This window comes from Gossypium hirsutum, chromosome D05 (genome assembly GCF_007990345.1).
Source record: "Gossypium hirsutum isolate 1008001.06 chromosome D05, Gossypium_hirsutum_v2.1, whole genome shotgun sequence".
Classification (NCBI taxonomy): Eukaryota; Viridiplantae; Streptophyta; class Magnoliopsida; order Malvales; family Malvaceae; genus Gossypium; species Gossypium hirsutum.
Window position 1 is genome coordinate 1,087,587 of NC_053441.1, and position 69,303 is coordinate 1,156,889.

A 69,303-nucleotide genomic window follows, 5' to 3' on the forward strand; every position below is an offset into this window, starting at 1 on the left:
ATAATTTATTTAGCCATATTTATAATCGTTGATTTAAATAAAAACTATATATATTTAAACAAATTTAGGATTGGATTAAACAAAGAAAGAAAGCTTACGAGTGGAGAGCAAAGGTCAAAGTTACGTTTAATATAAACAAACAAAGAAAGAGCCATTCATAGCTTTGGATAGAGATTCTTATTGTGATTAAAGCCGATCAAATTGCTGGTTGATGGATAACTTGTACAATTGAGCCCAATTACTGCTTGCCTGCTTGTATTAGATGGACAACTCTATGATTTAGGATAAGGGAAAAACAACAACAAAGTTTTAATTCAGCGGCCGAATTTAATATTGGTGTGGGATTGTGGGTTCAAATTTGGTAACTTTTTTTCCTTCCATGCACTCAAATAGATAAATTTATTATAGAGTTGTTTGTATTAATAGTTATTATATTTCATTTTTGTTATGATTTTACACATGATAATATGCATATTTTAAGATTAAAAAAATAATAGGTTTAGTAGTTATTATTTTATTAGGATTAAAATTTTTAAATTTGAAAAATATAAAAATTAAAAATGAATAAATTAAAGTATAAAGATTAAATCCATAATTTATGAATAATATAAGGACTAATAACATAAATTAAAAATTTTATATAAAAAATATAAAATATTTATTTTATATTATGTTTTCAAATTATCAACTTGAAAAATTAATTATATTGCGTGATGAGAGAAGTACAAAAGTTGAATAGAAAAAAAAGAGTTAAAATATGACACAAGTTTTTTTAAATTTTTAAATTTAATTTATATATTTTTTAGAGATTAAAATTCAGGTCTATTTATTAATATGTCAAATTTTTTTAATTAAATTCAAGTTTATTATGATACTATTTTTTTAATTATATTGTATTATGTGAATATTTTTTAATTTAAAATATCACACAACAAATTTAATAAAAATTTAATAGTGTTAAATTTAAACTTTAGAATATAAAAAATAGAGAAATTAAAAAGTATAAAGATTGATGAGATATTTAAAAAAGAAAAAGCAGTCGAAGTTGTATTTGAAAATTTTTAAGATAAAAAACTAAGGGAAGAGGTAGTCTTATTATGGTATTTTTCCGAAGATACTTATCCAAGCAAATGAAGGAGGTCCAATCCTTACACTGTAGTCTTATTATTATATCTCAGTAGAAGAAAAAAAATACCTAAAAATAGCAAAAAGACGCGCTATCACGTCACGCGCCATTTCTAATGCTGAAGAAGGCACCATCATCATCATCATTGTTGTCGTCTCATTTACTAACTCAACGTCGTCACTCGTTTCTTCTTCTCCGTTTCACTTCTGGGCTTCAAACAGTCTCAAATCTAACTTTCCCCAGTTCAATCCCTTTCCGGTATGATTTTCTCTTTATGTTTGCCTTCTTTGTTTCATTCATTTATATTTGATTGTTTTTTTTTATTATTGTTGCTTTAGATTGAAATTTTTGTTACTCTTGGGAGGTTCTTTGAGTGAGGATTGGTGATATTTTGTTTCCCAGGTTTCAAATTGATAGTTTTTGAATATTAGTCAAGGCTTCACTTTGTACGGCTCAAAAGGGGTGGGGGGCATAGAGATTCGTGTTGATCGAGGAACCGAGTTTATTTGTTTAAGGGGCAAGGTATTGATTCGATCTCAAGAGCGGTTGCTAATTGGCTTCAATTTGAATAGATTTTTAAGTAGTACATAAATTTGAGCTTGTTATAGGAATGGGGTTTCCCACTTTTGATTTTATTGAAGAGGAAAACAAGAAAGAGAACTAATAGGAATAAGAAATTTTATGCAGCTAAAGGAACTGTAATAGTCGCCCTCGAGTTTATCACCACCATTTTGGTTTTCCTTGCCTTTTTATAGGGTGGGTGGATGCCGCCGGAGTGACGGCTTGGGGGTGGGGTGTTGCTATGGTGAATAGCCCTTGAACCTAAGTTAAGAGTGAAGTTGTTACCGATGTTATTTTAGTTAAGATTTTTGAAAGAACTTGATTTGGCTTTTCCTCATCTCCGCATTTTTTTTTGAGCCGAAATTTCAAATGAGCAATGGATATGTATTGCTTAAACCTGAATTCCACCCTTAAACTTCTTGTTTGTCATAAGAAAGTGTCTGAGGCCTTTGCTTGGTTAAGGGTCCTCTGGTGCAAGGATTTAAGGCAAATCCACTTTGACATTATGTTGGTGTGCAGTTTGATTATATCAGCTTGATTATAATAGGAGAGTGCGAATATCTGCAATAAGGCATCTAAACATGATTGATTATATCAGTTTTATTATGGGACAAATTATACTTTGATTATATATGTTTCCCTTTTCATTTATTAACTAGGTTTTGAAAAGCCCAAGGGAGCCAAGCCTTTTTATTAGTTCTCTTGATGGGGATTTATGTTCTTTTCTTTTTTTGGATTTTGTGGGTTCTTATTATAAAAACAATAGGTTCAATAATTTTGCCTTTTCATTTTGATTTATTCTTAGCAACTATTATTAGTGTCCCAAAGGGCTAGAAAATGTGGATGTTTTTTTTGTTCTGATTTAGTAACATTTTTCGTTCTCAAGGGAACAATTGTTAATATATCTATCTTATGGTGGCAAATAATTAAGTCAATCATCAGAACTTGACAAATACGAGGGACGAAAGTGCTCATTGTTTCGGCACAGTTAACAAAGTGGTACATACACAAGGTTTCTATGCTTTCGTCATTTCCAGTTGTGTTGGTGATCTTAGATGGATGTTTCCTCTTTGGAACTGCATTCCGAAAATCAAACTGAGACCTATCCATTGTTAATGGAGCGATCAGACAACTTTAGTGAACATGCTATTGACATACTGACGAGTAGTGATACTTCATCAAACTTGTCTCGTGAAACAACTTCGAATGGTTTGGATGTCTTCCAGCGTGAAGACGGACCTTCTAGTAGTACAAGAGTGATAGGTTCTCAACCTTCAACATCTTCTTCCAATGGCACAAACTCAAGAACCCCTTCTGTCGTCAGGAGAGGGGAAGCCCGTCGACGTCGGAGTCCATTGAATTCTGGTTTGTGGATTTCTATTGAACTAGTTCTTACAGTGAGCCAGATTGTAGCATCTGTTATTGTCCTGGCTTTGTCAAGGAATGAGCATCCCCGTACACCGTTGTTTGCATGGATTGTGGGTTATGCTTCTGGTTGTGTAGCAACCCTCCCTCTTCTTTATTGGCATTATCGGCATCGTAACCAGGCTTCTGAGCAAGACTCAGCTCAACATCGCAACACTTCACGCATTAATGTCCCTGCCGGACCCTTTTCTCTCTCTGTCACTAGGACTACTGATGGGGCTGATCATCATACTGCAACTACAAGTAGTAGAGGTGGTCAAAGTGCAGGAGTTACAAGTGCAAGGTATAATTTACTTATTGTTAGTCTGAAATGACATACAAGTGCATGGTATAAGCTTTCTTTTTTCTGGCAACAATACCAGTTAGTTGCTGATCAGCTGGTTTTTATCCTGCAGAATTAAGGCACTAGTTGAATACTTCAAAATGGTTTTAGATTGCTTCTTTGCTGTTTGGTTTGTGGTTGGCAATGTCTGGATCTTTGGTGGGCATTCATCTGCAAATGAGGCTCCTAACATGTACAGGTACACGGGCCTAGTGGCATTTTTTGTGTTTAACTTTGATTTATACCTTTTTCTGAGAGTTTATCCTTTTTTGGCTTGCAGGTTATGTATAGTTTTTCTTGCGATTAGTTGTATTGGATACGCAATGCCCTTCATTCTATGTGCCACGATCTGCTGTTGCCTGCCTTGTATTATTTCTGTCCTTGGGTTTAGAGAGGACCTATCACAGACCAGAGGTGCCACGTCCGAATCCATAAATGCTTTACCTACTTACAAGTTCAAGGTGAAGAAAAGTAGCAATGGTGATGGTAGGGAAATAAACTTGGGTGCCGGTGAGGGTGGTGTTGTAGCTGCCGGAACTGAAAAGGAACGTGTCATCTCTGGAGAAGATGCAGTGAGTGTTTCTTTTGATTATTGTTTACACAATTCAGTTACATGTCTTACGGGTCCGGTAAATAAAAAGCACAGATCTCTCTTTGCATACTTTGAGTTGAAATTCATGATTGAAGGTATCATAGACGATGTGTTAGCATATTTAATATTTAACATATACATTCTCCTCTGATTTATTCAACTATTTTGAGCACATCATATCATTTGGGTTCTGAAACTGCGCAGCTTTGTTAAATTGTGATCCCAGACGACCAAATAAGACTATGCACTGTTTGATTCTGCGATACCATAGTAGCTCAGTTAAAGATGTGATGATATTTAGAAATTTACTTGGGACTGATCAATGAGACCTTATAGTCTGCTGGTTTGCTTTTTCTTTTTGTGAATATTTTCATCTTCAGATACGTACTGATACAACGGCACTGCTGGGATTTTATACAGATCTGCTGCATTTGTTTGGCGAAATACGCAAACAACGATGAGTTAAGGGAGTTGCCATGTTCTCATTTCATGCACAAGGAATGTGTTGACAAATGGCTTAAGATCAATGCTTCCTGCCCTCTTTGCAAGAGCGAGGTTGGCGAGAACTTACTGGACGCAATCTCGGGTACAAGTGCCACCATCTTGAGTTCTCTCTCTGGACCGAATGACAACCAGCGACGAGGAGAAAGGAGGACTGGTAACAGTTATACCAGCTCCAGCTCCAGCTCCATGTTTTAATATTATAATGATGATGTAATAAAAAAATAGAGCAGTATGATACATTTAATGCTTTGGAATTGCAAGGTGTCTATGGTGATTGCATGAATCACTTTTGTTAAATGAAATTTGATTAGCGACATAATTGATATATAGATATATTGCAGAATTGGCAAGAATTTCTGGTTTTTGCATTTAAAGATAATTGTAATTTGTACCGTGGGCTTAGGAAGTAATGAGAAAAATGAAGAATCTTTTGAACTTTTCCTCATAGTCTTCCCTGCTTAGTAGATTTTCTTCATTTTTCTGACTTCAAAGCAATGAAATTTTAAGGGACATCCACTCCTCAATTTTTTGTTTTTGGATAAGTATATTGATTATGATAATCTAATTTACCTTAACTATAGCCTATAGGTAGCATTATGATGTAAACAAAATGCATGTATATGATGAAAAATATCAATTAATTTTAAGCTTGGATATGAAGATTAAAGGTGTCATTCGCATCAGGCGGCGCTTAGTGGCCCAGTTTTAAAAATTTTGTAAGTCTAGATTCGTTTTTAGACTGTACCTTTCAAAAAATTTGTTTTATTATTACAAAATTAAAAAATATTTTTAGTTGACATTTTACATATTTTTATAATTAAATTTAAATTTTTATTATTTAAATTGAATTCTTGGTTTGAGATGTAAAAATCTTTCTCTAAGCCTGACACAATTCGAATCGGGTGGCCTACTCGGCCTTTGAATAGGTCTAATGAAGATCATTCAATAATTTATTTACTATATATATAATGGGAGTAATTGATTTAGCTTTAAATTTTTATAAAATTGTTTGATATATTACTTAAAATAAATTAATTACGAAACATAATCAGTTTTTTGATAAATAAAGATTTTATAAAATTGTTTGATATATTACTTAAAAAAAATTAATTACGAAACATAATCAGTTTTTTGATAAATAAAGATTTTAAATTATAAAAATAAATAATTTTTACATTTTATCTTTAGTTTTAAAAGATTTACAAAAAAAATAAAATTTTAAACGTAAAATTTTTAAAGGATAATTTAATATTAAATTAATTCAAAATATTCTCCAAAGTGATTAGTTGTTATCTGCTTATTATTTTCCATACATTTTTACAAAATAGTTCTGTCAAATTGTTTTTATTTTAGATTATCAACCTTGTGTAAAAAATTAAATCATTGAAAATATTAATTTTCAATTGAGTTAATTTTTTCAATGTTTAAAAAAATAAAAAAATAAACCACAGACTCTTACCATAAGAAAATTCACCTATAATACAATATATGTATTTTATTTTTTTGAAATTATATCAATTTATAGTAATAAATTCTAGTTAGTATTAGTGTAGGTAAATCATTCAAATAAAAATAATTCATAGAATTGACGAATAATAAAAGATTATTATATTATATACATTTTCAGTAAAAATAAAAAAATTTAAATATAAAAATTAAAAATTAAAACAGTGACGAGTATATTATTTATTTATGAACTGATATGTGAATTTTTAAAAATTTTTAATGCAAGTTTATCAATGTTTGAGGGTGGATTTGGATCTGAAAATGTAACCTATGATTGAATCTATTTAAGAACTGGGCAGCTCAATGTTAGCTTGGACCCGATTTACATAGAAGGCATACAGAGGGGGGCCGAAAATTACAATTGGCCAGAATTAATAAGTCTACGTGTCAATCTAATAATCCGTCTCTAGAATGTAGTAGCACTTCCATTTTAACGATTTGACACGAAATAAAAGATAAACATAAGACTCGTAAAAGAAAAAAAAAAAACCCTTCTATTCTACCATAATGAAGTATACGTATTGATTTTCTTTAAAATATTATTTATTTTTTATTATTATCTGTTTTTTTATTATTATTTAGGGTTCACAAATTCTTCGCAACGAAACAAACAAACTCTTCAAAGCCTCCTACAAGCTTTCATCAAACTCTTTACCCTCATTTTATCTTTATAGCCGTCTCTCTCTCTCTCTCTCAGTTCTGCTCTCTCGATCCAGGTAAGCTTTCTAACTTCGAGATTCTAGATCTTCTATTTCATTAATTACTCTCTTTTTTTAAAAGGAAATTGTAGTTACTTGTTTGATTTAGGGCTTGTGATTTGAATACGTTTCTGTGTTTTGGATGTTTAGTCTTTTTCATTATCCGTTTCTTTTATGGTTCTGGACTTTGCGCGACTTTTTCCCCCTATTTATTAGTTATCCCCAGAATTACTAGTTTTTTTTCCCTTTCTTTTTGCTAGATCTGGCTTTTTTATGTGAGACCTAATCTCGGTTAGTTCGATTTTGTGCTTTTATTCATTGAATTTGATTATGATTCTTTGTACCTATTTTCTAATTTTTGGACTTGGATAATAATTATATCGAGTATTTTCGTTAAGTTGGAAGTTATATGCATATTCAGCTATCTTTTTTTCCTCTTTGGATTGTTTTAATATTTTGGGGAAGTTTAATCACTATTTCATATATTCCTTAAATTTTGGAGCTTGATCTGCATGCTTATTGTTTTGTTTCATCGATGAATTGAGCATCTGAACTTGTGAACATGATTTGATAGTATGATAATGTTCTGTTTACTATTTTACCATGCAGTTATATTTGTATATGTATTCTATGGTGACGGTCTAGCATGTCCAACAATCTGGTATCTCAGCAGTTGTCGATGCCTGGTAACCAAATGGCTCAGCTAGAATCAATTTCCAGCAAAATGGATGCATCTATGTCCGTGGGATTGATGGGATTTGGGACCAATGAATCTTTACAGCACCAGATACCTTCAAATATGCCTATTGGACAGATGGGATCCATGTCAAATGGTCTTGGGTCGCAGTTTTCCTCGATGCCGAACCAGCAAGGTGGAAACATCGAATCTCAAACATACACTCAGCTACCACTACAGCAGCAAGGTGGTAACATCAAATACCAAACATATACTCAACTACCACAACAGCAGCAAGGTGGAAACGTTGAATACCAAACATATACTCAGCTGCCACAACAACAGCAAGGTGGAAGCATTGAATCCCAAACTTATACTCAGCTACAACAACAGCAGCAAGGTGGAAACATTGAATCCCAAACATATACTCAGCCTCCACAACAGTACTTAATGGCTAATAAGCAAGTAGGAAAAATGATTCCCACAATGTTGGATAGCCCTAGGCCCCATCAATTATCAACTTTGAACAAGCGCAAAGCCCCAATGGAACCAATTTCTCCCAATTCTATTCCACAAAAGTTATCTTTGCCAAACAAACGAGTGGCACAAACGGAACACAGGCCTTGGCTGCAACCAATGTCTGCACCTAGTCAAAGTCCTGTACAGATGCAGTCAGTTTCCAACTCACCAGGTTCACAGCTTTCTCCAGCATCTAATAAGAGATTGGTTCCAAGTAAATCTGGGTCATCAGCTCCAAGGAATCAGCCTGCACAAACGCGACCGTCACCAAGGGTTCAGGCGGAGTCATCTGAATCTGTGAGGTCCAAGATGCGGGAGTCTTTAGCTGGTGCACTAGCCTTGGTATCTCAGCAGCAAGCTGACAATGCGACACCGGAGAAGAATTCCAATGGTGAAGCCATGGGTTCCCCAGTGAAGCGAGAAGAGGGTTCTCACCCTGTTGATTCTGGTTCTGGTAATTCAGATGCTGTTCACTCTATATCTGCAGAACCTCAGGGGACAATGTGCTCCAATCACGGTAGTTCTGCTGATGGAACTAATAGTGATACTACACAAACATTGCAATATGATAGGCAGCAATTTCAATCAAGCAATCTGTTACCTGATGAGGAAGTTCCATTTAGTGACAACATTTTTGCTAGAGATGAACTTTTACAGGGAAATGGCCTTTCTTGGGTATTAGAACCTGAAATAGACATGACAAAGAAAAAAGAATTGGAAATGGATGGAAAACAAATCCCAGATAATGAAAACGTTGAAAAAAATGAATTAGAGCAATTATTACCATCTCCAGAGGAGTTGGCATATCAAATTGAAGCAGAACTCTTTAAATTATTTGGAGGTGTGAATAAAAAGTATAAGGAGAAGGGTAGGTCTCTATTGTTTAATTTAAAGGATCGTAACAACCCTGAACTCAGGGAAAGAGTTGTGTCTGGCGAAATTCCCCCAGAGCGATTATGTTCAATGAGTGCTGAGGAGCTGGCTTCTAAAGAGCTTTCACAGTGGCGACAAGCCAAAGCTGAAGAACTTGCTCAAATGGTAATTTTGCCTGATGTAGAAGTTGATATTAGACGCCTGGTGAGGAAAACACATAAGGGTGAATTTCAAGTAGAGGTTGAACAAACTGACAGTTCTTCAGTGGAAGTTTCTGCTGGAACTTCAGTTACTGGGCGACCTAAAATTGATGCAAAACAAGCTCCTAGGAATAGTAAAACTGTTGGAAAGGAACATGAATCAAAAACCGTAGGTGAAAAAAACAAGCTAGAAGACCCAAATCTTACTATTACCATTCCTTCAAGTGAGGGTCCTGATCCAATGCAAGGGTTGATGGGAGAAGATGAATTGAAGGATGCGGATTTTCTTCCTCCAATTGTTTCCCTTGATGAGTTCATGCAATCTCTTGATTCAGAGCCACCATTTGAGAATTTGCCTGGTGATGCTGGAAAGGCAACATCCACTTCTGACAAGGACGATTCAGAAGCTGGATATGACTCAAAGTCTTCTGGTCGAGCTTCACAAGATCCTCCTGAAACTGTGCCTGATAAACCCGTAAACACTGGTTCAAGTAATCTGAAATCCGATTCAGATGTCAAGCCGAATGATACTACTACGAAAACAGAAACAGTAGCTTCTGTAGCCATTTTGAAGGGTGAACGTGTCTGGGAAGGGATGCTGCAGCTGAATGTCTCATCCATGACTTCTGTTGTTTGTCTTTTTAAGAGGTAAGTTGTAGAATCTATACAAGGCTATGTTGTCCTTGGAACTTTTTACTGATTATAATTTGTTATTGATCCCTTTTGCCTATATCTGTTTGTGTATGTCCTTGTTTGTATGTTATTATCTGGGATGCTCGTGTTTGTATATTGGTATGGGAGCAGGTATGTCTTTATCTATCTTGTGCTTTGTTGTTGAGAAGGCAGGGCTTAAGTTTAGGTTGTTTACTTTGATGGTGAAAATTATCTCGTAGTTTTTTAATGTCTGAACCATAAGTAGGGTAGATGTGATAGATTTTAAACCTTATTTCTACATTAGTTGACCAAGCTAAGTATTATTTTCTTGAACAATTTCAAAGAACAATTCTTCACGAAGCGGGGATGAGCACTTTATGTTGGCTGCTTGGAGAAAGCATATCCCTAGTAGGTTGACATTTTTGATAAATTTGTGGTAGACCCAGTATCCTTTGGTCTGTGTGTTACCTATAATGCTATGGTCGTGTTTTTTCACTTGCCGAGTAATTATCTATGAATCTTAATTTGAGTTAGAAGGAGATTACTAATTTATTATTAAGATTTTTGTGGCGTGCATATTAACGATCCAATTATTCCTGGTGCAGTGGTGAAAAAACTAGCACAAAGGATTGGCCTAGCCTTGTTGAAATCAAGGGCAGAGTTAGACTTGAAGCGTTCGAGAGGTTCCTCCAAGAGCTTCCAATGTCCCGGAGTCGGGCTGTTATGGTATCTCAAGTTCATTTAAATTGTAGTGAATTCCTGTACTGCCATATTGTTTCCCAAAAGAAAATTGTGGGAACAAGAACTTCTTTTATCCCATTTTTTTTGTCTTCAATTTTTTTTATTTTTGTTAGTATAGGGTTAAATTTCATTTATGGAATTTTGATAAGCTTTTTGGTCGCTGGGAAAATATCATACTTAAGACGAAAATTGAAAAGACCAAAGAGATGGAACTTGAACAAAATTTGTAGTTTTGATTTGAACAAGAAACACATGGAGATGAAAAGATACCATCTTCATTATAGGGACTCATCTGATTTACGTTGCATACAAATTCTTGTTTGAGCGATGAATATCTGGGGAAAATAATAAAACTTAGCTCAAATACAAAAGAAATCTACAGGAAAAGGATTCAAGGCACAATTGTCGCCAATATTTCCAATTTATATCCTTTGGAAGAGATCAAGGATGTGAAATATTGTTTAAACTCCCGACATAAAAATAATAGTTTCTAACTATTGAGATCCTCTAAAAAACTACATATAACTCGGTTTATTTATTTATTTACTTGGGGAAGGGGGATGTAGTTTTCTTTTGTTTTTGGTTAATACTTGCCTTAAATCGTCAGTTAAACACGTTAGACTGATGTATATCTATGTTGATGTTTTGCAGGTGGTGCATGTTGTATGCAAAGAGGGAGCAACCGAGAGTGATCATGCGAGCCTTGTTGAGGTAAAGAATTAACAAAACATGTTTTATGTTGCTTAGTTCTATTTCTTCTATGTGATCTTTAATTTAATTTAAAATTGTGCAGGCGGCTGATTCATATATTTTGGATGAGAGAGTGGGTTTTGCTGAACCTGGGGCTGGTGTTGAAATTTATTTTTGCCCTCCATACACGAAAACACTTGAAATGGTGACCAGGATCCTACCAAAGGATCAACCTCAGCTTCTTAATGCTATTGATAATGGTCTAATTGGTGTTGTTGTATGGAGAAGAGCTCAATTAATTTCACCCAACTCAACTTCACACCATAAACATAACACCAAAAAGCAACAGCACTTCACTTCTAGTTCTAGGAAACCTCACGATAAGGATGATGCTATTTCTAATGTGAATTCTAATTTCCTATCAAAAACCCATGTCGGACCTCCTCTCCATTCTGTACCTCCTGATGATGATGATGATGATGATGTACCCCCGGGATTTGGCCCTGCTGCATCCCGGGATGAAGATGATCTACCTGAGTTCAATTTCTCTGGTGGCTCGAACCCATCAGGGCCAAAATACCCTGCTGGATACCAATCCCAGCGAGTAGGGATGGCTCCTCATTTACATTCTCAAACACCATCTCGTCCTGTTGATCAAATGAGGGAGCTGATACAAAAGTATGGGCAACCAAATAGTAATGCACCCGTAGGGGTTCCGATCCAACAGTGGAATGATGACGATGACGATGATGATATACCTGAATGGCAGCCTCAAACATCCCAACAGCAGCATCTGCAGCCTCCACCAAGCAAGGTTCGTCGTTTTCAACAGCCCATGCATGCACCTCAGCAGTTACCCCATCAGGCATTACCAGCTATGCATGTTCAAGGTCAACATGGAAATTGGTGGGTTCCTCCACCTGGTTCCCCTTCCCCAGGTCAACCATTTGTTAATGGAGCACAATTTTACGGAACGACAGTAGGAACTGGGCAACCTGCCTGGCGAAAAGATGCTCCCAATAGTAGGGGCTTTTAGTTTTAAGTTCCAACTTTTTTGTAAATCCAGCGTTTATGTAGCTGTTTTATTTAGACGCGCCCTAGCTTTTGTATCCTTCTATAAATCTTTTTTCATTACATAGCGTCTTTGTTTAAATTATAGTATTATAGACAATATTAGCTGTTTTTCATGCAAGCTTGAAAACATTTGTGGTTCGTCTTTATGTTTTGTTGATATTGATCATTCAAATTATACCCATTTCTCTGATATTTGTTATCAGAGGGATGTTCAACTCTCATAAGTTGTGAAACTCAAGTTCAAACATGGAATTGATACTAATCTATACAAATCTATACATTACCACTTCTAAGAGTTACAAATATAGAAAAATAAATACACGTTACACTGTTGCATATCGAATCTCAACCCACATCTCTCAAGAATATAAGAATTAAACAACAATAGATGAGAAAGAAAACAAAGAACCAAAAAAAAAAAGAGGCTACGGGTGTAACTTTTCTGGGGGTGTTAGTAGATATATTTTGATTGTTTAGGGTTTAGTACACTGCTGCAAAGATAATCCTGCAGTCAAACTATTATACACAGGCAAGGCAACTCCCTGTTTGAAGAACAAAGATGGTACACGTCAATGGCAATATCAAAGACAGCTTTGAGGTTTTAGTTCAGTCTGACAAATAACGCGGCTTGGCCGGTGCATATGAAATATTCCTACTTCACCCCCACTAGAGCTCGTTTCAGTTCTTTTTGCTCTGGTGTCAACTTTGTAGGGAACTTCACCTCAAATTTGATCCTAAGATCACCCCTATTACCTGTTTCCTTTGCAATTGGCATTCCTTCCCTAGCAATGACGAGCTCATAACCCGGGCCGATAATATCGGTCACAGGCAATGACAAGTTACGGCCATCGAGAGTAACCAGATTTACTGTTGTACCCCCAAGTGCCTCTTCTAGTAACACCCTTTGGTTAACGACAAGGTCGTTGCCATCTCTTTTGTATAAATCATGGGGTTTCTCATCAATTACGAATACAAGATCTGCTGGAAGCTGATTTGGCTGCTCATTTCCTTTATCCGGGAATGTTATCTTTGTTCCTTTTTTCCACCCCGGCTTCACGTCTATGGTTAATATCTCTGATTCCTGTACTTGTCGCCTGTACGGTCTCAACTTATTATTATTATTATTATTATTCAATTAGTAGGGTAAAGATTCCATTTCAAGAATTAGTAAAATGCAATGGCAGCCAGTTAATCAAGGCCAAAATATCCGAATTCAATTAACAGATTTCAGCATGACAATGAAATACATGCATGGAAAAGAAAATGCCACAAAGCATGAAAGAATTAAACTCATCAGCCATCATAAGATTTTGAAAACATTTTTCCCCCTTTCTTCTTCCCTCTCTAGGTCAAAAAAAATGTATATTTTGACCGTCAACTTGCGGGAACTAAATTATGTAAAAATGTTTCCATCTATGGTAAAAAGTTTCAACTAACTTGATAAAGAATTTCATTAGTTCCATCCTTGGTAATCCAGCATAGGATTGCAATAGCAGATCATGCATACGATTGCTCAAAACTTGAGAATCATTAATGATGACAGACTATAAAATGTAGGCAATCATGGAAAATTAAAATCAGAGAGCAGTCTTTCACTGTAGGAGATGCATATACATACCCTGCAGCATTGACAACAGTTCTAGAAATCTTCATCTTCCTAGTTGATCCAGTGTACAGCTCCTCAAGGTTGCAAGGCAATTTGCTCTCAACTGGGGGAGGTTTCCTGGGTGCAGTTGCTTCATTGTGACTTCGAAAAATATTGTCAGTCGAATTAAATCCTCCAAACTTTGCTCCATCAGAGTGGAATCTAGCAGACCCAGTAGGTCCTGATGACCCAAACCCGAAAGGACTACTTCCAAAGAACTCTGCGAAGATGTCCTCTGCATTCCTAGGATTAAACCCATTTGGCCCACCGGTGCCCTTTCCGAAAGGTGGCCTGCTGCTGCCTGGTGGTGGCATGTCTTTCAATCCTTCTTCACCATACTGATCATAAACTGCTCGCTTTTGAGGGTCACTCAAGACCTGAATCACAAAATTTAGTTAATTTTCCATTGACATCTTAACTTTTTGATTTAAAACCAAATCCCAGTATATGAAAGACAACATAATTATGAATAGAAACCTGTTCTAGGATGTCTAATGTGACTAAATTGATCAGATTAACATGATACACAAACAATGGACTATCAGAAGCTATAACAGTTTTAGAAAGAAATGTCAGGCTCATAATCACATGATCAAATCCCTCCTCCATCCTAATTAATATAGAACACAGAAATTGGTTTATACAACTTGGTTCAATTATAATAACAATCTAAGCCATGAAGAAAGAGAAAAAAGAACATAGTAGCTGAAAACCCTAGTCCGGTTAGGATTAGGATTAAACTTTTCGTATGTTCGAGAAACCTTTGAACTACGGAATAGTCAAAGAAACAAAGCCTTAAACAGCTTTAACAAGACTTCCGGTAGCAGCAGCACTATTGTTTGAGAACAATATCCAGAGGCAAAAAAACATTAAATTCTAAACAAATTCATAAAGCTGCACTAAATGATCCCGGAGGAATAGTAGTCTAAATAAAAACATTTAATTAATCAATCTGTCCCATTCAAGAACACCGTAGTCAGCTTAACAATCTCAAAAGAGATTTAAAGCTGCTAAGTCTTCATGTCACATAATATAATTTCTGCAAATGGATTAAGTTCCCATGTTATGCCTCTTTTCTATTACCATTCATTAAATTCTTGCTGTAAGCTCTAATTCCATTTGCTGACCAAGAAAGCAATAGCAATAGATATTTCATCTCTAATAATATATAATAGCAATCCTTTTTAACATTCATTCCTTCATTCTAACACCCTCTTCCTCAGCTCAAACAAGAGTCAAAATCATTTAATTTCCTTCAAGGCAAATACCAAAGTCGAGTAACTTATAACAAATTCCATTATTACCTGTTTTTTTTCTTTATTCTACCATTAATTAACAATGAAAGAGAAAAGCAAAATAAGGAAACTGATTTGGAAAGAAAAAGACTTGCCTCATAGGCTTCAGAGATCTGCTTGAATTTGGTTTCTGCTTCTTTTTTATCATTAGGGTTCTTGTCAGGATGCCATTTCATTGCCAATTTCCTGTATGATTTCTTAAGATCATCATCTGTTGCATTCTTCTCCACCTTCAATACATTATAATAATCCACCCCCATTGTTCTTTTATCCCCTTCACAATTTAATTCAAATCCTAAAAATCATCAAAATCTTTTAACAAATTTAACAAAAACCAACCTTTTTTAAAATCAAAATCCTGCAAAGCAAGATCTAATTAAGTGTTTCGAAATCGGAACATGAAAAATGGAGAATTTGACTGCAGAAATCATTAACATTGTCGAATCAAATACTCACGTTATTAAACAAAGAAAAGAAAGAAAAGAGAGAGAGAGAATGGTGGAAGGGGTGGAAGAGATTGGTGTTTCTCTCAAAGGGAAAATGTGCCTGCATTTATTTGGTTAAAATTTAAGACCGTGTTTGTGGGAAGACTCCAGTCCTACAACACAACAAAATACTAACGGAAATTAAAACCAACGTCAGTCAAATTGCTGTTTGGTTGGTCTTAAAAAGTATACATATACATAATCTATCGTACTACTTTTTGATGAAATGAAGTTCCTTTCCCAACCCAAAAAAATATAGATAAATTACATTCAAAATCATTGATGTATAATTTTTTCGATTCGCATCGTTTATATCAATTGAAATTTTTTTTTTCTGTTTTGCAATTTAAATTTTTTTCATGAAGTAATTTTAAATATTACAAAACTGTGAATAAAAATTTAAATAATTTTTTCTTTGATCTCTGACATTGACTATGAGATCAATTTGGATCCAAAATATGTTTTTCTACTTGTTAATAGGTATTAATCTACCGTAGTGATCGTCGTTTGGATAAAAGATTTTAGTGACTTAAAAGAAATTTTTTGAATAATTCAATGACTTAAATAAAAAATTTTAAATAATCTGTTAGGATCGTCTCGATTAAGCAACAAACAAGTAAAAATAGCAGAAGAAATTGAGAAGATGAACACACAAATTTAACGTGGAAAAACCCCTCTAAAGAGAATAAAAAACCACGGGCAAAGATAATTTTACTATAATGGCAAAAGAATGAAGAGTACAAAAGATGAAGATAAAAACTAAACCCGAAAAACAAAGAACCCAAAAACGTAAACACAAAATTCTCTGAATGTGTTATGAGTTCTAATCTAATGGGTGTGTCTTATTTCTAAGATTGTAAAAGAGTCTATTTATAGGCTAAATTAGTAAGTCAAATAAACTATACTAATAAATGCTAAATATATTATACTAATAAATACTAAATCTTCTAGAAAGAAAATATATTTTTGTTTAACTTGACTTGCAAGCAATCTCTTAGAATTTGGGTCACACAATTCTAACAATCTCCACATTGACACGAATTCTTTCAATGCCATCTTTTTCAAAACCCGCCACGAGTCTATCTTGAACTATGCAGGGAATTAACTGAGTCGAATCTATGCTTAGAAGCTGGAAGACTTCTAGCCTTCGACTTGTGCACTGCCAAATCAAAACTAACCCGGGTCTGATTTTCACGAATACAGTGCCATAACTTTTCAAAACCTACATCCAAAAGAGAACCTCTCTTCAACGAAACGGTCATACCTTTTTCCCTCCTATGACCAAGTTGCCTCCGCTTCAAATGAGTTGACTTTGACTCCGTAACGGATGAGGGACGTCCAATTTCACCGGTCACTGTAGAACCTTCCAAAATATAAAGACTACCAGTTCTTTTACCTTTTAACAAAACGAGAGCTCCACGAGATACTTTAATGTCGCTCGACTCGATGTTGATTCTGCATCCTTTCAAGTCTAAAATACTCAAGGAGATGAGATTCTTTCATAAATCAAGTACATACCTGACATCTGAGAGTGTCCTAATCGTCCCATCGTGTATCCTAATTTTAACAGTACCAATACCGATTATTTTACTAGATGAATCGTTTCCCATGTGCACAACTCCACCTTCAACTGAACTGTATGTGGAGAACCATTCTCTATTGGGACACATGTGGAAAGAACATCCTGAATCTAGGATCCACTCAGACGTAAGCTTGGAATTATCGCTCGTTGACACTAACAAGAAATCATCATCGCCTTCATCGACCAAATTAGCACCAGCTACATCTTCCTCGTTACTCTCAGCAGCTCTTTTATTTCGCAGTTTATAACAATCTGCTTTGACGTGACCTAACTTTTTTACAATAGGGACACCTTTTGTCTCGTTTCTTTGATGCTACCAAAACGGAAGCTTGCCTATCTGCTTTGCTATTCAAACCAAACTCATTGTCGAGTTTTTCTCTACTCAACAAATAACCCTTCACATCTTCGAACGAGAGTTTGTCTCTGCCATAGATCAGGGTCTCCCTGAAAGACTTGTATGAAGAGGGTAAAGAGCACAATAATAGCATAGCTTGATCTTCATCGTCAATATGAACCTCAACATTCTTTAAATCATTTAAAAGAGTAATGAATTGACTGATGTGATCTTTAAGAAGCTCACCTTCGTTCATGCGAAACGTAAATAGACGTTGTTTCAACACTAAATGGTTAGCCAGAGACTTAGTCGCATAAAGAGTTTCTAACCTTTTCCACAAGGTGAATGAGGTCTTCTCCATCAATACCTCCTGCAATACTGTATTCGCGAGGCACAACTGGATTGCAGACAAGGCCTTTTCATCAAGTTCTTCCCATTCTGTTTGATTTAGATTCTCAGGCTTTTTCCCTGTAACAACCTTTTTCAAGCCATTTTGAACTAGATTTCCCATCATCCGAACTTGCCACAGATTGAAATTTGTCTCACCATCGAACTTCTCAATTTCAAACCTTGTTGCTGCCATCTCTGAACGGGCTGATCTATGAAAGTTAAACTAGCTCTGATACCACTTGTTAGGATCGTCCCGATTAAGCAACAAACAAGTAAAAATAGCAAAAGAAATTGAGAAGATGAACACACAAATTTAACGTGGAAAAACCCCTCTAAAGAGGATAAAAAACCACGGGCAAAGATAATTTTACTATAATGGCAAAAGAATGAAGAGTACAAAAGATAGAGATAAAAACTAAACCCGAAAAACAAAGAACCCGAAAACGTAAACACAAAATTCTCTAAATGTGTTATGAGTTCTAATCTAATGGGTGTGTCTTATTTCTAAGATTGTAAAAGAGCCTATTTATAGGCTAAATTAGTAAGTCAAATAAACTATACTAATAAATACTAAATCTTCTAGAAAGAAAATATATTTTTGTTTAACTTGACTTGCAAGCAATCTCTTAGAATTTGGGTCACACAATTCTAACATAATCAAATGATTATTTTGTAAATTTTTGTAGTTAAATAACCAAAACAAACTAATAATTCAGTGATCTTAAATGTAATTTATCTTAAAAATATTTATATTTATTTTTAAATTATTATTTTTTTGCTGTTGGTAGGAAATCATGGTTTGCATTATGCAATAAAATGTGCCGCATAAATACAAATGTAAAGCTTTAACTGAAGGGAGTGTTCGAATGCAGCTGCACAATGGGAGATATTATTATTATTGTTATTATTAGTATTAGTATTAATCGAAGAGGCAGCCAGCGCCAACGGAATTGAACCTTCGTTTGCCGTTTTTCAAGGGCTACTCAAAGCCAGACTGAAGATTTGAAAAGTGGAAAACGTTGTTGTCAAATGCCAACTTGACAATAAAAATTTTCCCTTTAATTAGTAGTACTCTTAATCGGATTTTTCGTAAAAGATTTTGATATCGATTACTTGTAAATAAAGAAAAACGAATAAATTCACCAAAAAAAAAGAAAAAGAAAAACGAATAATCCATATTTCATTATGTTAGGTATCTTAATTAAATTATTGTCCAGATCTGAGTAGAAATAATTAACATTTATGAGATAGCAATTATTATCAAAGAAGATTGACTGTTAAATCATAAGAGTTGAATTCTGTTAATTTGCTATAAAAGTATAGTGTTACTTAAAAAGTTGATGCATTTTGTATCACATGAGGTGCTGATAATATTTTCATTTCTCAAGATTTGACATAATATTCAATGCCATTAACATTGAAACCGGAATCTGGATTTGAAACTTCTATTTGAATTAGACTTACATTTCCAAGTAAGTTTAACTTGAAGCTCAAGTAAATGTCACATAACAGAGTATTTGTTGAATATATATTAAAGTATCACAAAGATAATTATATTAAAAGTAAGGTTGTATTTTGTTTTTTATTAATAAACAAATAAATTAATTAATTATTGTATGTTACATTTGATAATAAATAAATATATGCATGAATAGGGTGAAATTTATTAAATTTCATTTATTGAAGGTGTCAATTTTCAAGTGTAGAAAATCAGTCGACTTGCCACTACTTTTTGGATGGGATGCATATATTTCTAGATTGAGATATTTTCATAGCGTTCGAAAATCTATCTCTTAGGTTTGAAACATATTGTGAGTTATTCGATTTCGAGTTTGGGAGCTCCAATTATGACTGTTTTAGTAAAGACCGTACAAGAGGAATTTCTGGACAAGATTTTTACAAAAATTACGACTTTTGAGCTTTTAATTCGAGTTTAAATCATATTAGATTCTATTTTTTAGGCATAGTTTTTATTAGATATGAGTTCAATATTATATTTAGGAGTTTTATGTTTCTTAGTCAAAAAGAAAATTTAGGCATAATTTTGTAGGGTTCTATTCGGTGATATGAGTTCTATTTTTTAGGCATAATTTTTATCATATATGAGTTTCAGTATATTTGAGAGTTCAAGTGAGTCAAAGTGTGTATCGAAGTTAAGAGATCTCCAAACGCTATGAAAATATTTCAATCCAAGAATGTTTGATCGTATCCAAAAAGTCGTTGCAAGTCGACTGATTTTCCAAATTTGAAAATTGATAGCTTCGGTGAATAAAATTTAATAAATTTCACCTCATTTGTGTATATATCACAAACTATGTAAAAAGATCAATTGTTAACAATAAAAATAATCAGACAATTACATGTAATGTACCGCATATACCTCATGCCGACATATAAAAACCAGTTTTAACTATAAAAATGGATGAAATTTTTAGCAAAAAGATTAGTTTGCTCTTTGATGTTACGTACACGAACTAATTTGCCCATTCTTTTAGTAGGGAGCAAAATACAATCTTACTCTTAATATAATTTATTATATTATATAGAGAAAATACTCTTCCATCGCCAAACAAATGTAGAAAAAGTTGAGCGACTAAGATGTGACCCCAACAGCTAAAGCTATCAAAAGATGGTTAAGACCTAAATCATAATAATACACCACCATCAACAAATGTGAATCATTTTTCATTTCTGATGAAAACTATGATTTGATTTGCATGTAAACTGCCACTTTCACCAAACAAATGTTACAGCAGACAACTATACATCCAATGTTAACCCCTTCAAGTGTTAAAAGCAAAGTACTACATTTCTCAACCTTGAAGAAGAACCCTACTTGTGTACACTTCTTATCCACTGAGATATACAACTAAAACTAGAAACACTGAAACCCCTTTGATTATGTCAGTCAGGAGGTAACAGCTGATTCTGTAGAGCCTGATGAAGACGCTTTCACTTGCCACATTCTTCAGTTTAAGAGTACCACAGTTTGCTGAAGAGATAGATTCAGAGATATCACTGATATCCAATGTGTCGGGAAGAGTGTCAGAGGACTCAACAGTGTACATCTAACAAAGAGAACTATCCAGTGTACATGAATACCGAAATAAGGGCAAAAGTGTGCATTTTTTAATTCCAACCATAAACTAATTCAAGAATCAAAATCACAAATACTCCAGAAATCACTTCCAATGAAACCAAAGAAAGAACTTGTCGTACAATGAGTAAACAAGAAGCAAGCAGCATGAGGAAAACATCCTATCCCCAATATTCAAATTAGCATACATTATTAATGGCATTATAGAATAGGTAAATTTCCAAACAAATTTATATGAACAAGATAACACTAATATACAACCCTCAGTTATAATATATTCAACTGAAAGTGAGGTGAATAAAAACAAATAAAAGCATCTGAAGGTATACGATCCATAAGAACAAAATATGTAGGGAAATCATTGACATAAATCAATGTATAAAATCATATGAAAGTTCAAAAGGTGGGAGACAAAAACAGGTGGAAAAATCTCTATCATTTGCACAGGGAGGATTAAAACAAATGAAGAAAAACCATGGTTATGCTGAAATAGGCCTGAATGCATACTAACATCCTTAACTCTTTGATGTCATACAGTTAAAAACAAGTGAAATATGTTACCCACAACATCAGAAAATTATTCATAAATTCAATTACTTCACTACTAGCACTTTCATAGAGGGACATTTGGAAATCTGCAGGTTGGAACAGCAAGAGGAGCTAATAATACAGGAAACACTCGAGATGAAAATAATATAGAAAACGAATCCAGCAAGACCACTCAGACAATCAAGTTATATAAATTATAAAATAAAGATAGGCAAAATTTACCTCAAGTTGGTTCAGCATGTCAATACTGGCTTCTAAGTCTCCATTATTAGCCATGTAGACATCCAGAACAGAGTCATTGGACAAACCGGGGAACATCATGCGAAGATACTGCAAATCCATGTCGAATTCCTCATCCATAATCTGCTCGCCACTCATTTCACCCTAATTTTGCATCAAAGAACCATGACCAGGGTTGCTTTTCAATGCAACCGGGTGGTTTCCAATGCCAGGGGTTGCAGATTCAAGTGAAGCATTGCTACGTGAGGAAGGATCAAACCAAGCAGACTCATTTCCAGCCTTAATATCTTTAGCTATGGAACCCTCCCTTTTGGCAAGTGGTATGTATGATGTTGCATAGGGATTCAACGAAGAAACCTCTGGCTTCATTCTCTTTGCTGGAGAAGAATACTAATCATTTTAGCCCCCCATAATATAAAAACACAAATTAAATTAGATTACTAGGCAAAATCATTCATTTTTTAAAAGAACAACCCAGAAAAATGAAAATCTAATAGCAAAAACAACATACTGAACGAAAATGAATATGAGCAAGTCTAATCCTAACAAGATAAAATCACACACAAAGAAAAAGAAAAAAATGATTGTAAATTGGAATAAACTGTGACTTTTCTTGCATTGATAGGATCATTCTGGATTTCTGTTTAACATGCAACTAAGCATCGAAAACTTGTCACGCAATTAGAACAAAATAAACTCCATGTACACAAGTTGCTGTTCTTCAAATAATCATAAAAATAATCATCTAATAACGAAGTAGATAACTCAATTATTCAAAAAGAATTAAGAAGTGGAAAATTACCAATCACAAGGTGGAAAAAATACGTAAATTCTTGGAATGTTTTAAATTGAATTTTATCAAGAAAGTAAGGAAAATTCCCTTTAAACTTTCAGGTCTTTGATTCCATGAGGGCCGTAAAGATCAACCAATGAAAAACCAACCAAAATCAAAGATTAGTAAGAAATTTTTACCGAAAATTAAAGCAAAAACTCCAGCAAAAGAGAAGAAGAAACAAAAGATTCTGTGTTTCGATGAAGTTTATATGATCAGAAAACGAAAAGCTAATTTGAAACGGAAATTACCAGAATACACTAAGCGGTTGAAGATCGTTTGAAAAAGAAAATGATTTGGCGCGATTTGCGATTAAAATCAAGTATTTAAATAATTAGATTGTTTTCTTTAAAGTAAATAATTCATTGTTAGTTATTTATTTTTATAGCTTTTCTTTTATTAGAATAGTAAACTATCATTTTTTCTTTCATTATGACAAAATAGTTATTTCATTCTTTTTTACTAGAATGGAGCATTAATTATGTGATGAAACATGAAATGAAAAATAAAAAACATATATTTATCATAAAAGAAAAATAAGACAAAGCTCCTTGTACAAAAAGTTAGATCGCATTTTATGCTCTCTATTAAAAGAATAGTAAATTAGTCCCTATACGTTAAATTAAAGTACAAGTTGATCATTCTGTTAAAAATTCCCTACTTCTACGGTTAAGAATCGGTCCTTGTTTCTATCAAAAAAGAATTGATCCTTATATATCAAAAAGAGGTACACGTGACACGCAACGTGTAAATATTTGATTATTCTGTCAGTCATGCTGGTTTTTAACGGTAGAAATGAATAAAATTTTTAACAATACTCTTTAATCTAACGAACATGATTAATTTGCCCATTTTTTATAGTAGAGAAACAAAAAAGCCAAAAGAACTGTACTCAAAATAGACAAATTATTTGATTAGTAATTAAAAAATTCAATTAACTGAAATTCAATAATCTAATTTCTTAAACTCTTTTATAAACAATTTTAAAATTTATTTGATAGAATTTTTCAATACAAATTGCGATCTTTCAAGTTAGACATAAAATTTTTATGACCAACTCGAACTTGATATAATATTTATTTTTTAAAATTTATAACATTTATATTAAATGATATGATTTATTTCAAATACTTTATATGTATATCCAAGTTATTGAGAATTTTACAAAAAAAAAAAGCAAAATAAAATTTTTACTGATTTAAAGTTTACATTTATCAAATAGTACAAATTAAATAGATAAAAATTAATCTGTAATGGAATGGGAGTAGTTACATTTAAAAACGAAATACCATTGATTTTCCACTTGAAGAAACTATGGTATTCTATATTATACATACATCTGTACAAAGATGAAAGATAAAACATAAGCAAGTTCATGGAATTTTCCCAGCAAAGAATAAGTAACAAAAAAACCTACCTTTATTTTGGCCAAAAAAAAAACCTACCTCTACATTTTAATGACAAAAACTACTACCGTTTCCTTACACCTCTTTTGTTCTCCTTTCAACTTCAAAGGTAGGCAACTTTTACCCATACAGGCCCAGTTTTAGCTAGCCGGAGGCAGATAGCAGGTTTGGCAAAAAAAGAGAGAAAAGCACGATCATGGGTTAGTCTTGCGAGGTAGCAGAATACTCGAAAAGAAGGCGTTTGGAAGGAGCAGATTGTAGGAGCACACGTAGCCGACTTGTAAGCTGGTAAATCAAGGTCCATTGCATAGCCATCTCTGAATCTTTCAGCTGCCTAACTATGGAGGCCTATAAGAGAGACGGATGAAAATATTAGAAAACAAAATTCAACAATGGTTAATGGCTTTATGTAAACCTATTGAGCCACATCCAAGTGATTAATAAACACAACCAAAGCACCCAAAAGCTGTTCACAATAGTGTTATGGCCACCTTCTTATCCATGCATTGATTCACTTGAAAGAAGGAAGAGCTCCTCCAGTAATATTGACTTGTGGGGAAAAGATAATCAAGGATGATGGAATGTTATTTACCTGCAGACGTTTACCAAGCTGGACTTCAACTTCTGTACCGAAAGATATATTACTGGCTAAAGATTTGAGAGGATCAGCCGTAGGATCAACAGAGAGCAGACTAGGGATTTGTGGGGCATACACTAGCCTCCATCTGGCTTGACCAAACTCTCCCTTTCCTTCAATTCTTGGCATCAGTGTCTCAAGTGTTGCAGTAGCAAGCTTTTTAAACGCTAGTTGGCCATCACCTTCCAATATGGACTCAGCCAATTGACTCTCAAATACTCTAGCAGCCTGTGCACAAGGGGAAATTCACAACAAACCGCTATAGTGCATGAGATGACTTTTTTTTAAAATATGAATTTGGTAACTGCAAACAAGATGTTTAACTACATTAAAACCTAGAGCAAAAGTTTTTCACATATCCAGGCCAACCTTATGCATTCCCTACTACACTGGACGGCTACATTGTTAGACCGATGGAGCACCATTGGCAAAAAGTAAACTATATGATAGATTCAACTTTCTCATTCCGTATCAAGCAAATTTGCACAGCATGGGGAAGAAAGATATTTCAGTTTCTGAATGGTCTAACTTTATCCTTCCTTAACACACAGGCTAATTCATTGTATAAAGCAAAAACAAGAAATTATTTGATCATCATTAACGAATAATAATTCATTAAATGACACCATAAGAAGCAACCCTGGTACAAGAGGTTTTAACCTAGTTCCTTAGGTTAGAAGTGGGGCAAATGGTTACAGATCATGTTATAAAAGAAACAGATCATTTCAGGGGACCCAGTGGAAACACAAAAATGACACACTGTAAGAGTATCAGTTATTGTACTACCTCAGTGGTTGAGAGAACATCCTGCTCCACTGAACGTGTTGAGGTCACCACCAACTTGTCCTGCCAATTGCTGGCTCGACTTTGAATCCTGAATTGCCATTCTGATCCAACCAAAGCTAAGTCCAGCATTGGATCTAAACCATACTCAGGTTCAAATTTTGCTAGGTTTAGATGTTCCCGCTTAAGCCTCACCTGCATTTGCAGAAGTCCACATCAACGTATAAAAAAAAAACACCAGTCCACCAGGAAAAAAAAATCAGAGGAAGGAAATTTAAAGAAGAGTAATGTAGAATGCATAGGAGATCTTACTTGAGTTGCAACAAGATTCACATCACCATTCTCAAATGTTAAAATGCCCTTGGGTTTAATCCATTTGGGATGAGCTTGGCCATTCAACTCGAGTTCCCCACTAACAGCAAAGTTTAGAATCAAAGGATAAACTATCCTCAGTTCTGGTCCTAAAACAAGCTTCAAATCACTAAGGCGGACATCAAGACTTGGTTTAATGTTTACTTGTTCCATCTCCTTCTCTACGTCAGCTGATTTAGCTGCACAAAACAATAAATGGTTAACTTGGATGATCAGAAACAAATAATACAGAAAAATTGACATGCAGCCATAGATAAAAGGCTGTACTTTCAAAGAAATTTAGTAAACATAAACTGGTATATCCTTCATTTCAGGAAATTGATATTATTTCTTATTCTCTTTAACAAAAAAGCTTCACCTCCTCATTAACCACCTAATTTGTGCAGAAAATAAGAACAAAAGCTAAAGATAAGTTTAAGTTCAATAGAATCGAAAAGTAAGACATCCTAGTTTTATAAATGAATAGACCAGAACATATACTTATCAGTTACATGAAATTTCACCCATCAAAAATTTCTTAAATCACTAAAAATTTTATTTTTGTTTTTCTTTCATTTCTTGTTGCAATCAAAGTATCCTATCTCTTAAATTTTGGCATCCATTTGAGGTTTCTAATTATTGAAACACAAGAGGTAAATACAGTATAAGAGATTTTTCCTTGAATCTCTTTCAAGTTATCGAAGAACCTAACTGAAGGCAAAGGTCACCATTTTTCTATTCTGATTTAGAGATTTGTTTAACTTAAGACTGATAATCTCACAAGTATTATTGGGTGATAAATGCAACATCAACTAATAGATGCCCAGAGAAGTCTTTAAGGCAATGCACTAAATAAGATTATTTTCTAGATTATTCTTGAAGTCTTATCCAGTTCTTGAAAAGGAAACATTTCAAAAACATTTACGGAAAATGTCCAGCGTTTTAAAATCATGTAAAAAGTAGATTTGATTTATGTTGCAGTATCCAATGTGTGCTAGTGAAAACGTGACAGCATCAGAATGAAAATTATCAAATAACATATACTACCAGAGAGTAGGGGGAGTTTGGTTCTTGAAAATGCAGGTTCAGAACCGAAAAACCGTGAGACATATCTGGAAGCAACTGCTTGATTGATTCCAGCACCTGGAAGCCTGGACTGGTTTGATGTCAACCTATTAAAAGGTGCAGGTCCACTACCCTTATCATGAGGCAAATATGCCTCTCCATGGCTCAATTTAATATTCCCTGAGATGTTTGGCTGCAGTATTGAACCAGTAATCTGCAACTGAGTGTCAACCTGCCCACTGAATTCAGCAAGATGTCAGTTCTCCACAATTAACATGTAAAGGAATTAAACCAATGACTGCTAATAAAAACTTTTTTTTCTTTGTGGAGGGGGGGGGGAGAAGAGTAGGCAAATGCCAGATTATGAGTGAGTACGGACTGGTTTGGATTGGAGGGAATAAATTGGTTTGACCTTCTAACTATGCAAATTAAAACATGATATAGGAAAAGAGTTCATCCCAAAGTTCAGAGAGGCTGCAGCTAAGGGATCTGATCCATTTCAATTCAATCTTTCCTCACTGAATTTCCTCACTGGTTAAATTGCAAAGAACCAACTAAGAAAAAAGTTAATACGAAATTGAACCACTACATAAAATGAGATGAAGATAACTCCACTATTTATATTGAGAGAAAAATGATTAAGCGTAGGGACATTCCAAACAAAGATGAATTCACCTCAGAATGTTCTTTGCCCGTACTTCAAGAAATTCACATTTCAAGTCAACTTTATCACCCAGGGATGCCTCACTTGTTCTAAGTGGCAAATTCCCTTTTACAAACAGCTTTCCCCTTCTGCTTACCCTGCTCTCCAGCATTGCAATGCATAGCTTATTTGATTCCACATTTACAGTGCCACCAATGTTTGTAAGTGGTTTTCTAAGTACTGGTGAATATATAGATGCCCTGTGGAATGATGCAGATCCATCAACCACAGGTTGTTCAACTGTGCCTCTAACCTGGGTATTAAAAGACATAAAAATTTGAAAGTTAGTGCTAAACAACTCTTGCCTATTTAAGCAGATTCTTTACCGTAAGTATTTAGATAATAAGTAACCTTCTTCAGCCAACCCACCTGAAGCGTGATATCAGCATTGCCGTTAATCCAGTTTGCGTAAGGAGATAATGCTGTCAACAGCATCATGCCCCCATCCTTTATATCAGCATCAATTCTAACTTCTCCTGCATCTAAGATGTTCCAGTCTAAGCCTTTGAGGCTTTCTGCTAATTGAGCATCCCAACCTTCTTCTGTTCTCTCTCTAAAGGTTTTCTTCTCACTAGTTTTATCAGTTGACTCCTTATCCCTTTCCTTCAACCAGCCAGGGACCAAAGGTGTCCTGCTTTGTTCTGTTTCAGTTTTTTCTTCCTCAGACATGCTATTCTGGACAAAAGTAACAGGCACACTTCCCTGTATGTGTACATGACCATTCCGGATGATTGGTTCAAATTTGGCATTAAAAAGAAAACGGCTGTTTGAGGTTAGTGAAGCAACAACTTCAGCTCGCCCAAGATCAGTGCCTCCAACAGTACCATCCAGGAGCCTGATTTGCACATCGCATTCTGGTTTTGCAAGACTTCCTCTGAGGTCACCTTCCATATATAATATACCTTTAATTCGAGCCAGCAATTGTCGCAAGGAATGAATAGCTTCAGTGGCAGACGATTCAATAATCTGCACTAGAGTAGGAACTAGACTAACTGGAAAATTCAGAACGGCAAAATGGAGATTGGTTTTTGGCCCCAACAAAGTCCCATCAGCATGGATTGTTGCATCATCCTTCTGGATAAAAATTTTCTCAAGTCGAAAACCATCATCATTACTGTATGCACCCACAGCCACAACATGTTGGGTGTTATAGCTTCCCCACTCCCAATCCTCTCCATGAAAGTCAAATTCTGCCTGAAAAATATTTACAAGAACCACTATGTCAAAAGGAAGCATACTGCATGGTAAAAAGTTACTTGAAATGATAAAATGACAATCTTTTTCTCCCAAATAAATGCAAATGGAATTAAAGTATATATACAAGCACCCGTATGAACTATGAACTTCAGGATACAATATGAGAGAAACAGAGGGTCCTCGTAGGAGCCTAGATGATAGATCTCCAAAACAGCAGCATAAATTAAAACAATGGACTCCTTAAGAAGGGTCTGGCTCCCCTCCATCATTTTTCTAATACAAATTTAATCGCCTTTAAACAAGTATGGCTTCTAGAATTCCTGGGTTCATCACAGACATGTGAATGTTAATGAGCTAGGTTCCATCCAACATGTTCATCTATGTCCACATAACAGTGAACATCAAATTCACAATTCATAAAGATTGGTATAATTCTGAGCTTGACTGTCTGCCAGTTGCTTTAGGAGTGAGTGGCATAACATTAACAAATGCACTACCAATGTTCATATTTTATAATTCCTAAGATTGAAATGAAAACAGGCTTTAACTCCAGATTTTAGTGAATGGTAATGAACAAATATAAATTTGCTATAATAAATATATAATAAATACTTTACATATGACCAATCCAATTTCATTATGCACAGCAGCAAGAAATCTCGACCTTTTATACACTGATTTCTGCACCCCCGTCAATCACATGAATATTTGACAAACAATAATTTTAAAAGTTTATTCATGTTAAGCCCGTGAAAAATCATACCATTGTGTCTCCGTTGCCTCCACCACTTGCATCAAGAGAACCATGCCATTGACCCTTAAGTTCTGCTAAACCCGGGAGACTTAGGTCTTCAAGAACAACATCATCTGATGCGGTATAATGACCATGAATGACCTAAAAGTTCACAGAGAGGATAGAAGCACAGAAAAGTTTAAGAATGGATTTTGCAGTGTTTTGAATGCAGTTCATGTCATAGATCAGGTATTGACCAGGTACCTCAAGTAAGTCTTGAAGACTCTCAGCATACAATCCCGCTGATTGCAAACTTTGAACAAAAAAATCCTGCAGGTAGCATGGAGAAACATGCACAGTCAAAAAGATTTTAACTGAAAGAAAAAGATACTGGAGAGATCTCCATGATTCAAAGAAAACAACTTAAAACAGGAAACTTCAATGTAGAGCATTCCCTCACTCTAGTCATATGATATAGCCCAATAGAACATCAATTTTACAGTAAGAGCATTTCAATATCAAAACCATCTGATTCTCGTTTTACACTTTGGAAGAATTTGGCTAGGAAGAAGTGCATACAGTTCATAAGAATAAAATCTCTATCATGCAACTAACAAAATGCTTCCTGAAAATAGTTGTGGTAACTTCTCAGAAGTGGCTATGATGCAATGACAATATTCAATCCATTTATGTAAATAAATCCAAAAAACAACCTTTGATCTAAACCGAACAGCAGGATCTTTACTTCGAGACAAGAGTCTTGCAAGTGGAAGCATCTCAGCAACCTCAGCTTGAGGAACTTCAAGTCTCATCCTCCACCTTCCCATAGATGATATGACACTACCAAGGTGGCCAGTCATTGCTCTTTCAAGCAAACCACCCCTTCCCTTTTCAGAAAGATTTCTATCACGGCTGCCAGGCAACACATATTCACCTTGAAGCTCATAACGGCTGCTAATTTGTTCTAGAACAGTTTTTTCAAGTGTGATCTGCAAAGTTCATGTCAACCAGTATCATCAGTCACATTATTTGCAGTGTCCATATATCACAATACAAGAGACTACGCATGGAGCTTAACAAGTTGCAGTAAGAGTGTTTCAATATCGAACCAAATTGAAGTAACAACTCAGCAATTGCTAAATATGAGCAACAGATTTTCCAATCGAGAGACCAGTAAGATAAATAACCAACACTTCTTTATATATTACAGTTCAGTCCAGTCGAATCAAATAAATTTTAGTTACCTAATCTAAAAACGTACTAATAGAAATCAGAACAAGGTTGGAGCACGTGCTTTAAAGTTGAGAGGAGAAGTTTTAGACATGCAAGATGACCCGAGTAACAAGAAAAGAAATGGACATATGAAGCTACTATACTTACAACATCACCGCTCCATCTAGCAGCCACATCTAGGGCTTCACCAAGCAGACCACTGAATTTAGGCCGAAGCACAGATAAAATACCATGACCTCTTCTTTTCAGGAAATTAAGCTGTATTTCTGCCTGAAAGTGAAAGCAAAGTGCAATCAACAACCAGATTCAGGTAAAAGAATAATTGATATATTAGCGATGGTCATTATCAAACTCCAAAAACATCCCAGCTAGCTTGACTCAGAACACATTTAACTCAATTCTAAACAAGGTCACATGAAAACTTACCCGCTGTATTGTTCCACGAAGTGAAGCAAGCTCCAGTTCATCAAGTGGCAAGTGGCGTATCTGCAAACAACATACACAAGGGCATCAAAGTTTCAACTTCATTGGACCTTTTGCTTTCTTATAAAGAAAGCTTGATAAGACTAATGCTAACAAACTAAACCAATAAAAGATCTGAATATACCTTCAAGGTAGCAGAATGCAGCGGGCGTAAACAAATATTAGCTTTCAGTTGCCCCTTTTGAAGAGAAAAAGAGAATAATTTTCCATTTTGCAAGTTCTCCTCAGAGCCAGATTGTAGAGGCTGCACAACCTCAACTGCAAGACTTTCATCCGGCCTACCTGTGGCATCTAACTGCACAACCAGGGAGAACAAGCATTTGTTATAAATAACCAAGCAAAAAGAATGGGAAATAGATATACTTGTATACTGTAAGAATATGCTCTGAACCTCTACCACATAAATTATATTTGACAATGAAATAATTGACTCTGAAGGGAACATTAACTTGTATTGTATTCAGCCCAATACAAACAGGACTTCGTGGGGGAAATAAGGGCTCTCAATGATATAGCATATATTACTATTTATTTGACACAAACTCTGTGATGCCTTCTTATCTTTTCAGAAATAGATCATACAATATGAAAGACCTAAAAGAATTACAACATGGTAGACAAGCATGGGATAGATGTATCAAACTGATATTAGATTCAATGAAACCAGGTATTAACTACTTAGCACAAAAAGATAGCAATGCTTAGTACAAAAAGGGGGAAAAGAAAAAGGGAAGAATGAGTGAAGTAGTAAAATCACAAAAAAATTAAGTTACCTACGAGTGTTAAGAATGACTAAAGACTGCAACCAGTTAGACCCACGCAGAAATTTTTCATCATTTTCAGATGACATTCAGATGACATATAAAGATGAAGAATTACATTAAGTGATACGTAAGAAGTTACTACCTAACCAACAGCAGACAGAACCAAACTACCAAAACATCTTTAAGAGAAGGCAAGCAGGAGAACAATAACATTTATCAGATAATACTATGGTATGTAAGTTTCCAGAAACATTTTCAACACTAACAACTCTTGAACCCAACATGTTATAAGGATGAAAACGAGGCAAAAATTTCAACATTGTTTTATCCCGGTTTGAGTCTATAAGTTTTCCTGCTTCAGAACTGGAGAATAATGAGAAAAAAAGCTAGCAAACTTCTTCACCACCATCAGCTGACATTCACTGATGCATAAGAAGTCACTTCCGAATCCACGGTTGACACAAGGAAGCTACCAAAAACAACTTTAAAAAGGGAGGCAATAGACCAGTTACATATCAGATATTTCTATAATATATAAGTTTTCAGAAATATTATCAATACTGAACTCTTGAATGTAACATGCTATAAGTGCTGAAGCCTTCCTCACCATCTCAGCTATAAGGGCTACACTAGGCCATCACCTATTTAGGTCCTCCCCTTGACACTATTAAGGAACAAAAAAAATTCGTAACTCTATACTATATTGCCCCATATTGGACCTCTCAATATGTACACGGGAAATTTTTAGCAGTCTAACAGGACTCAACACAAATGCAACAAAAGCTTTAGTATCTTACTTAAGGAGAAAGTTTATAGCCAGTACCTTGATAGAGTCTCGAGATATGCTCAACTGCCCAACCAACTGAGGTGCCAGCATTAACTGATTCAGTCTGAGACCCGAGACTGACAAATCACCAACAAGACTCTGTTTGCTTCTGTTATCCATCATTTTCTCAGGCTGCCCGTCAGGGCAAAAATCTTGCTCACTGCTAATAGAAGGCTTCACAACCTTCCCGTGAAATTTTATTTTTCCAGTTGCTTTCAAATGTGTAGGCCTTGGAGTATCAAAAGTATAAGAAGAGACCAGATTGAAAAACTCAAAACCACGCATACGCAAGTCCAGCTCCACTCCTTCAACAATAAATGGCACAGCAATCTTCTCACTGAACTTTTTTCTGTTCAGCCAGTATTCCTCAGGGTACGAAGTTTGAACTTTTGTGAACAAATCAAAAGCAACAGACGAAGAATTAACAGTAATACAGTCAGGTGAAATCATTATATCTCCCCGAGCATCACTTAATGACCCTTCAGCTTTTGGTGCAGTCCACTTGATATCGAACCTCCTATGTTCAAAAGGATTGTGAATAAACCAACTTAAAGCATAAGCAACATCAAAGAGGAAACAAAGAGAATATTAAGAAATAAAACTAACTGTCCTCATCAATGAACCCAAATAAAGGAGGAAAGTTGTCAGCTTACGGTTTCAAAAGTGATCCAGAAAGTTTTGTCTCTCCACTTAAATCTCCTAATTTGAGTGGCATAAGATGAACATGACCTGGCATGTATCGTAGCATAATCTTATCGACAGACAAATTTCCTGAGAAATTTACATCCACTGCTGTATCATCTTCCTCACCCTGTGGGATTTAAGTATTGTACATCAGAAACAACTTTTCAGTATACTAATGTATTTGTATTTCCACTTTCCCATCTAATTGTCTGGAACACTAAAGCTAAAATAATAAAAAGAGCTGACCCATCCAGATGAAACAAATTACAGACAACTGCATTAGAAGAGGCATAAGTAAATAGCAGTCATTATAGCAAAGACCAACAATGAGGAGAATTGAAAAGGCAATCATGGAAGTCCGGACACTAAGTGCTTCAATATATAAAATTGCCAGCCAAGTCTGTGATTGGATCAAGACAAAAGGAATGAAGCAGAATGAAGATGCGTTCAACATGACAGTTAAAGAAAGTGATTAAATAGGATTAATCCAATGACAATCAAGTGTTCTCTTAGCCTAGCTAATTGGGCAAGAAAAGAAAATTGCTAAAATACCTCTGGACAAATCCATGCATTTCCTGCCCCTCGAATCTCCCCACCATCCACAAGACTCGCTCTAATGCCATACAAGTCAGCAACCTATCAAATATGTCAGGAAATTTAGAGAAAAAAAGCTGAGCACTGCACTGGCACAAAGAGAAGTTCATCTTAAAACACAAGATTTACAGTTTAAAACAACATACACAGTTATCAGTGTTAAAGGTAAAATTAGCAGACAGATATGATAGTGGAATACGGTCAAATGCTGCCACTGCGCCAGCCTCCTTGTTTTTCAACATTGCTTCAGACGCAGAGGATGAAGGGACATCAAAAACAGAGTAAGATATCTTTCTAGACACCATTCCACTCCCCACAAAAATAGGAGCAGTAAGTGGACCTTGACAGTTGAATACAGCCGTCACAGAACCAGCCAACTGCAATTGGGAAAGAAAGCAGATATAGTAAATTGAGAGATAATGATAACCATATTACTAAACTCCTCAAGAAGTCAAACAGTATAGAAATGGACCTAGAGTGTAGGAGAAATTAAAGTATCCTGCACTAATTACATCTAATTAAAGAGGAAAATAGCGATGATGACAATGATCATAATCACAATAATAAAAATTGAGAAATCACTTGATAAGAATGGAAAGTCCTGCAAAACAAGTAATCCTAAATAACTAACAATGGTAGCAGTCACAGAAAAGTAAAAACGAGGATAACAAGCATACCGGAAACAACAAAGGCTTCATTTTGAAAGTTTTCATCAGAGCATTTACTTCCACGCATGGAACCTAGAAAGAAAGTGATGGTGACACATTTAGAAAACTGGGGAAGAATAATGCCTCAAGTTGTCGTAAACAAAAAAGGACCAAAGCAAAGTTGCCACTTTAAGCTCAAGTAGACTGCATTAGATAGTAATGACTTTATTCTTCATGATAAGTTATGACGTGAATATCATGAATCCATGGTGCGTGTTACAAACGCATTCAATTAAATTTAAACAATAATCCAGGAGTTCCATAATTAGACGCAGAGTTAGAGAGTCCATAATGATGCAAAATAGATTGACATAAGCTGCTTTGACAGCATCTTTGAAGTGATTATCAAAGGTACAAGTCATCTTCAAATGTGAAACCAACTTCAAACGTTCTTTTTTAAATATATCACTAAAGTTGGTTGTTATAAGAGAAGGTAACATCGCTACCACAGAAGATCAATTTTATATTAAACATGAGAATCATGTCAAACATCATGCATAAATCAATCAGCAATAGAAGATTGACCAACCTAAACAAAAAACTGCAACAATCCCACAACTTAATTGACATGTGGCCATGGCAAAGCACCACTAGAACTCCCCACTAGCATGCAGGCACCATATTAACTACTGCAACAAATAGAACAAGCCTACTTCTTTGACAACAAAGAGTAAATATGATATAAATGACAAAAAGGATAGGCAACAAACAGCTTGGGCACTTGAAACAAATTCAGAAGTGAAGAGCCCAACCTAAATAAAGGTCCTGAACACACCTCAAACTTGACTTATATGGATAATTATTACTTAAAAAACCATATGTTCAAGCACAAAGAAATAACTTGACCAGCCATCAAACTAAAGGATTATCCCCTTTCCAATTACATGACAGAGGTCCAATAGTTCAACTGCATAAAGGTTGAAATCCAGATTCATTTTAGCACATATATTGTATCAACAGCACTTTTAGTCTGAACAAACAATATGAGTTCTTTCAGTTTAATAACACAGTTCACAGAAACCTAGTCCTCAAAACACTGAATAAAGCCTAGCCAGTATATGCAAGGGCACACCTGACACATCAGATGGAACTCTCCTTCCTCGGGATGGATGCCAAAATCTCCAGAAGCTTCTAAAGGAACACTTCCAAAACAGCCACTTGTATTATGCAGGAATATTCGCTGACCCCTGAAACATAAACTTGCCGAAATGTCCTGTAAAAGAAAAAATATATCATCATGAAAACCAGCCACTTCTTTGCTTGATCAATTCATAGGTGCAAAATTCAAGTTCCTTTTGCAATAGAAAACCATCTTTGTTAGAAGTTTTGACCACAATCACTGCAAGAAGAACCATTCAACTAGCTGTACTTTACCCACTTCCAGTTCCAAGACAGCAGAAGAGAAACAGGAAAGATAAAGAAAACCATATCCGAATAACACCACCCAGAACAAAAAAAGTCTGGAGCGTAGCAGTAAGCACCTAAAAACAACTAAAGCATTCTAGAGTACCTCCACATAACATCAGAACAGACAAAAAACACTCATACATCAGGTGCACGGGAACCGTATAAAACAGAGAAAAGTAACAAACATGCAACAAAATCCATAAAATTGACTTTCAGATACTGAACCAGCAACCCAGAAAAAAATAATGTTTTCTCTAGTGGTAATTTGAATTGGATGTCCTAGTGCCACATATCAAAAACTCATCATGCATCATATGGGCATAAAGTATATAGAGCATAGTAAATTAAAAACCATGCAACAAGATACGCAAAAATGAGTTTTATATCTTGGACCTGTTGCCCAGGAACATATACAAATAATTGTTTTGCAGTATTAGCTACAACTAGATACCGCTAAGTTCATTGGTACTCTACAAGAATATCTGCATCGATATAGAAGCAGGTAAGTGGTATGAAGAAGATGAAACAAGGCCATACAGAAAAGCATGATGGAGCGTCATATATTTGAAAGGCCAACCCTGTCACATCAAGCTGTCCATGAAGACTAGGAAATGTATCCCCTCCTGACATGCACAAGTGAACCTGCAATTACAAAGTTGTCCAGGATATATATCAATCAATCATTACTTCTACATTGTAATTACAATATTCAATTCTCTTTCCATCCATGGCAGAATACAGTCCTCAACAAAGTCGACCAGTATATAGATATCAACCAATAAGATGAGTATAAGATTGGGGAGATAACAATATGGTTCAATTCAGTTCAGGGAAAAGTGAAATATCAGTTGATGGGCAGTATACTGAGTTTCAGAAATCAAACTGCATTCTCTTGAAAATGACCAATCTGAATTAAATTCTAAAAACTAAAGATATTTAAAAATTTTACTATTATTTTAATAAATTTACATATTTAAATATAATTAATTATATAAAAACTGTGTTTGGCTCATCCCTAGTATTAGATTCTTTTTCCTCTACAGAAAAACAGTAAAAAAACTTGGTAGTAACTTTACCGATTATCAAGGCAGGAAACAGAAGCTCTAAGGCTTAAAACAGTATTATCAGATCATAATGCTAAACTCATAAATATCATCCATTCTATGAGGCAAGAGTTGTCTGGTCTGGATGTAGAGTGCTGGACTCTTAGTGGTCAGGTTCAATCCCTCACGACCTCAAATATTGAAAAGACAAAAACCATTTTATAAGCTAATGTCAGTGTTATGACACTATTACATCTGCCCCATCCTTCATCTTCCATGCTATTGAAAGTATAACATAGAAGCTGTTCAGCAACTTCTATGAAGTCGGCAATGAAATTTAAGTACACAAAAGTCAATAGCAAAAGAGAGCAAAAGATTATAAACATCAAATTGGTATGCTAACAAAAAAAAGAAAAGCAACTTCAAACATGGTAGCACAACGCATATAAAATGAAATGGTTAACCATATTGCATTCAATAGATCACGACATTAAATGAATCTTTTTATAATACCATAAACCACACCAAAAAAAAAGGGAAAAAGAAATTGAAGTCAGAAAAGCACCTCACCCGTGGCTCTTCCTTTAAGCCATGTGATTGGAATTTCTAAAATTCTTTCAAAGAGCTGTATGAAAAGACAAACAGGAAAAACGTATATATCAAGTTCATGCTGAACCAAATGCAGACAGAGAAGTTAATCATCACATTATGTTTCTACCTTACCGGAACAAACAGGTTGGAAATATTTAAATTTGCATGCCATTTCTGATCTAAAATATTAACAAAAACATCGGTAGACAACCAACCACCGTCTTCGGATGCCAAATCTGATCTCCAAGTTTTACAGTTACCGCTGAGTTGTACGTGAACGTAACCATAATGATTTTGGAACTTCACATATCCATTGACATTCTCCATCTCTCTACAGGCAACATAAAACATTTTAAAATATAGAAATAACAGAGAGCATCTCAAGTTTAAAAAACTCTCACTTGACACTGTAAATGCATCAATAGACAAAAAGCTGATTGACTAAGTGTATATGGATTATTTCAAGGATTGTAGTATATGGATTATTTCAAGGATTGTACTATAAAAGTGAATTTCCGACTTCAAAGTGTGTCAAATATTCTCTATGGCTAACCAAGAGAATGAATCCAGGAAATCTGACTGAGGCCCCTTTCTTCATTGTGTTTGGGAAGCCAAAAGTGCTTTTCCACCACACCTGACTTTTGGGGTCAAAACTGCGGTGGAAAAATGTTTTTCCACCCAAACGCAAAAGCTAGGATTTAGGTACTTTTGGCTTTTGCGTTTGGAAGCAAAAATTATCAAAATACCCTTATTTATATTAACTATTTAAAAGTATATAAAAAATTAGATTAATTTATATTTGATGTATCATTATATTAAATTATTTAAATATTTCATGTATCATTCTATTAAATTATTTAAATATCATTTACCATTCTATTAAATTATTTAAATATTATATAACTTAACTAAATTTTAACTTTCCACTATCATGTCCAAAAAGGACATTTTAACCTTCAACCACAAATTTTGGCAGCAATGGAGAACACTAAAAATTAACAAACCACACTTTCACAACACTTTTCTACCACACTTTTCAAAAGCATTTTTCAACCGCAACAGCAATGCAGAACTAGCCCTGACTCTCCCACTTTGACGCCAAATTTTCTATGGCTAACCAACTACATGCTTTAAATTGAGCCACAAGAAGCCAAATTTCCAAATGTAGCTAAACTAATTAAGCGCCTGTGAAAGAGACAAAGCAAGAAAAGAGCAAAGCTCTCTAGCCTATAGATTAATCATGTCTTTCCCCAACCACGGATGATAGGCAACACCATAAACATAAATTTAGTTGTTTGTTCTTCTTCTCTAATTTGTTCTCTTCTCAAAATCAATTATCCAGTGAAAAACATATGAGGTTCTTTTCTATACTAGCATTCCACATAGGATTAAGTGTCAAAAGGTTTATGGAATTCCTTTAATGACTGAAAAGTTGTATTGCTGGTCCAAGGTACATAAGTAAGAAATCATTAAAATTTATGAAAATAAAAATGGTATAGGCATGAAGCAAAAGGGTAGGAGAGGAGTTTGCACCTGGGCTCTCTGTCACCATATGCTAGCAGCATCAATGTTCCACCATTGAAATGGACAGAATCCACAGTAACTGGAAGCGTCCTCCCAATGCCCTCAGTTTGCATCACATCTACCCCATCAACAAGCTCTGCAATAATATCTTCAATCTTTGGAGCCAGAACAAATTTAAGCTTTTGAAAGGATCCATATACAAAATTAGAAACCTGTTTCCTCATGTTATCAGGAAACAATGGCAATCTAAAATTCAAGCCTAATGGCCAAAATGTCACCGAATGGTATGGTAAAGGAGTGGGGTCAGACTTAGTGGAAGTAGAAGGAGATGCATGACTCCTTTCACTCTCGGATGCATTCTCATCCATATTCCTATTTACAACATTATAAAATAAATCCCCACCACCTACTTTAGAACCCATGGTTTTAGCATCTCCAGCAGTATCTCCATCATATGGAAAATTTTCGCAAACTTTTGTAAATTCACTAAGTCTTTCAACAGTCATAAGAAATGGATCACGTAAGAAATTGAGATTTCCAAAAGTGACATTATGGTTAGTACATCGGTTTTCTGTCTTTTCACATTGTTCTCCGTACAGATTATAACTGAGAAAACTTCCCTCAGCAGTACTAATGTCAACAGAAGTTCCAGCACCAGAATCATCCCCATTTTTCACCAAGAGGGTATTAAGAATTGATAAATCATAACTTCCAGATGCCTCTGAATAATCACCAGAATCCTTTAGGGATAAACCCAGGAAATATGCAAGCGCTGCGGATGCACTACGTTCAAGGATACGTCTCTTGGCAGCAACACCGGCAGAAGAAGTATCACTCCTATTAAACTTTTTCTTAAGTTGGCTCCTTTTAGGCCCTTTTATAACTTTTGGCCACAATATAAGCCCCAAACCTGGGATCTTTACACCAAATGATTTCTCCAATTCTGCATGATTTGTGTCATAATCAACACTGGTGTCCACACAATGATGATCCCTCCAATGCATCTTCTCATCCATGCATGAAAATGACTTTAAGCTTGTAATTTCGGCTGAAGGCCCAATCTCTTTAACTGTGTCATCTTTTGATTGATCTGAACTCCTCTCAGAAACAATGTATCCCATCTCTGCTGCTTTCCTAGCATCATAATCCCTCTCTCTATCCCAGCGAGCGGCAGCTTCCTCTCTGGCAATCCTCCTGCTTTTAGTACGATAATCAATCCCTTCCTCTGTAGATAAATGTTTTTTTAGACTATCTTCAGAAATGGGTATCCCCAGCCAAGTAAAATCCTTCTTTTGAGCAATCAACACACTTGGATGTGACAACACTGCATCTATTACAATCTTGCCTCTCCTCAAACTTGCAAAAGGCCGAACACGAATTTTCATACTGGGAACCTCACCACAAGAAAACTCTTCACTGTGAGGCCCAATAGAGCAAGCTTCCAACGTGATACTTAATGGAGAAACTCCCCTAACCTTACCAACATCAATCTCTCGTTGAATATATTCACTAAGCACAGAACAAACTGAAGGCAAAAGCTTAGCTTCCACAAAACTTTTAGCTTTCTTCTGTCCATACAAAACCAATAAACAAACACCAGACATAACAGCAGCCAAAACTGAGCATCTAACCAACAGTAACCCTCTTTCCACGATGGAGACAAGGAACTCACTAGAGCCTTACTCCCAGCAAAAGGCTCCTTAAAACCGTTGGCGACAAACCCATTTCTCAACCCTATAGTTTTCCTAAACAACTCAATGTTTTTCCCACAAAAATGGGAAAACCTGATTGCTCGCGTGATCCAATCATTCTGCTTCTCGGCGGATACACGCTTACGTATTGCTCTTCTAAAGAGCTTCCCTCTATCAAAAACGATACAATCTCCATTGCTTCTTCTGCCATTTAAACAACTACCAGGTGGTGTCCCGAGAAACGGGGAATTAAGTTTGAGGCTCATTCTCTTCCTCTTCAACTCATAAACTTATTTGCGTTGGGGACCAAGAACCTCCTTGCTCTTAGTCCCCTTCCAATTTAAAGTATCTTAAGCTTTGCAAACATTACATAATAACCCCCTAATATGCAAATTAAACAAATCCACAAATTTGTTTTCTAACTGCATATTTTACCCAGAAAAATTAAAAGGTTTTTTAGATCGAGAAAAGAAAAAAACCTGGAAAAATAATAGCATAAAAGCTTGGGAGTGCTAGTGACTTCGCTGTTCCTAATTCCTTATTTGAATCTTTTTTTTATCTTTTTAGATAAATAAATAGAAAGGGAAAGGCAATGTAAATGTGTGCTCGTCTGGGTTTGCCTCCAATTTCCGACTTTGAGGGCTCTTTTTCATATTTAGAGAGGTTGGGCGGGGGGCGTTGAAGGAGAAAACGAAGGGAGAAAAAATTATTCGCGAAGATGCGACAATGTATATATAGGACAAGCTATCAGTCAAACTCAATAAATCAACGAGAATCGGACGCAATAAATTTAAATAATTCTATTTTTCGATTTTCATTTATTCGGTTAATTAATTTAATTTTGGCAATTCATTCAATTTAATTATTGATAATTCAAATAGAATAAATAGTTTCAATCTAAAATTCAAATATCAGTATATATAAATCAATTTTAAAAATAAATATTCAAAAATAAATTAATCCAATTCAATTAATCAATTTAATCTATATAAAATAACTCCATCAAAAATTTAAGATTCCAAAACATGATCAATAGCTAAACTAGCCAAGCCATTAGTTTATCGTTCAATCGGTTTGATTAAAAATTTATTAAAAATTTCATAGAGATAAAATATATTAAATTTTTTATTCAATTGATTTTTTTATCCAATTCAACCATTCTATACCGATTCCCTAATCAATTGATTTAATGGTTCAATGTTTTTCTTCAAACCAATACTCGAGCTAGTTCAAACAACCTTAACCTAATCCAATTAATTATCTTAATTATAAAATTAAATTCTCAATTACTTAATTATTTTTTTCTCTAAAATAATTAATTAATTTTTATTTTACTTTATAAATAAATAAATCTAGAAAACAAAAAATTTATTGTCTAACCAAATATTTTTCAAGTTCTAGCAATAAATTGAGTTAAGTTATTTAAGTAATTTGATCAATTTATTTAGTTATTGGCAAATAAAAACTGACTCAAATGTATACTCTTACTATTAACTTCAGTCGGACCTAGAACAGTTTAAAGAAAAAAAAAATCTTGAAATCATAAGTGTCCTTACAGCATAGACCTGTCCATGGGCCGGGATGGGTTCGGGCCGGGCCGGGTTCGGAAAAATTTTTGGTTCAGCCCAAAATATGGGCCTGAAATTTTGCCCAGGCCCGGCCCGAGAAAAATATCATAAGCCCGAGCCCGGCCCGGCCTATTTTTAAAATAAACATTAAAAATTATTTTAAAAATAAAAAAATAAAAAATTATTTTAAAAGTATTTTAAAATTAAAAAATAAAAATAAAAATATATATTTATTATATTCGGGCCGAGTCCGGGCCAAAAAAGTAGTGCCCGAGGCCCAGCCCGTTTTTAAACCGGCCTCATTTTTTCACCCAAGCCCATATTTCGGTCCTATATTTTTACCCGAACCCTCCCATATTTCGGGCGGGCCGTCGGGCTAGGCCGGGCCGGGCCACCCGGCCCATAGACAAGTCTATCACAGCATTTCCTTTTGTTAAATATATTCTAAACCATATACTCTTCACATATTTGAAATTTAATTTATCTATTTTAATTTTTAAATATTTAATATATCTACTTTTTAGGTTTTAGAATACAAATTTAATTATTAATATGGTTAAAAATAATTTATACTAAAAATAATATTGTAATAAACTTAAATTTAACACGCTGATAAAATATTAGCAATTAAACTTACATTTTAAATAGAATTTAAAGTGTTGAAATCATTGAAAAAATAGAAGATTAAATTCCAAATGTACAAAAAGTATAGGGGCTCTATTGTACCCTCATCCGTAACAAGACACATGACAAGCCTAGAAGACGTCTGAACAGTAAGCCTACCACCAAAAGCCAGGTGGTCACATGTGAGCTCACCCTTTCGAGTGGACTATCCAAGCAAGGGATGACTCAATCTCCATTAGGAACATGAAGTTGTTTGGTCACCAAACTTCATATAAGCTCAACCATTTCATCCCATCGCAGTCAAAATGGATGGCGAAATTTGCCTTGTTATAAACATTCTAGTCCCATCGAAGACATCATTCCCTTGAGCTCTGTAATGATGGCTAAATGGTAAATCCAATACGTTAACATCATATTAGATAAGAGTCTTTCCTATAAATATCCCTAGGAACGAGGAGGAAAGGAGGGACCCTTTAAGAATACTAAGCCTACACTCTCTCAACATTCTTCCAATGTAACAGCCCGTTTTCAGTGAAATCGAAACAATGGTTTCGGAACCACAAATTCGAGTCTGAAAGAAAAATTATTTTAATATTATTTTATAGTCTATGGTAGGATAGGAATATCATATGAAAATTACGTTAATAAAGTTTACCTATTACATGTGTAATTTGATAAAAAAGACTAAATTAAAAAATGTACAAAACTTGCTAATTAAAAGAAGTAAGTGATTAAATGGCCTAAATAATAAATAAGGGGGGACTTAAAGGACAAATATGCCCAAATTAACATAATGCGATGGCATGTTAATGAAAAATAATAAAATAAAACAAATTGATGGCAAAATTGTAATTTGTATGAAATTAAACATACAAATTGAAATTAAAAGAGAATTCTAGACATTTTTCTTTCTTCAACATCAGTAAACCGACATGGGAGAGGGCTTCTAAGCTAGTTTTGCATATTTTTGGTGGTATATCCGAATAGGCCAAATACGGAATTAGATCGAGAAAAAGAAAGTGTCAGATTAGTAGATTTTGCATACACGAACATTTGACAAGGTAAGTTCGTGTAACTAATTTGAGAATTTATATGTATTAATTGAATTGTATGTATGTGATTATATTATTGCCATCTATATGAAATTAATTACATATCTAACGATGACCGACAAGTATTAAGTCCCGTTTGAATAAATGAAATTCGATGGATATAGGGTTCTCATATTGGTTGTGGTCCTGCATGTGTTACGGACACACCACAGCTCGAAAGAGCGTCCCGTTATTAGCTCTCATGAGCTTCCCGTTAATAGCTCTTCGGAGCATCCCGATTGGTTGTGATCATGCATGTGTTGTGGACACACCGCAGCTCTTATAAGCGTCCCGATATATGGCTCTCCGAAGCTTCCCGATATTGGCTCGCTTGAAATTCTTGACATTGGCTTGTATGAGCTTCCCGTTAGTGGCTTTCCGGAGCTTCCCATTACATGGCTCACATGAGCTTCCTGTTATGTGGCTCGAAAGAGTTTCCCGTTTATGTGCTCATATGAGTATTCCCGAATATGAATTGACGGATCTTAGATTTGTACACTTCGTGCGCATTACCTGGGTATCAATCGATATTTTATATGATTCAACGGGCAAAATTCTGATATGAGAAAATATATGAATTCAAAGTGAAACGTTATCTGTATATACACGAAATACATAAAAATTTGATGTTGATGAGCTTATATATAACTCTTGATATTCATGTGAAATAAATGACTAACATGTTTGACAAAGTTGTGTGTTTAGGCTATTAGCCAAATTACTTGGATGCATTTTGTATGTTTATTTTAATGAATAAATGGTAAGTTAATTTTCTGTTATACGAACTTATTAAGCAATAAAATGCTTACTCTGGTTTATTTTTCCTTGTTTTATAGTTATTCAGAAGCTCATTGGGTTGGAGACTTGGCGAAGATATCTCACACTATCCATCGGCTCATTTCGATATATATAGTAAAACCCTTTTGATTATAATGGCATGTATAGGTGATTTTGGCCAAAGATGGCATGTAAATGTTTGGTTGAAGTTAGTCATTTGAATGGCTTGTGTTTGTTATGTTTTGATGAATATATATAAGTAGATTTATCATGTTTAAAGTATGAGTTTGATTATGCATATATGCATTTGATACCTAGGTAAGTATGAATATTAAGATGACATGATAATAAATTGTATTTTGAGGTGCCTAATAACACATTGGTTGTATGTGGTATTATGTCACGTTTAAGACATGATTATGGGTGTTGTAAATCCCTATACCCGGTTCGACCCAAGAAACCTGATATAGGAATATTACATTTGGTGCCAAAGTGATTTTGGCTAATCACTAATATATTTGAACATAAAAAAAAAGTTGTTATAACTTATATTTTAGTCCCTACTACTTGGAACACACTTGATCTTCCTAAGTACATGCCATTTTATTCAAAATTTTGAAACATACCCTCTTGGCACTTGGAGATGAGATGAGATGGATGTCCACGACCTCAACTACGACTCTTCAAAATCACTTTACCTACGCGTTGAAAATAAACGCGTTAAGTCGGTAAAGACTTAGTAAGTACCCATGATATTTAAATTCTATTAAATTTCTTAATTTTTGATATCTCATTTCTTTGTTTATTTATCATATTCATTTGTAACTTTTTACTTATTTCACAATTTAGTCTTTAAGACCTCAAATCAACTTATAACTTTTTATACATGTATCATATTTCACCATTTAGTGTAAATTTTCATGATTTTTCTCATTATTTCTTTCACAGTTTATTTTTTAATTTAATATTTCAAACATGAATCAAAGATAAACTTTTACCTTGTAACGAAAATTATTTACATTTTTAACAGAGGCTCAATAGACTAAACAGAACACTTAGGATATACGGAACTAATACAGAAGTGCATTATTATGCACTATTAAGTAGAGAGCACTAACATGCTAATAATCAGAGAGCGCGCTAAGGTTCGTTAATGGCATGCCACTAATATCCTAGTAGTTCTAATCTCGTCTAGTTGGGCAAATTATATCATGCACACATATCACTTTTACACTTTTCGCATAATGCTTTTACATACTTTACAATTTAATCCTTGTACCAATAATCCGTATACTTATATCTTCACTATCTTTAATACATGTAATATTTTTCTAAATTCATTATTCATCCATAATTTACTAATAATCTTTATCATGTATTTCACTTATCACTTTTATATATTTTGTAATTTAGTCCTCAGTACAAAATTTCATGTAGCAATATATTTTACTTTTAATAACACATATAACATAATTCAATACTTATTAATATTCCAGAATTCACTACAACGTCAATGTTTCTCATTCTAAGTGTTATGCACTTCACTTCTCTATTTCTAGTATAAAATTTTTCAAATTTATGATTTAACCCTTAATTTCCACAATTTAGGAAATAATTTTAGTTTGAATTACAAAATTCATATATTATTTTATTATTTCACTATGTACTTTATTATCAATATTTTCTTGTAAACCTTTATAACTTTCCAATTTAATCGCCTTTTATCATAAAAGTTCTCTATTCATTATTAAATAAATTTTTACTTAATTTACATAATTAATTCCACTATCTCATTTTCCATATCAAATTTCTATGTATTTTACTTGTATTATTTCCACCACATATATTTCTCAAGTCTTTCAATTTAGTCATTGTTTCCATAAAATTTCACATTTTCTCATAATTTCACTTATCTAATCCTTTGTATATTTTTGCTAACACATAACCCAACTATTACACTTTTATTATAATTTCCTCATTCACTTAAGAAATTATTTCACACTATATATATATTTTACTTAATTACCACTTACTTTACAAAAATCACATTTTAATCCTCAAATAACAAGAAAGTTCATGGGTACTTACCTCTTTTCTATCAAAATCTCTTGTTTTTCTCTTCTCCTGCCACTTGATTCACTCACTCAACTTCTCTCTTCATCATGTCAAAAACACAATATTTCCTCATGAGAAATCTCTAATTTAACACTATTTTTATGCTTTTCTATCCCTACTAAACTTTAAAATAACATAAACCTTAACATCCATACATTATTCTCTTGAAACCAAACTTTAACTTGACTTTCTCTCTCCTCCAACTTCTATTTTCTTGAATCTAACTTGATATTCTAGCTCCTCAGAGTCTCCTTATTATTTTTCTCTCTTGATGGCTATGGAAATTCATTTGATTTCTAAGTGAAAATGGTAGATTTTTAGTAAAAGGACCAAATTGTAAAGAAAAGAAAAAAATTCTTTCTTTTCTTCTTCTCACATTGGAACCATGGAAAGATGAAGAGAATTATTCATCTTTCTTTCCTTATATACTAAATAAAATAATAAAAAATATAATTAAATATCAAATCAAAATATTAATAAACTAATAATTAATTAATTAATTAATCTAAATATCACCAACATCATCATTACTTTTCAAAATTATCTTCCTTACTAAATGACCGTTTTACCCATCATGATCCTTCAAAATTCCTCCATTGAATCCTCACTCATTTTAGTAAAATTATGATTTAACCCCTCATACTTTTTTCACTTATTCAATTTGGTCCTAATTCATCTATTTTCCTTAGTTTCTAAATCCTTCCACCCTTAAATTATTTTCACTATTGGTCCTTCAATTTTTTCATATCTACATTTAACCCTTCAAATTTTGAGTATTTACTATTGGGTCACAAAAATTTTCTCACTTTTTCAATTTAGTCATTTCTTGAATTAATATATCATAATATACTTCCTAAATAGATTTTGTGGACATAACTCAAAATTTCCCTTTTTGTCAATTTATTTCCTATTTTACTATATCAAGGACAATATCTCACTTTCTTACTGTAGTAACTTTCGAGGTGTTACACGGGTGTTTTGGGCGTGTGTCCCCTGTAAATTTGAAAAATTTCAAAATTTTCTAAAAAAATTCTCTGAGTTTTCGGTTTAGTCCCGACTTGATTCTAATATGTATTTTGGGCCTCGAAGGCTCATATAAGGGACAATATGATTGGTTTATGATTGATTTCTGATATGAATGTGAAGTGATATGAAATGTCTGTATTTGATCTGTAAATTTTGGTAATGTTTCGTAACCCCGTTCCGATGACGGATATAGGTTAGGGGTGTTAAATCCAGGCCTTTGCATTCAAACTCTCTTCACTGTCATTCTCCATATCCTCTTACTTTTTGCTCTAGCTGGGTGAATCAGCCTCCTCAACAACCATTTTCCTATCCTTTGTAATTTCCCTTTGTTGAGCATTGTATTAACAATTGATACGATGAGTGTGAAAAACATGACTTTTCAATCCTAAAGCAACACCTCAGTTGATCAAATCAACTAGACCAATAACCTAGTTGACTAAGTCAACTCTTCCACTCCACTCAACACATTCGTCCCACCCGACTTAGGTATTTCTACTAGCTTGAACTCTGCACAAATCCCTCATTCTGCCTCCGTTATTTCTAGAGCTCACCTGCAGTGTGCAAGCATTCTCCCCCACCTCAGAACAACCAGTGAGGGCATTGAGAGACCCTCTAACCTCCAACCCTATCATCTCAACTGCACCAATACGAATTACTTTCCTAAACAACTCAACTTTCCCAGCAGCAACAATGCTCCAATAATAGCTTGGTTTGACTCTTCCTCGGCCTTTTGATAATATAGCTTGTTTCTTGCAATAAGTTGTAACATGTATCACAGTCGCACGCTCTCCCCTAAACACAACTCTCATCCTGTTGGACCAAGGTTCTCATCAGCAAGCATCAAGTCCTCAACCTCATAACTCAGAAGCCCAAAAGAAATTGCGGCATCGGGAAGAGCAATTCTCTTGGCAAGAGCGTCTCTTCAAAGAGCAACATCGTATCCTTGGTTAAAGGGACGCTCAAAATAAGTAGCTTATTACAAAGCCAATAGTTACACGGGAGGTCCCAAGGCGAGAAAATTTGGAGCATTTGGAGGAGAAGGCTCAATCCACACTCTGAGAGGGTAATGATCGTAACAAATTGGAAGGTCTCTGCATGCACAATGCTGACCTCCCAGTAGCATCCTAATGCTCTCAAGGAACAATAACATCTCCATGGAAGAACAACTCAAGGCTTTCAAAGTAGAGCCAATGCAATAAGCAAACGAGGGAAGATGAGACAAATTTGTCTAGAATTACTCTAATGAACCATTGGCACTCGAAATTTTAGAAAACCACATTTTCAACTCCTTCAAGTTCCCAAAGTTATTGTACAACAAATTTAGGGATTTAAAAGAACACCTTGTCTGGTACAACAACCATATGAATATATTAAGGGCTTCTGATGGAGTGAAGTGCAAAGCCTTCTCCATGACCCTTTTGCAGATGGCTTAATAATGGTACTTATCGCTACCTTGGAGGTCAAACCATTCCTTTGATCAGTTGATTGAACAGTTTTTGAGTTTTTTTTTGGCTAACAAAACGCTCTAGCAATTCCTAATGTCCTTAATAACCATCCGGCAAGGAGTGAATGAATCCCTTCGTGATTATGTTAAAAGATTTAGTGTAGCCACAAGATCATGAAGGGAGTCATAGATCAGTGGGCAATCCAAGTATTAATTGTGTGGACCTCGCACCAGCATCTTATGTGCATTATCATATGAAATATCCCAACCAAACTCTCTGATCTTTACAAATTGGTACACAAATTCTCGGAAGGAGATGAGGTTAGAAAACTGAACTATAAAAAAAAAAGAGTTTTTGATTGGTGCTGACGGTCAAGAGTGAATCTAAATTTTTTATTTTAGGGGATGAAATTGAATAATAAAAATTTAAGAGTTTAAACATAATTTTATAATGTATTAATTTATAATTTCACCATTTTTGAATGAATTAAACATAATCATTTTTATGGATCAAAATCAATTTCACCATAAACTAAATTTTAATTTAATCATTTAATAGAGACTTATATGGTAAATTTTTTTATTTGAGTAGGAGGGGGCAATGTCCTTGCCTCCTTAGATTCGTCTTTCCAGCCGGTACAATGACTTGAATGAAAATTTTTGAATAATTCAATAATTATTTTATATTTTTTTCAAAAAAATTAAATGACTAAAACTTACTAATGATTTAATAATTTTCAATATAATTTACCTTAAATTCTAACCTCTCAAGGCTATTGTCCACAAAGCTTAGCCCCTGCAAGCGACCCTCGAGAACCACCAACTTGATCGTAACATGTTTCTCTTAGTTTCCGAAAATGAACGGGACACGTTGACTAAAGGTTGAAGTTAATAGTGATAGACCTCTTCGTTGATGTTTGTTACCTGTTGTAAAGATCTATCAAACCTTGAAGATCCTTTACTAATTTATTATTCATTGCTTGTTGGGATAAAAAAAATCGAAAGAAAAAAAAATTAAATTTTTGAAAAAAGTATATTAATCTAAACTTACATTTCTCTCAATTTTTTTTCATTTTAGTATTTTAATTTAAAATAATATATTTCCAGAATAAAGATAATTATATATTTTTTTTTCACTTTTCCATTCAGCCAAATACACTTTTGAATTATCTAAATTCTATGAACCTTACTCCTCCTAGTTGAGAGCCCAAAATTATACAAATTTTCTCATATTAATATTTAAACTTTTTTATCCAATATCGATACTCAAATTATGACTCCGTTATAGATTTTTATCAAAAATATTCAATAATACCACACAAAAAACATTGACGCATATAGCCAATGGAAACATGACAAATGTTGATGTGACACCCTTTAAAAATATTTTAAATTTTAAAAATAACATATAAAACTTAAAATATATATTAAAAAATACATAAACTTTAAAATATATATATAAAATAAAATATTTTAAAACTAGTAAAGCTAATAAAGAACTTGAGTGCTTCACTCTATAAGTAATACTATGATTTTGTATTCTCAAGGCTCATATTTTGCAATAATTTCTAAACTTGGTCATCAAGAATATTGAAACATACATGGGGGATTGTTGTCTGTTGAGTGGACAAAAACAATTATACTCCCATTGTATGATGATATTGATAACCAATAATGATTCTGGAACCCCAACAATGATGCTTGAAAAAAAATCCTAATAAACCATTTAACCATTCCTCATGGGGGGTGGTGACACTAGACATCATAGAAGCACTGGTTCTAAGTGAATATCGAAGGTGCATGTGGCTACTCATAATTACTAATGGAATTGCTTTGCTATAAAAAGCATATATCATTGGCCAATGCAAAAAATGCTTAGCAGCAAGAATATGTAATGCTCAAATATTTGAAATGCTGTCCAATGAAGAATTTTTAGCATAAAGAAGTGCCATAACAAATGAGTTCCAAATCCATGATAAAGGAGAAACAATAGGATCCAAAAAGCAAAAAAAACAGATCAAACTTTCTTCTCGTCCATTCAAATAAAACTAAAACAGTCATCTTTTGGCCCACTGTTTATTTCGCATTGTTGAATGAACAACGAGAAAACATGTTCATATATGTATATGTAATGTAGAACAAAAAAGGAGGCGTTTACCGCACTGGTTGCTGATTGTAATGGTTCTTCTCTTTCTTCTTTGCAGCAGCAAGCCTTGCACTCCTTGCAGCAGCCTCTTGTGCAGCAGCTTTTGCAGCTGCATCCATGTCTTTACTGGATTTCTTCTTCTTCATAGATGCCATCTTCTTTAGCCGCTCTTTCACGTCAACAGCTGATGCATCCTCCTCATTCTGTTCAGTTCCAGCAGCTTCATATGGCCCATTGGTGGCATCTGTACTCGTCAGCTGATCCTGTGATTCTTTACCCTCCTTCGATTTATCCTTCTTTTTCTTCTTCTTGGCACTTTTAGACTCCCCTGGAGGATTTTCCTTCTTTTCTCCCTCTCCATCTTTCTTTTCTTGTGCAACATCTGCAGTATAAGAGATAACAACCAAGCTTAGAAGAGACTTCCTTTATGTAGATATTTAAGCAAAGAAATTGTTCTGGACTAGAAATGCCATCCTTCATACGTGCACGGGCTTATTTACAGCCAAGCAAACAACATATAACCTTAAAAATGATAACATGTAAATATAAAAAGGTTGCGTGCATGCTTGCACTTGAGAGAAAATTTTCAGATTTTCAAACTTGGACTCACGAACAGCTTTAAGGTTGTTATGCATTGTGTCCCAAGAGACAACTTGAATCATCAACTACTGTTGTCGCAACAAAACCATCTAAGATTTGATTCTACTGTTATTGGAACTTAACGAAAGGAATACATAACAAAAATACCGACTTTCCACAAAAACTAGGGGCAAAATGTTGCACTAAGTTGGTTAAATTACCACGCGACTCATCCTGGCCATTGCTCTCCTTCTGTGTTACTCCAAAATCAGCAAGAAGAGCCTCCAGCTCAGCAAGCTCCTTTTTCTTCCTCTCTTTCTTTGAAAGTTGTCTTTCTGGCTCCTTAGGTGGCAGAGGAACTTCAGGAACCCTTTTTGGCAAAGGCTCAGGATGTACTGGAACCTCTGGTTCATGATCATGATCTTCCTCTATATCATCATCACCTTCATCTAAAATATCTTCTTCACTCTCACTATCCTGTCATCCCAGATCAATTAAAATTTAATGAGACATAGTTTGTCCAAAGCAAACTAATTTCCGACTTTCATCCTGTATCAACTATAGTCATCCAATCATACAGGATAAATGATTTATGCTCAAGGGACTCATCTTTTTGACGGAGTAACGAAAGAACAAATGGACCTGAGACTTGGGAAGGCCCAGAAGGAAACCAAGCTGGCTCTTTGCCAGTAACTGTAGTCACAATGTTATATCTTATATGCTATTCACTTATTCTCCAAGACAATTAATCCAATTGTTTTTTTTTCCACTTCTTCTTCAACCTTAGATTGCAAGAAGCATAAAAATGAATTTCCACTTAGAAGAGAGAACTAAAATAAAATCCGACATCGTAATGATTTATGCTTTTAAGTGACAAGACTACAATAAATCTTTAAAGTACTAAACTAAACCACAGGAATGAAAAGATACACCAATATTCCTATATATTTTGTTGACAAACAAAGAGGAAGTAAAATCCATGTCAAACAAAAATGCAGGAGTGTGAAAGTAAATTGGGTTTCCTTGAAAAAATAATACTATAACAAAAAGTCCAGATTTTGGGAAGCTTTTAGCAAAGTGATCCTCAAGTGCTGGGAGCACTATACTACTAAATAAATTCCATTAAATTAGAAATATATATATAGAAAGAAAACCAAAGCTAAAATTCACCACTCATGATTTCAATAATATCAAAATAAAATATGAAAGAACAAGAAGAAAAACACCTTCCATGGAGAAAGACAAAACAGAATATCTTTTCACCTTAGCTAACATAATAGCTTTCTTAGTAATACAATCAGAAAAATTAGCATTCTAAAGATAAATAGATGTGCAAAGTCTTCACTATGAACTTGCATGATTTTAATCTACTTCCGGTAAAAAAAGACCTTAAGTAGCATCTATCGGCTAGTAAATTTCATAATCTCCTGAAATTCAGTAGAACCTTCTGAAAATAATTTCTATAGAAACATTCTCATATGAATTACTATCACCATAAATACCTCCAATTTAACATCCAATTTAACTATGATATATGAGAACCCAAACATCTCAACCTCACGCCGAACTCCATAGACAAATATGCTAACAGTTTAAGCCATAAAGCCATTGGTCCAACTATGGGATGCTTAAGGTTCATTTTCCAATCATTGACTAAGAGGCTTCCTTTCCACAATTTACCATCGCATAATCATCCTCAACCATTGAAAATATAACAAAATAAAATCAACAAGAACTTCACAAAATTACACTAACTGATTTCATAGCAGTCAAATTAGAAGAAAAAAAACGATCGTTTAATCAGTAAGTCAATTCACCTCTTCGTTGACGGTCTTATCTTCATGAGACGGCTCGGAGGATCCCCAAACCGACTGAGGAGGAGCGGTTGTAGCATAATAATCGTCATCGTCATCGTCATCAACATCGGCCCATGATTTGACATTAAGCGGTGCCGGAGCCCAAAAGACCTGCGGTTCAGATTCTTTTTGCGGTTGTGATTGCTGAGACTTAGAAGAAGACTTTTTAGAAGAACCTCGGTCCTTATCAGACTTCTTCTTCTTCCGTAGAGTTTCAAGAGCCGCAAACACGTTGGTGTTGTTGATCACCATAGATCCTTCGTCTCTCCTGCTTCCTCCTCCCACCATCTCTCCCTGTTCCCTCAAAATCAAATAACAAAAAACAGTCGAATCGACAAATATACGAATATTCGAAAAAAAGTACTAAAAAAAACGAAGATCGAGATGCTAAAAACGAGATTTGTTTTTTTTTTTTAAATTAGTGTGAGATGACGAGATGATTGTTTAGGGTTTGTTGAAAAAGGAAGTGATCGTATATAAGGAAGGTGAGTATGTTTCTGGTGAAAAAAAGCTTAGGGTTTGAAATGAAGCGTGTTTGTTTGCCGAGTGTTAGCTAAGGCCGTGGGGTAGGGTTAGGTTTATACTGGGAGTGGAGGAGATAACGTTAAATGGTTAAATGGGTAATAATAATGTGATGAAATTGGGGAGGATGATGTATGTGGGTGAGGGCAAGATGGACGAAATCAAAATAATGTGGTATTTTAAACCCACAAATGGCAAACCACAATCTATCTGATTACAATTATAATTTCTGGAAATTTCAATGCGTGGTAAAAGTCTTCAACCACATTTGTTCGCGTTCGCACAAAACAAATGTAATTTCCCCCTTTTGTTTGTTTGTAACAAATGAAAATGAGATTTCTCTTGCTTAAATTATGATAGTTATCGATTTAATTTTTAAATTTTAATTTCTGTGGAATTGTGACAATTACCCACTTACTTTTTACATTTTAGTTTAATCAATACTTTTTGAATTTTAAATTATAATATTTAAAATTATGAAGAGAATTTGTTTTGTTTTAATTTTACTAATTTATGAACTTATATATACAAAACTCACACTAAATATATTAATACTTTAAATTAGGTAAAAATATTTAAAAAAATGAACAAAGCAATGTATACAAGATAACCAAATAAATTTTGTTCATTTTTACTATTAAAAACTAATTCCTAAATATCGTTATAAAATATAAATAACACCTAACATGTAATTGCTTAATCATTTCATCAGTTTTTTATTGTAAAAATAAATAAAACTTTATATCTATTGTATAGACGCTATTTTACTCTTTTTTGAGTGAAAAGACAACATATAATAATCTTTTAATACAAGTACTACCATTATACTTTTACCCTTTAAAAATTACTATTCTATCAATAAAATCTCATTAAAGATAAAATCATTTTAAAAACATTTGATAAAGGTAACATCATAGGATTCTGACAGGTCTAAAAGAACCCCAGGCTCTTTCACTTTAATTACAAAGCATATTGAAAACTCTAAATGAAGGAATTTTTTATTCCTTTAGCCAAGGAAAACCATACGAATGCAGAGCAAAATAAAGTGAATCACAATGTCAAAGCAAGCAAATCCAAGTTTAAGTTGCTACATATATATATATATATCATCAAACATTGTAAAAGCAAGGGAGAATAATAGGGAGCAATTTTGTCTGAATAAAACTCCCCGCAATAATTAATTTGAATTTTAAAAAAAAGGGGGGGGGGAAATAGTTTCTGCCACTCTCATTGTTTCCAATTTACATGTACCCTCTACATACACATCAGGCAGGGTGAAAAAAACTTTGATGCACAACTGGGTATTGTGGCTTAAACCAAAAAGGATAGTGTTATAATATTATATATATAGCAGTAAGAAAAGGCGGATAGGGCAGGCACTATCATTTTCTTTCTCTCTTTTCAACCAACCATCTCACTTTATAACTGACTATGACTATGCCACAAAGAATAGGAAAACCATCAGGAAAAATATCAATACAAAAAATATCTTCATCATCAACCACCTGTTTGACGATATGCCGTTTAGGTACTTGAGCAATTGTCCTTGTGCTCCCTCCACTTTCGCTAAGGTGTCGTCCATGTTTTCATCAATCCTGACAACAAAACATCACCACGGTCCAGTAGTCCATATATCAGTTACAAGATGAATGCTAAGGGAAAATATCAATACATTGAACAAAATGACTTCTCAAATTTTCCCAAATACCAAACCATGATGCACACCCGATAACTAAGAGTAGCCAAATAGGAAGGACATCTGGCGTAACAACCCAGAAAACTACATTAATAATTCTGTATATAATTTTGAATACCAGGATGATAACCGCCATTTATCTTTGATTATTGAATTCTATCATTGCTTCTAACACAACTATGCAATTACATGACACTCTACTAAGTTTAAGTGCATGAGATTTTTCATAGCCTTAATAAACTATTTGGTCAAACTTCACTTGTAAGCCAAATAATTAGCTTAGTCAAATTAATCAATGACCACACTGTTGCTATAACATTAACAGAATACAGCACGCCATGACATAGAACACCTTACATAGCAAGTGATAATTTAGCAATAAAATACTTTCACATGTTCAAAAAAAGAAGAAACCTGATAGCTATTTCTCCTTGTTGAGAAACCAGAGTAGCTAGCTGGTTGAAAATGGTGCCTAGCTCATGAATTGTAGATTCTACATTTTGAAGAGCTTCAGCTCTGCTCTGCATGTAACTGTCTTGCTGGGGAACCATTTGTTGCTGTTGCTGCTGGAGCAATGGCTGACTCTCACCATCCATCTGCTTTCTGTATAATTAAGAACCAAAAATGAAGTTCATCAGTGTCTAGAATTTCAAGTTGAGATAGTTTCATATAAGAAGTTAAAACCAACTAGAATAAAACAGAATCAGTGAACAATGGTTGGTTCAAAAGAACTAGACAAAAGAAAGGAAAACAAATAAAAGAAGATTGTGAAGAATAAAAACAGATGCAACATCACAAGCACATGCAATACTAGAATTTTGTGCTGTTATGGTCCCAAGTTGCGGATCAAATCATTGGACGAGTAACACAAAAATCAAATCCAAGAAAGAGGCCTTTTCCCTTATTTGATTCCTTGTGGAACTCTAAGGGAATTGCCTACCTTGGAACTCTAAGGGAGTTGCCCCCCTTTTAACTTACTGGAACTTTCAGCTTGTTTTATTCAAAAATAATTAACTCTAAAATAGAGGTTCACAATTTAGGAAACAAGATGCAAAACCTTAATTTCATATTCTAATAAGGAAAACAAAAATATGACAGCAAAGTATCTTAATTAATTAGGATAGTTTCATTTAAACTCCCAAAGAAAATCTAGGAAATCAAATCATAATTAAATCCCAACAAAATCAGAATCCAAATCAAATCCCCTAACACTAAAATAGTACAATAGCGATTTTAAGAAATGTTCCAAGAATATTCAGTAACAAATTATAATTAAATGGACTAAGAATTTCCCAACTAAAATTCTAGACTTCTGAGGGCTAAAATATTTTCCCCAATTAATCAGTCAAGGGTACGTATCTTGTGAAATAATGGTGGTAAATTTACCTCGGAAACAATTGTGATGAAGATTTATTGCCATTGGCCCATTGAGGAAGGTTGTTTGAAGCTCCAGCTGCTGATTTGATGGCCAGAGGACGCTGCCGTACAAAAGGATTTGGAGAATCTTTCGAAGCATTGGATGAAAATAACTGTCTTCTGTTCTCATGAACTTTTAAATTCTGTACAAGGCAATTCAACAAACATCAATTGCCAATGACAAACTAAACGAGCAAATAGAGAAAAACTAAGCCTTACCTCTGTTCGCATGGTGAGAACATCTTTGAACTCTTTTGTTGCACTCATCAAGCGATTCTTCAAGTCATCAACAACTGTGGTTGAATGACTAGATGTGTCACTGGAGATACCACCTTCATTCCTAGAATTGCAGAAAAGCTGAAGGTCTACCACAGCAGAATTAAGTGTAGTGATATCCTGCTTGATAACTGCAGTGAGCTCCTGGATTTCCTTTGTAGGGTCATCGAAAACTGAAGTCCTCTTAGCCACTGGAAAAGCAAGCAAAACACAGGACAAGAACGACATAGTGAATGAATAATATGTGGGATCATAGTAACTATGATAACAACAAACATCAATGACAAAGTCCTACCAATACCTAGTCTGTTTGTCTCCTATTATAGCTGTCATTGACAGTTGTGCACACTGGATTTCATCAAGTTCAACTACAAAATCAGTATAATTTAAACCAGGACAAACCAATGTGGGGAAATTTCCTACTTCAATTCTGATGGTCAAGTCATATATTTTGTTAATTCAATTCCTACCAAACCACGGGGAAGAAAAAAGGAAGAGAGGGGCAGAGATGGAGGAGCATAGTTCTGAAAACTACAGCATATAAACCTCTATTTATTGTGCATTTCTTTAAAGAAATATAGATAATTGTAAATGAAACTGATATAAGCACTAACATTTTGCTAACTTCGAAAGCTTCTGCGAAGTCTGATGAATTCCAAATCCAATCTTAGAAGCCTTCCTATTAAACTCCGATTGATGCGCAACCATAGATCTCTTTTCCTCCGCTCTCGACGTTCTACTACTCGGCCCATTTTGGCCCTGCCCAGACGAGATTGACTTCCTGAACCTATCTGCTACGCTCTGAAATTCTTGCGTCCGATCTCTAAATGATGATTGTGCCACTTTTGCATGCATCTTTTCCTTTCCTTTCTTTTTGGTTAACCTCCTCGGTCTTAAAATCGAAACTCCCAAAATTGAAAATCCCTAAACTAACATTCGATTCCCAATAATTCTTCGATTCCCTTTGCAACTAAAAAAGTAGAAAAATATTGACGGAGATTCTTACTTGAAACGGAGAGATCTGGAACCCAGACCCTAATATACCAGATCGACCTTAATTTGAAATAAAACGAAATTGAAGAAGAAATTTTCGACAAATGAATAAATTGAAGAGTCAGATCCAGATCAAGATCGAATGTGCTTATAATTTGCGACGAGTGAACTTGTTTTTTTATCACGAGAATTCGATTGGCAGTAGAAACTGAAACCAAGGAACTTTTTTCTCCTCGAAGGAACGTTGCTAATATGCTGTTCGCTTAACGTTCCATTGTTGTCATTTAGCTTATGAATGGACTCAAAATGTTTGTATTTAAAATGCTTTAGTAAAGGATTATGTTTGACAGCAAAACAAAAGTATCGTGTCCCACATCGGAAGGAAATAGTATATGCCCCCTGTTTTTAAACGAGTAGTGTAAGACACGTTAAAAAGGTGGAGATGGAGGATTGTTACTCTAGTTCCCTTTCGAGATTTTTCGTTGTGGTAAAAAAAACCCACATGGTGCTTTGATTATTTTTAGATAAATGTTTTTATTTATTTATTTTGAATTGCATTATATTTTAGATATTAAGTTTTCATTAACAAAAAAAAATATATATTCCTTTGCTTTTAAATAAAATTTTTAATTATTTATATAATAAATAAATTAATATTTTATATATAAAAAATTATAAATAATATATTTACGTAGTCAAATATAACATATTGTATCCACAAGTTATTATGATTAATTTATTAACTATTAAGTAAAAAATTGAATAGTGAAATATTTAATTTGTAATATATCAACTTTTTATAGTTTGTACAAATTTTTAATAATGATTAGAACTTTTTAAGTATTATATTTGAATTGTCAAAATAATTTATGTATTTTTAATAGTTATTATTTTAAAATTATGTTGTTTTACATTAAGTATATAAAATAAAACTATATTATACATTAATATGATACACCTTAATTATGGATTCAAAATTTTTTAGTATTATTCAAAAAAATATTGATCTATAATTTTTTAATTGTATTTAACAATTCAAATATTTTACAACTAATTATAATCATTAAAATACATTATTTGAAAAATTAAACATGTAAAAATACATATAAAACATGTGATATTAGAAACTAACATATAAAAAAAAACTCAAACAACTACTGCATCATGTTTAACCAATATTTTATACTTATTTTGTGGTTAAATAAATCCTTAAATCAATAATTTTACCTGTTAAAAGTTTTTAATATTCATAGATTAAAAGAGTTTTGATCCATACATTTGAGTGCCTAGTAAAAGATGTAAACTAAAATTTTATACCTAACCCATCGCATAATTGATCGGGCCTTGATTAGCTCGGTTTATTATTATTTAATTTCCCAATTTATTGGATAAATTTAGTGTGTGTTTTTTACTTCTTTACACTTATATCCTGTATTTATTACCATTATCAAACTTACTCACTATTATTTTCTAAAAGCATTTAACTTCTTTATGTACAATATTAACAACTCAAATCATAATTTTTATTTGGATTTTTTTAATTTATATCTATTCCCTTAAATCTTATCACAAATACTTTAAGTGGATCTCGTTTTTATTACACGAGTCATAACATTATTCGCTTTTCTCAACTATGCATCATCATTGCGTTGAAGTCTTTCATTTCACTTCCATTATCACTTAATTATATCATTTATCTTCCTTCCACTTATTTTTTTTTATAGATTTCATTTAATTTTCTTTTAGAGGCAAACAATGATTATTTAATTATGGACCGGAGTAAACGCTCTAAGTCCAACCCTCTTAGACATCTACTGACCTGGTCATTGTCAATAGATTCCTCGAGGTAATTGTTTTAATTAGAGTTTGTCTCTTTCACCTCAAGATTCGCAATTTTCCATTTTCACTTTTTATTTATTTGTTTCATTCTTTAAGATCCAATCACTATTTATTTATCCAGACCAAAAAATTGCTAAATAATATTCACAATTTGTTTATTTTCTATCCTTCATGTTAAAACATTGTTATATTGTTAATTTGTTATATTTATGTGTTTAAATTTAGTTTTACTTACAATTTAATATTTTTAAATTTTAATATTGTATATATTTCACATGTTATTACAATTAATTAATTTCAAATCATACATTTCATTATTTATTGTATATTATTTTTAGAGATATGTTCTAAATCCATGATTTCTACTTTCCGCCAATTCTAATTATAAAACAATAAAATATTTAAATAAAAAGATTGCTTTATAAGAAAATTAAAGAAATAGTAAAGGGGAATGTGGTGTGAACAAAATTCAACGGCTCAAAAAGGGTCGCCTAACCGTTTTTCCCGGCAACTTTCTCTCTTTTTGTTAGTTTGATTGCTTAATTCAACATCTTCTCATTTCCTTGCTTTCCCTCACTTCTCTCGTTAACAATGAAGTTGCAAATGTTTGTTTCCTGAGAAAAAAAACAATTTCCTCAATTTACCAAATGGACCTATCAAGCTTGAAACTTAGCATTGTCATGTTGTTTTCTATCCAAACGATTGCACGTATTTCTAGTGATTTGGGATTCTGATTCCTTCTGGATGAAGAAGGGTAAATTTTTTATTTCTTTTTTGTGAAAAAAAATGGGCGATAAAAAGAAATTAAAGGAGGATGAGAAAATCGAGAAGTCGATTCGAGCTCTTCTCAAACTTCCCGAGAATAAAAGATGCATTAATTGCAATCTTTTGGTACGCTTTACCTTTTCTCTTGTTTTTCTTAGACAATGCATTTGAAATTTTGTTTTTATCAAAAGCATTGCATTTAATATTCTTTAAATTGAAGTATAAACTTTGAATAATTTTTTTTTGGCAGGGTCCCCAATATGTTTGTACCACTTTCTCTACTTTTGTTTGCACCACCTGCAGCGGAATACAGTAAGTTTTAGTAATTTCATATTTGAGATCTAATCGCAATAATAATGAGGTCTAGCGCACTTCATTTTTGACTTTGAGCGTTTTTTAAATTATTTCAGTAGGGAATTCACTCATAGGGTGAAATCTGTATCAATGGCTAAATTTACTGAAGAAGAAGAGAATGCTCTTCGAGAAGGAGGAAATGAGGTCCGTGATGAACAATCATTTCTGATATCTTTGCTTCCGGTTTCTTATTGCTAACTTGTTTCTCGTTATTTTGCAGAGAGCAAGACAAATTTACTTCAAGGCATGGGATCCTCAACGCAATTCTTACCCTGATGCCAGGTAATCAAGCATCTTTTTCCTTTAAATTCTTTTATGCCTCATTAGAAATATGTCTTGATGCATCTATATTTGCTTTCAGTAATCTTCATATGCTCCGAAAGTTCATCAAGCATGTCTATGTGGATAGGAGATACACTGGTGAGAGGAGTGAAAGGCTTCCAAGTCTGGAAGTGGTAATGTTTCTGGTTAACCACCCACACACCTATATATACATATATTGTACACATAAATTTTATATTTCATGTGACTGATGGCTTAGTCAACAATTTTTTTGGTGCTCTCAATCAAATGCCACTCCAATGTTTTTACTCTTAATAGATTCCTGTACGTATTATACAGGGATACAGGACGGAATCCCCAGAAATCAAGAGGGTCATTGTGTTTACTGGTAGAACCAAAAGTCCACTTTATGGTAATAGGCATGAATGGAGCTCTAATGAAGGATTTAGTCCTGCTGGAAAAAGTGGTGCTGTTAGGGGTTTCTATAATGAGTCAATAAATTCTAGATATGAAGGTTCCCCTAGAAACCATCGGCACATTGAGATTATTGATCACAGGCGCCATCGTGATGGCCCTGGAAGTGCCATACAAAAAGATAACCCCAACATTCGACAGAGAGAACCTGTGACACGAAGCATGTCATCTAGCAACCTATCGGATAGGTCTGCACCTCCAGTGGTGCGCCCCATTAGAGATATTTTGGGGGAGAATGCTCCTGCCTTGAAGGTGGGTGAACATTCAAAAGAAAATACTGGAAAGGATACTGTTGCTAAAAACCAGGTGAGGTTGCTACATCTTCAAGTAATATGACTCTAAAAGGATTTTATGTGTGTATTCGAACCATTTATTTGTATTTGAATGCTTAATACATATAAATAGATTTGTGAATGAACTGACTTCGTAGAGTGAGATTTTACTTGTGCCCAGGGGAAGCTGTGGATGACGCTTTACTTGTAGTTTAGCAGTTTGAAAACTTTGTCACTTGCTTTTAGTAGTTTGGCAGATTTTCGTACCGTGTTACTATTCCTTGTGGCGCTTCAGAACACTCTTTGCACTTATGTTGTTATTTTTACACTTTGCAGAAGATTTCACCACCTAGTGGTATTGAAAGTTTGATTGATTTCAGTATGGATTCTGAGCCGTCTAATGCTGCGGCAACACCAAATATGCAGCAAGTGCCGCCATCAAGCAAAGGTGGTAACCAGTCATCAGATGAACTCTCTTCAAAGGGAAAAGCACCTCCGGCCTCCAATGCAAATCCTTTGGATTTTTTACTATTTGATCTTGCAGCTCCCTCTGCGGTACCTGTTGATAATGTCTCAGCAGTACTGGGCACCTCAGGTGCTCCATCAACTGCATCTGGACAGAACACTTCATTAAACAGTATTTCTCCAGCAGCACCTGAAGGACAGCTTTTCACTTTGACAAGTTCCAGCAGCTCTTCACCAGTTCCACCGACAGTCAATGTCCCACAAGTACAATCCCCTCACGGGCATGTCTTTCCCAGCATGCAAAAACATCAGTCTTCCCTTTTCCCTGCTTCTGATAATAGCTTTTTTACTGAACAAAGTAATCAAACAACTGAAGCATCGAATAGCCAGGTTATCATTGGAATTGATTAGAAGTTGTTGGAAACTAAATAAACCTGAAAAACATAACCGTACTTTAATAAAATATGGTGTGAACTTCATTTCACTTGCTAACTCTGTTGCTTCTTGTTATTATTTGCAGCCCGGTACAACGTTGCTGATGCATAATGCTCAACCCTCTTCCTCTACTGAACAATCGTCAGAAGCCACCTCCAAATCAACTGAAGAAACAAAGTCTGGCGGAAGAAAGGAACTTCCGCAGGTGATGGTTGTCTTCAATTGTGTAAGATGTTTATGAATTCTCTTAACAGTTTATGCTGCCCTTCTAGCAGGATCTCTTTGCTACAAGCTATGGGTCTGCCCCTGCTGCAGTTCCGGGTTGGCAAACTGGTCTACCACATGGAGCTGCGTTTGGTTTGCAGTATTATCCTAATGCAATGGTATCCTGTGCCATAGAATTTTTGAATTCTGTAGCTTCTATGCTTATTCTTGCTTGATATTTGGAATGGTTAAACTTTATGTATATGCTTTCAGCATTCAGCAGCATTTTCAAGCATTTCAAAGGCAAATCCATTTGATCTTAGTGGCGATACGACTCCAGCACAAGCACCACAAGTAGGCACCTAATTTGTCATTGCTTTTTTACTCTCAAATCTTTTAAAATACAAAAAAAGTTTGACTTTTCTAAATTCAGTTGATAATTATCATTTTATGAATGACACTATTTTTATATCAAAATTCTTTTTTGAGGTTTCAAGAGTTTTTATTCTTGTTCTGATACACCGACACGGCTTCTATATCTCCAAAGTATTCATATCTTTTGTATCTATGAACTTGCTCTAACTTCAAAACGTACATGGCTTAATTGTTGATTGTTTTGTAGTTTCCTCAGATGACATCTATTCTTGGGACCCTCCCTAGCATCCAAGATCCTACTGCTTTGTCTCCCAAACCCAGTACTGATGCCCCATCCCATTCATCGCATTTTGCGTCCATGATGACGCCAGAATCACCTTCCACATTGGCTATGCCTTCTAGTAAATTCACTTCTCTTCTAATCATGCTAAATGTTCATACTAATGTAGTTTTTCTCACGCTTACAAGGCGTTTATGATCCTAGGTGCATACATGGGGAATCAATCTCACAGTGGTGTTCCATCTCCCAGGTTACATTTCATTCTGGTAGTCTTCTATTATTTAGCATCGATCACATAGTATTAAGACAGTATTAAAAGCATGCCGATGTAAATGGTATGGTCTAAAAGTGACATGGCTGGACACAAAAACTTTGCAGGCACATATAGTAGTGTTTTCCTAAAACTAGCATGCATATTAAGCTTAAAAACAATGGTTTGTTCTAACTTTCATGAAAATAGAAAACAAGTTAAGATTTTGAATCACAATTGCAGACCACAAGGTATAGGTGGTTTCGGCAGTGATGAACGCAACCTGGGTTTCTTAAATGCAACTCAGAGACCTGCAGGTGGACAACCAGCATCTAATCCTCCCAACACTTTTCCTACAATGGGACCAAATCCATTTGGATAAAGGAAAAAAAAAAGATACCCAGTCATACTCCCATTACTTTTGTTTTGAACCTCTGAAGATCCTAAAGCAAAAGTGAAGTTCTTTTTCTGGTTGGAAATCGGAAACAGAAAAGCCGCATGACTGACTGACTGACTAACTGACTGACTGATGATGTCTTCTGACTTTTGTGCATCTTTGACACAGAATTACAGTATCAAAGACGATCCAATAGTAATGCATGAAAAGTCACGATTCTGGAGGCAATGGAATCCTCCCTGTAAATTTCTCATAGCCATTATTTATTTTCTTTCTTCCTGCTTGGTTCAATCTCCTTTCATTGTCATTTTTCTTTGTTCATCTGTTGTAGTCGCACCATTTTATAATGACCGTAATACTGTAAGAGATTATTTCTACATCCCCATACACATCAAATATGCTGAACCTTTCTTGCTATGATCTCCTCTTAGGGTATTGCATTGCATGTATGAGTTGATTGCTAACTTTATGAACTTGTCATGTACATCACTTGATATTCAGTTTACTCACAATTAAGCAATTTAACCTATAAGTTGGGAACTTTTTTTTTCTTTTTATTTCTTTGCCATGATTAAGCAATACATAACCTTCCATTTTTGTAAACTTACCCTTCAAGCAACCATTGTACTAAAGCTAACTGGCACCTTTATAAATTGAAATTTCCGGATCCTGACAAGTAGTATTTCAGCTTCAATAACTGTATCAAGTATATAGTGTAGGTAGCACAAACAAAGTTACTGGTACAGATCAAATCGGATTATGCATCATAGATTCATAGACATCTGATAAAGAACTAAGCAATAATGTGGAGAATATTTTTATGTTACATTCACTAAAGTTACCTAACAAAACAAACCTCAAAGTATCAAGAACAGGCGATTGACTAACGTAAAGGGGTTGAATTCTTTTGTCACGAGCTTCTTCAATTACGATAGGTGCCGATTTTTTTATATTTGGGAAGGTATCTTCAATCCAGCTTTACCGAAGAGAATAAATAATCCACAAACCAGAAAGATGAAAGGAATCCGACTGTGCCTGTCGCAAACATGATTGCTAGAACCATGAAGAGAGAATACCCCAAGTAGAGAGTGGAGAACACAGGTCCACTCAAACTCTTAAGATCAAAAACGAGATAGTTTATGGAGTACAAGAAGATGTAGATTGCAACTGAACCGGAGCAAAGAAAGATTTCCACCACCATTTCCAGTCCTCCACACAGAGATGCATGCAAGTTCCAGCACCAAGAACTAACAACCGGGATGGGTAATTCTGAACTGGAATTTCCCGAGGGATCTGGTTGGTTCGAACAGGGTATTCGATATGTGGTGCCTTAGCCCCAAAGTATCCACCAATTAGGTGAGTGGAACTGAGATGCAGAACCAAAGCAGAAGTAGAATAACAAAGAGAGAAAACGGAATAGCTCCTGTGCTGTGACTTCCCCGCAACAGGAAATTTAAAGTGGTCAGTATCAAAAAGGCAATGCCAGGGAAGAAACACGCAGCCTTCCAAGCGACGGAAGCCCATCCCCTGTGATCGCCACAGCCAATTGTTCTCCAAAGACGAACTGAAACATAACCAGCTGTAATACCAAGAATAAGGTAGAAAAGTAGCATACCTGTAATAAGAGTTCCACGGGATGCTGGTGACATAAACCCAACAGCAGCAAATAATATTGTCACAACTGCCATCCCAAGGATCTGAACTCCATCCCCAACCATAATACACAAGAGAGCAGGATTGGATGGGGCACGGAAAACATCCCCGACAACTAGCTTCCACCCAGATAACACCTCAGTCATCTGGGCTTGGGCCTCCTTGTCAAGCTCCTCATATCGGGTAAGATCGCGCCTGACAGTCCTTAAGAATATCACAAGTACAATACCAGCAAGGAAAGTGATCACCATAAGAGAATTCAAGATTGAGAGAACCAATGGACTTTGGATCCGTCCATCTTCAAATAAGCATCTCAACGAGACGACCACTTGATATCAATCTCCTCAAAAGCAACCTCATAGGTGAAGACAATTGGCTCACCTTCCTTGATGGGCGTTGATACAGTAGTCGAGTCGCATTAAATCGGAGATGGGTACTTTTCATACATTTCAAGTTCTTAACCAAGTTACCATTATGCGTGGCACTGCAAGGAACAACCTCAAAACCAACAACCACCTATCCATGCACATCCGATCCCCCATTGCCAATACCGGGCATAACCTCGGCATCCCCGATCCCCCTCATACGAGCCACATTCGTTTCCTCATACTTATGAACAAGCACCTTAAATTTCAAATGATTAAACACATAATAGGCGTCCTGTATGTTAACCCCAGCAGGGTATTCTGTCCACCTCAACATAAAACCCTCTTTCTTAGTATATCTTATCGCAGTCAAATTGTCGAGAATCAAGTTAACCTGATACATCTCATCATTCCTCTCCTTCAACAACTTAAAATCATCAGCTGATAACTTATTGGATTGACACAAGAAGATCTCAGTCTCATTAGTATACATCTTAAACCTATACGGTGAGTTCTCAATCCGGTCTCCCATGAGAAGCTCACCAAGATTTTCAGCACCATCCTTAACACCCTCCTTAGGCTTACAAAAGGGTAAACTGTAATAGCTAAATGACATTTCAGTGTCGATGGAAGTTAAAGAATTCACTTTGACAGACAAATAGCATCCAACTACATGTTTGCGAGGGTAACTACCTGGGAGATAAAACCCATATCCAGATTGAAATATCAAACAAATTGCCAATACCCAGGCCGCAAAATTACCCATTAATTCCAAATTTTTTTATCAGATCAGGAAAGCCCCAGATCGAGAAATGAGGTTATCCGATACTTTTTAGTTTTTAAGGTATGTATCTGAGTCTAGTCGTTAATATTTTTTTTAGTGATGAATATAATATTTTAATTTATTATATAATAACTTGATAAAATTTTAATTGTTAAATTAAAATTAATTATTATATATTTATAACACCATATAAAACATCATATAAGTTTAAATCCTAAAATTGTGGCTTATTAGATTAGGTGTAGTTAAATTTATTGTAAAAAAGAAGAAGCAACATACACGTTTTGATGCCAGATATTTTTTTGTGTTATTAGGTAATGCAATAGAAACCATTTAAGAGGAAGTTATATGTGAACGGATTTGGCACCCTTTTCTTCTTTTCTGACTTCTGTCCACATGGGAAAAGCAAGCACACAAAACAAGAGCAATTTACACAAACCATGCCAAATGTCAGCCTTCAATTACGATTCTAAACTAAAAATGTATAAAGGTTATTACAGTCATGTGATTGGATTAGATTTCAAGTTTTCAACAATAAATATTATTAAAGCAACAGTTATGAATTTTAAAAAAATTAAATATTATAAATTATAAAACTAATCTAAAAAACATTTTGAATTCACTAAATATGTATCTTATATTTTTGAAATATACATAACTCGATGATATTTTATACATTATATGTACCTTGAAAAGATTACACATGATCACCCCATCATGTGCATGTATAAGAGATTAATTTCCCAAAACTATGGGAGACATCGTACATATAATATGTTCATGTGTAATTCTCATTCTATGCAATGTATAATTTCATATATCAATATTCCAGTATCTATCTGGTGCAAGAAATAAACAGTATGGACGAACTAGCAAAAGAAAAAAAAAAGGCATTCGAAATAAATAAACTAGCATATTAGTAAGATTCTAATAGAATTGTATATGTAA

General features: G+C 34.5%; 8 protein-coding genes and 1 pseudogene across 24 annotated transcripts; 3 read left to right on the forward strand and 6 right to left on the reverse strand.

Moving 5' to 3' along the window:
* Window positions 1-1,034: 1,034 nt before the first annotated feature.
* LOC107907304 (E3 ubiquitin-protein ligase At1g12760) lies at window positions 1,035-4,970 on the forward strand. Of its 12 annotated transcripts, none has more exons than XM_041093010.1 (6): window positions 1,069-1,384; window positions 1,529-1,648; window positions 2,630-3,395; window positions 3,508-3,633; window positions 3,715-4,006; window positions 4,407-4,970. In XM_041093010.1, the coding sequence occupies exons 3-6, from the start codon at window positions 2,743-2,745 to the stop codon at window positions 4,485-4,487; spliced, it is 1,152 nt and encodes a 383-aa protein (XP_040948944.1). In that variant the 5' UTR covers window positions 1,069-1,384; window positions 1,529-1,648; window positions 2,630-2,742; the 3' UTR covers window positions 4,488-4,970. The 12 variants fall into 12 exon arrangements, with proteins under 12 accessions (XP_040948941.1, XP_040948944.1, XP_016690126.1 ...); XM_016834637.2 differs by having other exon boundaries at window positions 4,447-4,970; XM_016834633.2 differs by having other exon boundaries at window positions 1,100-1,384; window positions 2,574-3,395; window positions 4,447-4,970.
* Window positions 4,971-6,438: 1,468 nt separating this feature from the next.
* Window positions 6,439-12,274, forward strand: LOC107907306 (uncharacterized). The gene is made up of 5 exons (XM_016834641.2): window positions 6,439-6,752; window positions 7,344-9,650; window positions 10,262-10,382; window positions 11,049-11,108; window positions 11,191-12,274. Exons 2-5 carry the CDS (start codon window positions 7,381-7,383, stop codon window positions 12,121-12,123), a joined length of 3,384 nt encoding a protein of 1,127 aa, XP_016690130.1. The 5' UTR covers window positions 6,439-6,752; window positions 7,344-7,380; the 3' UTR covers window positions 12,124-12,274.
* Window positions 12,275-12,464: 190 nt separating this feature from the next.
* On the reverse strand, window positions 12,465-15,752 carry LOC107907307 (dnaJ homolog subfamily B member 4). Of its 2 annotated transcripts, none has more exons than XM_016834642.2 (3): window positions 15,197-15,752; window positions 13,780-14,183; window positions 12,465-13,255 (listed from the first exon to the last, which is right to left on the reverse strand). In XM_016834642.2, the coding sequence occupies exons 1-3, from the start codon at window positions 15,359-15,361 to the stop codon at window positions 12,814-12,816; spliced, it is 1,011 nt and encodes a 336-aa protein (XP_016690131.1). In that variant the 5' UTR covers window positions 15,362-15,752; the 3' UTR covers window positions 12,465-12,813. The 2 variants fall into 2 exon arrangements, with proteins under 2 accessions (XP_016690131.1, XP_040948946.1); XM_041093012.1 differs by having other exon boundaries at window positions 12,465-13,242; window positions 13,758-14,183; window positions 15,197-15,680.
* A 4,815-nt stretch (window positions 15,753-20,567) lies between these two features.
* Window positions 20,568-22,791, reverse strand: LOC121217430 (polyadenylate-binding protein-interacting protein 5). 3 transcript variants are annotated; one of them, XM_041093013.1, is made up of 3 exons: window positions 22,581-22,791; window positions 21,761-22,155; window positions 20,568-20,960 (listed from the first exon to the last, which is right to left on the reverse strand). In XM_041093013.1, exons 2-3 carry the CDS (start codon window positions 21,914-21,916, stop codon window positions 20,742-20,744), a joined length of 375 nt encoding a protein of 124 aa, XP_040948947.1. In that variant the 5' UTR covers window positions 21,917-22,155; window positions 22,581-22,791; the 3' UTR covers window positions 20,568-20,741. The 3 variants fall into 3 exon arrangements, 2 of the variants coding, with proteins under 2 accessions (XP_040948947.1, XP_040948948.1); XR_005913531.1 differs by having other exon boundaries at window positions 20,777-20,910; window positions 22,581-22,790; XM_041093014.1 differs by lacking the exon at window positions 22,581-22,791 and having other exon boundaries at window positions 21,761-22,534.
* A 1,087-nt stretch (window positions 22,792-23,878) lies between these two features.
* Window positions 23,879-41,737, reverse strand: LOC121203438 (protein TIC236, chloroplastic-like). The gene is given in 24 exon segments (XM_041093015.1): window positions 23,879-24,364; window positions 24,609-24,881; window positions 25,440-25,631; window positions 25,749-25,987; window positions 26,835-27,091; window positions 27,528-27,808; window positions 27,925-28,749; window positions 29,516-29,647; window positions 29,750-29,815; window positions 30,199-30,474; window positions 30,866-30,988; window positions 31,145-31,204; window positions 31,326-31,496; window positions 32,789-33,308; window positions 33,445-33,602; window positions 34,028-34,111; window positions 34,216-34,446; window positions 34,747-34,809; window positions 35,849-35,989; window positions 36,721-36,825; window positions 37,792-37,851; window positions 37,950-38,148; window positions 39,351-40,980; window positions 40,983-41,737. Coding segments are annotated over 24 exon segments (6,549 nt in total). The 5' UTR covers window positions 41,299-41,737; the 3' UTR covers window positions 23,879-24,217.
* Window positions 41,738-51,589: 9,852 nt separating this feature from the next.
* Window positions 51,590-55,117, reverse strand: LOC121217432 (nucleolin). Its single transcript, XM_041093016.1, has 3 exons — window positions 54,220-55,117; window positions 52,624-52,879; window positions 51,590-52,205 (listed from the first exon to the last, which is right to left on the reverse strand). Exons 1-3 carry the CDS (start codon window positions 54,544-54,546, stop codon window positions 51,832-51,834), a joined length of 957 nt encoding a protein of 318 aa, XP_040948950.1. The 5' UTR covers window positions 54,547-55,117; the 3' UTR covers window positions 51,590-51,831.
* A 721-nt stretch (window positions 55,118-55,838) lies between these two features.
* Window positions 55,839-59,474, reverse strand: LOC107907310 (syntaxin-32). Its single transcript, XM_016834647.2, has 5 exons — window positions 58,783-59,474; window positions 58,112-58,359; window positions 57,863-58,035; window positions 56,891-57,079; window positions 55,839-56,375 (listed from the first exon to the last, which is right to left on the reverse strand). The coding sequence occupies exons 1-5, from the start codon at window positions 59,021-59,023 to the stop codon at window positions 56,216-56,218; spliced, it is 1,011 nt and encodes a 336-aa protein (XP_016690136.1). The 5' UTR covers window positions 59,024-59,474; the 3' UTR covers window positions 55,839-56,215.
* Window positions 59,475-61,548: 2,074 nt separating this feature from the next.
* On the forward strand, window positions 61,549-65,970 carry LOC107907311 (probable ADP-ribosylation factor GTPase-activating protein AGD14). 3 transcript variants are annotated; one of them, XR_001686871.2, is made up of 13 exons: window positions 61,549-61,891; window positions 62,016-62,077; window positions 62,176-62,263; window positions 62,340-62,401; window positions 62,481-62,574; window positions 62,741-63,181; window positions 63,484-64,002; window positions 64,133-64,252; window positions 64,323-64,430; window positions 64,525-64,605; window positions 64,912-65,027; window positions 65,111-65,156; window positions 65,400-65,496. XR_001686871.2 is itself a non-coding variant. In XM_041093017.1 (13 exons), exons 1-13 carry the CDS (start codon window positions 61,787-61,789, stop codon window positions 65,427-65,429), a joined length of 1,926 nt encoding a protein of 641 aa, XP_040948951.1. In that variant the 5' UTR covers window positions 61,550-61,786; the 3' UTR covers window positions 65,430-65,970. The 3 variants fall into 3 exon arrangements, 2 of the variants coding, with proteins under 2 accessions (XP_040948951.1, XP_016690137.1); XM_041093017.1 differs by having other exon boundaries at window positions 61,550-61,891; window positions 64,874-65,027; window positions 65,111-65,172; window positions 65,400-65,970; XM_016834648.2 differs by having other exon boundaries at window positions 61,550-61,891; window positions 64,874-65,027; window positions 65,400-65,970.
* A 246-nt stretch (window positions 65,971-66,216) lies between these two features.
* Window positions 66,217-68,397, reverse strand: LOC121217433 (transmembrane 9 superfamily member 11-like; annotated as a pseudogene).
* Between the last annotated feature and the right edge of the window lie 906 nt (window positions 68,398-69,303).

What these genes read in the sequence shown, in the direction of transcription:
- LOC107907304 (XM_041093007.1), top strand. Translation starts at nt 2,743, where the DNA reads ATGGATGTTTCCTCTTTGGAACTGCATTCCGAAAATCAAACTGAGACC. An exon ending in GAGGCTCCTAACATGTACAG is followed by an intron (nt 3,634 to 3,714) that starts GTACACGGGCCT and finishes TTTGGCTTGCAG; the next exon opens with GTTATGTATAGTTTTTCTTG. An exon ending in TCATCTCTGGAGAAGATGCA is followed by an intron (nt 4,007 to 4,446) that starts GTGAGTGTTTCT and finishes GATTTTATACAG; the next exon opens with ATCTGCTGCATTTGTTTGGC.
- LOC107907306 (XM_016834641.2), top strand. Translation starts at nt 7,381, where the DNA reads ATGTCCAACAATCTGGTATCTCAGCAGTTGTCGATGCCTGGTAACCAA. An exon ending in GTTGTTTGTCTTTTTAAGAG is followed by an intron (nt 9,651 to 10,261) that starts GTAAGTTGTAGA and finishes TTCCTGGTGCAG; the next exon opens with TGGTGAAAAAACTAGCACAA. An exon ending in CCCGGAGTCGGGCTGTTATG is followed by an intron (nt 10,383 to 11,048) that starts GTATCTCAAGTT and finishes GATGTTTTGCAG; the next exon opens with GTGGTGCATGTTGTATGCAA.
- LOC107907307 (XM_041093012.1), bottom strand. Translation starts at nt 15,361, where the DNA reads ATGGGGGTGGATTATTATAATGTATTGAAGGTGGAGAAGAATGCAACA. An exon ending in AGATCTCTGAAGCCTATGAG is followed by an intron (nt 14,184 to 15,196) that starts GCAAGTCTTTTT and finishes TTTGTGATTCAG; the next exon opens with GTCTTGAGTGACCCTCAAAA. An exon ending in ATGTATATGCATCTCCTACA is followed by an intron (nt 13,243 to 13,757) that starts GTGAAAGACTGC and finishes CGACAAGTACAG; the next exon opens with GAATCAGAGATATTAACCAT.
- LOC121217430 (XM_041093013.1), bottom strand. Translation starts at nt 21,916, where the DNA reads ATGAGTGGCGAGCAGATTATGGATGAGGAATTCGACATGGATTTGCAG. An exon ending in ACATGCTGAACCAACTTGAG is followed by an intron (nt 20,961 to 21,760) that starts GTAAATTTTGCC and finishes TCTCTTTGTTAG; the next exon opens with ATGTACACTGTTGAGTCCTC.
- LOC121217432 (XM_041093016.1), bottom strand. Translation starts at nt 54,546, where the DNA reads ATGGTGGGAGGAGGAAGCAGGAGAGACGAAGGATCTATGGTGATCAAC. An exon ending in ATAAGACCGTCAACGAAGAG is followed by an intron (nt 52,880 to 54,219) that starts GTGAATTGACTT and finishes CTGGGATGACAG; the next exon opens with GATAGTGAGAGTGAAGAAGA. An exon ending in TGGCCAGGATGAGTCGCGTG is followed by an intron (nt 52,206 to 52,623) that starts GTAATTTAACCA and finishes CTTATACTGCAG; the next exon opens with ATGTTGCACAAGAAAAGAAA.
- LOC107907310 (XM_016834647.2), bottom strand. Translation starts at nt 59,023, where the DNA reads ATGCATGCAAAAGTGGCACAATCATCATTTAGAGATCGGACGCAAGAA. An exon ending in TTCTCACCATGCGAACAGAG is followed by an intron (nt 58,036 to 58,111) that starts GTAAGGCTTAGT and finishes TGCCTTGTACAG; the next exon opens with AATTTAAAAGTTCATGAGAA. An exon ending in CAAGGAGAAATAGCTATCAG is followed by an intron (nt 56,376 to 56,890) that starts GTTTCTTCTTTT and finishes TTTTGTTGTCAG; the next exon opens with GATTGATGAAAACATGGACG.
- LOC107907311 (XM_016834648.2), top strand. Translation starts at nt 61,787, where the DNA reads ATGGGCGATAAAAAGAAATTAAAGGAGGATGAGAAAATCGAGAAGTCG. An exon ending in TTCGAGAAGGAGGAAATGAG is followed by an intron (nt 62,264 to 62,339) that starts GTCCGTGATGAA and finishes GTTATTTTGCAG; the next exon opens with AGAGCAAGACAAATTTACTT. An exon ending in AATTCTTACCCTGATGCCAG is followed by an intron (nt 62,402 to 62,480) that starts GTAATCAAGCAT and finishes ATTTGCTTTCAG; the next exon opens with TAATCTTCATATGCTCCGAA.